This window comes from Lactuca virosa, chromosome 5, assembly GCF_052849685.1.
Source record: "Lactuca virosa cultivar CGN04683 chromosome 5, Lactuca_virosa_CGN04683_v6, whole genome shotgun sequence".
Taxonomy (NCBI): Eukaryota; Viridiplantae; Streptophyta; class Magnoliopsida; order Asterales; family Asteraceae; genus Lactuca; species Lactuca virosa.
The window spans coordinates 431,381,803-431,453,891 of record NC_136430.1 but is presented as its reverse complement, the minus strand read 5'-3'; the positions used below and the strand labels follow the sequence as shown (position 1 = coordinate 431,453,891).

Genomic DNA, 72,089 nt, shown 5'->3' with positions numbered 1-72,089 from the left:
AAGCTCTCAACAATGAGGTTACAAGTACAATTACATAGAGATTCGCCTATCACTCTAGAATTCAAGATACAAAATGACCTAGCATGCATCCCTGTTTGAGTATGTGCCATCTCGAACTCTATATTACGTACTAATGAGATGTTTATATTCTTTCTGAAGTATCTTACAACATGTCATCTCGAAATTTGATTATTCCGAGATCCTCAGCAATTAAATAATTTTAAAGTTATCATTAAAGTTTTTATTCCGAAGCGTTTTTAATTTATACATTAACGGTAATTTTTCTTCATGATTATCCTTTTAATCCTCAATAAACGTGCTTTGGAACACGTTCCAATAAAGCAAGTGAGTGAAATCAGAACTGAATCGACAGTTTTCTCTTTTGAATAAACAAACGTCCCATATTTGGCTCGAAATAGTCATATAGGAAACCTTTTTAGGAAATGCATTTAATGAGACCCATTTCTTGTTCGGGTGTCATCATTCTTTTCTTCGACCCGACCTGAAATATCTAACCTATAAAAGTATTTTGAATCCTAGCTGTTCCCACTTTTCACTTTTTCTATCGTCTTGCTAGAGCCTTTCTCTCTGTACTCTATTCTTCAAGCTCTCAAACCTTCATCAATGGCATCTTCTCAAACTACTCAAGTTTCCAAACCTTCATCGAAGAAGAAATATTCAAAGGGTTCTGCCTCATCTTCATCCACTGAGCTCATCCTCAGAGAAACCACTCAACTGTTTTCTCTTGATCCCATGGATTATGATGAATCCATCCGCATCATGATCGGGTTCATCTCCCACCACCCTATCGTAGTTCCTCTTACCAAAATCCCTAACCCTAAACTTCCTCTTCGTATTCTTCACAAAGCATTTGAACGAATCAAGATTGAATATGGTGTACTGGAAGTGAAAATTGTTAATGATCAAATTGTTCCACTTCACAACAACACCTTCCTCAAGGCCATCGACATTGCAGAAAACCCCAAAGGTTTTCGTGTTCAAGAACCAACAGCTGAATATTTTCATTCATTTCTCAATCAAATTGGGTATAATGGAGAATTCAAGGCAAAGGAGTTCAAGAAGTTTGTTGTTCCTAGCCTATGGACTGTACTGATGCACTTAATCCTTTGAGGATTGTCCTGAAAACATGGTGGTACAGCAACCATGAGCAAGGACTGGCTTTATGTTGTGTACAACATATTCTCCGAAAGAGACAATGCAGCTGACCTAACCGAGGTGCTATGGCAAGACTTTTGGAAATTCGTTGTCCAGAGGAAGCCCAATGAAATTTCCAGTATGAGATTCTGGGCTCTGACGCTTCAATAGTTGTACTTTGAGAGATTAGAATCCATTCCTCTCAACTCCAATCTCAAAGAGGTATATTGTTCCTTTAAAGCTATAAAAACTTATAGATTACCGAACCAATCCGTTTTTGGACCTTTTCGACGTTTGCCATAACACATGATAGTTGCAGTTCCATCTGATTCACTATATCTCAAACATCATCTTGAGATTTAGGTTGTGTATGACCCAACACAATCTACCCCAATCTCGGATGATCCAGCCTCGGATGTGAACAAATCAACTTCTTTAGGAGGATGTAAGAAGAATATGGCCAAACGAAAGCAATCACCCTCAAAAGTCTGAGCCAAAAAGAGAACCAATGCTAGTGAATTGTCTCAACTGGATTCACAAATTGGCATTCGATCTGACTCTAAATCTCATCCTAACCCCACCATCCACTCTCCCAAAGTACCCTTCGGAGTTTCAATATCACACGCACACACTCACGGGGCGTTTGCGCATAATCTACCCCCATCTTCTCAAAAGGATGGTGCAAGTATTGAAAATAGTCCCTTGAAGCCCCCTGGGACACACTCACAAGTATTTTTGGAAATCTCTCTCAGTTCTACTCAAGCACAATCAGGGTCACCTGTCCCTGATTCTACGCTTTCCGAAGCTAGAGTAGTCCCTCCGACTTTGAAAGCCACAACCGGTCTGATACCTGCTTCAGGTAAAGGATGGTCGGATATTTTTGACAAAGACTGGTTTGATTTTGTTGACAGGGCTCACACTATACATATGGAGCTAACCAGAGCACAAGTGGAATATACACTTATTTCTATGCGTCAACGAGCTCTTCAAAGTGTTCTTCCATTTAGCTTTCCATCCGATGAAAAGACTAGTCAGGCTTCCAATCCTTCCAAAGAAGCTCAAAAGACTACCACAGGAGATGTTCCCGACTCTACAAATGTTTCGGATGATCCCCCTCCAACATTTACAAGCGAATAAAATCCCAAGCCTCCTACTGACAAGGAACTCTCGAATGATGTAATGGTAGTGGAAGGATCCAAAGAAGACCTCCTCCTCGAAACTGACTTATGATTTCAGTCTATTCTCATCCTCCGAGGAATACAAAGAAGAAGAAGATGTTGAAGCCAACAAACACTCCTCTCTTATAGTTATATTGGAAAGTGATCAAGGTAACGAGGCTCAAACTAATCCTATTGACGACTCCAAGCCCTCCGAACCTCATGATGATGTAAACGATGACGATGATAAGAAGTCTGAGAATTCCACCTCGGACACAGGATCTTCTGGCAAAAATATTGTAGATCATTTTGCCCTGTTAGAACTCAGAGACAATCTTACCTCTACTATCACCAAAGTCGACTCTTTCGATCAGAAAGTTGCATGCCTGGATTCGAATATTGATCAAAAGGTTACAAGTGTTGACTCTAAGCTAGAGCTCATCCTTAAATATATTTCCAAGATCCAAGCTACTGCTCCCTCGGTACTTGACCGAGCCAATCAACTTAACCAACTCATCTCCCTTCGGCTCAAGCACACTATCGAAGAAGTTGAACAGAAGTAAAATGACAGTCTCGATCATCACATCTCCACCACCACCATTATGCTCAAGATTCATGACGACATGATTAATGCTACCAACAAACTCATCAAGCCGACTCATGTTCGTCGTGAGAAAAAGATTCAAACACTGGAAAAGGAGATTTGCATAAAGGATGCCATGAACATGGTAATGCAAGACGTACTTATCAAGCTTATTCGTGCAACCTGGAATGTTGTTAATGTTCCGAACAACAAATTCTATGAGATACTCGTGACTATGGATGAAACATTTTCCCATCTCAAGGCTCAAGCTCCTTTAGCCGAAGCATACGATGCTCTCACCAAACATCTCAAAACAAGCTTTCAAAGAGTCTTTGAATGGTTGGAGTAACTTAAAACTGAATCTGTACTTGCATCGAAGGTAGGGCCATCCCATGCAAGAGGGGGAGAAAGTGAAAGAGAAAGAAGAATTCAATGGAAACCTGTCTCGGAGTTTGTTCTTCGAGATGAATCGACCGATGATGAAATTCTTGAGGTTGAAACTAGTGAACCTCTTGAGTTAAATGATGAAGAAGATGAATACATGGCAGAAAATGTGATCTTAGGACTTCAATCCATCAGGGAACAATCCGTAAAGGTTCTCTCGGAAGCAGATAATATGAAATGGTCCTCAGTTTCTTGGCCATCATCTTTAGCCGAAGTGTTCAAAAAAAGTCGAGTCATGGCAAAGCTCAAGACCAAGATGAATATTGATGCATTCAGAGCTCCTCGTTCTATGCTTCCACTAATTCCTGCTTCGAGGATAGTTCAAACTGATGAAGGTTCTCCCACCCAGAAACCTGATGACATCCCTGAAGAGCCTCTGATTCCTCCTCCATCTGATTTTTTCATCACCGAATCTAGTCAACAAATCATTTACTCTATTTCTGGCATGAGTGAAAATCCACAAGACAAAGGAAAACAGATTGAAACAGACTCGGACAACCCAGTGAAGACATTTAGAAAGTCTGAGGGCTGGTCTCAAGAACAGATCGATCAAGCGCTTAAAGACATTTGGAAGAAAGCATTCAGATTCAAGCGCTTAAAGACAATCTGAATCCGATGCAGGGCATTTTTCCTCTTTTTTGAGAAGGAGTGATTCACGACATACACTTCGTGCCCTTCATGTACTATGATCTTCTGACACAAGATGTTGACCAGCTTGACTTGCCAATCTCTCCTCATGGTCATTTCGATATCAAGTACGCTCCTCTACATCCGAATGATGATCCTCAAATTATCATCAGAATAGAGTGTGAGAGATTGAGAACCTTTTACTCCGTCAACGCACGGCCCCAAAAGGAAGTGTTGTTTCAGAAGAGGATTACCAAGATCATCGGATATGGTAACATGGTTCAGAGCAAGTTTGATCTCAATTGCATGTTGTACAGATACTACGTTTGTCGGAACAAAGAATCCACCATCACCATCACGGATGTAGACTTTCCTTCGATCAACCTAAACGACATTCTCACCATAGTCGCTCACTTTCGAGATCACAAATCAAGTGACACGAGCATTGGAGCCTATAGTGCTGCAATAAATTTCTTGAGGGAATATATTATTGAGTTCTTCAGATCCGACATTAAATTTGCTCACATGTTTGGAGCAGAGAGCATTCTGGAAAAAGTTACTACCGAACTCCCTGAAGCACAGATCCTGGTAGAAGGCCCCATTGAAGAACCGGAACTCGGTAATGTCTATCTCACGAAGAATACTAATCGAAAAGAATTCTTTAGAGTTCTTGACAAGCAGCTTGTTTCAACAAAGATCCTTCAGAAGTTCATTTCCAATGCTGCCAAAAGTGACTCACTCGCGCATGTCAAGAAGAAGTTCATTTAGCATCTCAGATGGTACTTAGAAGCCTGAAGTTGGCTCCATAGTGCTTATCTCATCATATTTGATAAAGCTAATAGAAGATTTGTTTGATTGCTAAGTTCACTTAGGGGAAGATTGTTGATAAATGAACCTATAGCAATCTGAAGTCAAGCTATTCTGAAATAATATGCATTCTGAAGCGTGATGTGTTCCGAAATGAAGCTACTTCCGAATTAAAGACAAGTCCGAGAAACACCTTGTAGTCAGTGCTATTTTGAGTCTGTATTAGCATTAAATGTTTCTTGTATTTTAGTATTTGTTCTATTGTAAATTTCATGGGACAGGATCGATAAAATCCTGAGTGTCAGCTGTTTGACTTTTCAGCTTTACATAGTTCATGCAGTCTTGTCAGTTTTTCTTTTTGATCACTCCTTGGCTATTTAAGGAGAAGATATTTCTATGCAATGAAACACCTTGAGTAACATTCTCTTTCACATCAATACTAAGTATCTTGCAAGTCAAATCATTCTCTCCATCATTCTCACTATTCTTAAATTTTATTTACTTTGTGTATACTCACTCTTACATACTTGAATACTTTATTGAACTTCTTATTTCAAGACAAGACTGGTTTACGAGACTTGACTGGACTCTTAATATTAGCAGCATACATTGATCTTAAGTTAATTCAAGGTTGAGTTTTCAAACCTTTTCCGCGCACAGTTTCTTGCACTCTCAATGTTGACTTGTTGGAAAAGTCATGGTTATATATTAGTACTTATTTTTTAGGTTTATTCTTAGTGGATTTGTGTTTGTTTTTATAAGAAAGGTCTTGTGTGAGTTAATTTACCAATGATATAGTTCGTTGTAAGTCTATTGGATGACTTGGTAGGTGGTTGTGCACACATGAGCTGTTTTGGGAGCTTGAATGCCATGCAAAATTTTGTATTGACCATGGTTACGCTCGTGGGAGCAATTGGTTAGTCACGACTTATCAGGAAGTCATGTATGTAATTAAGTTCTTTTGGTCGTGATTTATAAAATTTGGGATGGGCCGATCAGACCCGCTGTTGTTTTGTTTAGTTATTTCCATGTTTAGACGAAGGACTTTTAGATCCGTGTGGATGTATGGGATAGTTTAGCACTTGCTTGTTTATATCTCACCCTTACTTCTATATGCGAGGTTTTCAGCTTCAACAATTGACAATGGATTCCATTCTTCAGTTATCAATGGGACGGCATAAGGTCGTGGAGGTCTTGGTTGGATAAAATCTATGACTTTTTGGTCAGCATGGTTTATGTGTGAGGGTGACCTTGTATGCCTGGAATACATACATGATCTTGGAGTTTTCAAGTTATGGACAAGGGAGTCATCTCTTCTCGATATCGATTAATCGTGATGAGTTGGTATTCGTTCGTCGTTAGGTCGCATATTTATTACTAAGGATCGAACCGGCTTTTGGGTTTCTAGGAAGTGTACATATAGAGCATTGTTCCAGTGCTGCAGTGGACGCGATTTTGACTTTTGGAAGTTCTGCTAGGGTTTGGCATGTGCGCCGGGTTTTGGAAATCCTTGCGTTGTAGTTGCAAATTCTGGCATTTAATTTGGTATCAGCATGTGCAAGCAGGGAATTGAATCAGGAAAAAACACAAGGGGTTTGGAGGGTGTTTTAAGAGTAAGTTGAAGGACATATTTCGAGGACGAAATCTAATTTAAGTGGGGGAAAGTTGTAACATCCATTTTGCAGGATGGATCGGTGGTGACCTGAAGGATTCAATGTTTGTTTTTTAAGAAAATTATTTTCTACGACGTAGTGTATGGATACCCACGACGTGGCATGGCTTTTTATGATTGAGCTTTTCTAATGATCACCACGATGTGGCAAGTAGTGTGCCACAACGTGGTGGTTGTGGCAGCCCAAGCCCATGATCTTTTAGGTTTTCTTCCATATTTAAAGTTGCTAACTTCAAGGTTAGGGCATCCTCTTCAGCCTACAACCTTCCTAAATGAAATCCTAGCCTCTCTTTCACCATTTTGAGTCTCCCCTCTCCTCTTTCATCAATTTGTGAGCTTTTGGTGCCTTAGGGAAGAAGAAGGCGTTTTTGGTTCATAAATCCATCAAGCAAGTTCCCCCACCACCTTGGAACACATATTTTGGACCATTATAAGTCCTCAAGTTCCAACCTTTATGTGTCATGCTTCTAGATCTATACTTTTATGCTTTGTTCTTCATGTTTGGGGTAGTTTAAGTGCTTGGATTCCATAAAGTTGGCAACTTTACGAATCCTTGGGGTCCCTTTGAGGTTTGGTGTGATAGATTGTAAGTTTGGTTGAGTTTTGATTCCATGCGTGAGATTTTGACCTCATTTCCACCATTTTGACCTAACCAAGTGCAAGACATGCATTGGACATGCATGTCCATAAAGCAAGGGTTTTTATGAAGCTTATGGATATTTGGAAGTATTATGGAAGATATGAGTGTGTGGCTTAATGGATTAAGGGTTTAATCCATTAAGTGGTTTCTAGATAGTTCCCACGACGTGGGAACCTACTTACCACATCGTGGTGAGTTGATTCTTCGTGACTGTTTTGTCGAGGGATAGCCATGTCATGGCAGGTGTATGGTGATATTGCCATATTTATACATATTTTTAGGCAATATTTATTTACATTTTTATTAATAATTTCGTTATTTGCATAGAATAATGGTACTTATAGGCTTAAATTATATTTTGCAGCCAAATAGAAGCATTTTCGAAGAGAGGGACTAAAGTTGATAAAGCATGGAACTTTGGAGGCTTGAAGGAAAGAAGAATAAAAACTCAGCAAAACACGTACCCACGACGTGAGTAATCGAAGACTCACGACGTGAGTGGAGCATTCTAGAAGATATGCACCGGATGAAAGAGTCCTTGTCGAACACGTTTATCTCGTATTCACGACGTGAGGCTTATCGGCTCACGACGTGAACTTGGAAAAATCAGAAAATATATATATCCTTGTCCATTACGACTTGAGGGACTTTTGGCTGCCTTGGAGGGTTCCTAAAGACGATTTCCAGAAGAGAAGAAGTTCTGGAATAGGGTATCAACACAAAAGGAGAAGAGAAGTTCATAAGTTGACTTATAGTTTGGTACATTTAGTGTGCTTTTTAATATGACTTGTTTTTGTTTAATTGCTAGTATGTCCAGCTAAATCTAGCTGCTTCGGTTAGCTAGATGAAGCTGGAACTCATGGTTTTAATACATTAGATTTGACTTTACTTGTTGGTATTGTGCTTGTGTTAGATTGATTGAACCTAGCATGTTTGATTTAGTATTTGATTGCTTTAAATTCTTGTTCTGTGTAGTTAGTGAATATGAAGCTGCATGAATATGAATACCTAATAATTCAGTGAACACTAGTTTATTAGAGCTAAGATCAAACCAATCTTAGATAAGTAATTGGAACATTGAATTAGGCTGTGCTAGAGAACTCATATTACGACCATAATTGTGTTTATCAAATCAATCTTACATGGCTCCAATCATATTCAATAATTGATTATGTGTTAACTATTGTGTGACCATACATTAGACTTACATGAATTAATTAATGTTAGTAAATTTAGAACTAAATTGCTAATACTATCTTAATTGGTACCAACAATAATTGTCATAGCTAAATTATAAACCATTGAGGGAAAGTCGATTCGAACAAACATAAGTGTTTTGTTAATTGATTGAATTTGTATTAAGAATTAAGTTCATATAAACTTGCAAAATTAGATAAATCCCCTTCCTTTGTTAATAATTAGGTTAATTTAATAGTAAGTAGATTAATTAGTCAATACCGTTCCCTGTGATCGACACCCGACTTACCCAAAACTATACTATAGTCTGACTAGGTACACTGCCTAGGTGCAATTAGTTAGTTAAGGTAGTTAGGTTATAAATATAAAATTAGTTGTAGTTATTTGCACGCATCAAGTTTTTGGCGTCGTTGCCGGGGAACGACTTATTAGAATGTTTATTTATTTGATTTAGATTGATCGATCCTTTTTGTGGGGTAAAACCTGCAAAAAGTTACTTTTTCAGCTTAGATTTTTGTTTCAGTACCAGATTCACGACGTGAGCCTTAAGATCACGACGTGAATTCAGTAGATTTTCGTTTTTCTTCGCTTTTTTTCTTTTCTGTTAGTTTTTCTGCAACAACACGAAGTGGTGACCTTTACCACGTCGTGGTGGCCAGTAGGTAGGCAATTTTTATTTAATTTTTGTTCAGTTTTACATTTTTATTTTGTTTATTTTGCAGGAGTTCATGACTAGAGGTTCCAACACACCTTTGGTACCACCACTTGAAGATCCAGAGTCAGCCCTTCACCAAAAGAAGGATAAGAACGTGAAAGAAGATCAAACACCAAAGAAGACACCCTTACAAGAGTTCAAGTTAGTGTTCTTAAAGAAGTCGGGGAAGAAAACGGGAGAATCGAGTTCATCTTCAAAGGACAAGAGCAAGATTGAAAGCTTAGATCAAATACCTATCCCAAACGAATCTGAATACGAGTCCGAGAACGAGTTTGGACTATATACGAGCGAACCCGAAGACGAGCCAAGCAACGAAATGGCGAACATCGAAGAAATGTCAATGGGAGCTTACAAGAAGCGAATTCGAGACGATGTTGGCCCTGGGTTAGTACAATCAGCGATTCCTGCCACTGCCACATTCGAGCTAAAGGGAGACATCCTTACAACACTTAAGGATGTTCCATTTTATAGAAAGGATCATGAGGACACTTTTAAGAATCTAGATGAGGTCAATGACATTGCGGATTATTTCAATGTCCCAAATTTTAATAGAGATACCATCTTGCTAAGAATGCTTCCCGTTACTTTTAAGGGAGCTGCTAAAGATTGGTTAAAAGCACTTCCACCTGGTACAATCACTACTTGGGCTCAGATGCGCGGACAATTTTTGGACCAATTTTGCCCACCATCGAAGATAGCTAAACTCAAGAAGGCAATAACCAACTTTGAGAAACAACCGGGGGAGTCACTATACGAGGCATGGGAGCGTTACAAAGGATTGTTAAGGAATTGTCCTCAACATGATCTTAATGTTCAACAAGAGATGTTTATTTTCTATGATGGGGTCAATGTTATGACAAGGCAACTCCTTGATTCTCAAGGGCCACTAACAAAGAAAAATCCAAGGGAGGTCAAGGAGTTAGTTGAAGAATTCGCAAAACACTCTCGTGAGTACCACAACCCAAGACATGATGGAACAAAAAGCAGTGGGGGTGCACGTTCTGAAGAGATGGCTGCTATGATGGCGATGTTGAATACTATGGACCGGAGGTTGACCCAAATGGACCAATCAATTCATGCAATAAGAGTTGGATGTGAAAGGTGTAATGGTCCACACTTGACCAAGGATTGCAGCTTAGATGATAAAGGGTATAAAAAGGCTCAAGTTTGCTACTCGAGTGGGGATAAGTATGATGAGGATTGGAGAAAACCAAAGAAAGAGTGGCTGCCATACGATGAGTACAAGAAGCAAAAGGAAGAGAAATATAAGCAGACATGTCGAGGCTTCTACCAAAAAGAGCAACCACCAGCCGAGAAGAAAGTAGACTTGGAAAATATTTTGACCCGATTTATGGAGGCCTCCGAGAAAAGGCATGATGATACTGATGCAATGCTAAAGGAACACATGAAAATGATGAAAGAACAACACACAATGATGATTGACCAGCAAGCCTCATTAAGAAATCATCAAGCATCGATTCATAATCTAGAAGTCCAAGTTGGTCAACTAACAACTTTGGTGAGAAACAAATTATCCTCACAATTTCCCGATAAGATTGCTCAATCCCATGTTATGATGATCAAGACTGAAGAAGAGGCCATATCTGAGTTCCTAAAAGCACTAGAGGTGGAACCAAAGCCATCCGGACCAAAGCCAAAGAAGTCAAAGATTGAAATCGAAGATGTTGCTGAAGTACCAGACTCACGATGTGAGCCCGATATGCTCACGTCGTGGGCTCAGTCTGAACAGAAAATTTCTGTAACTGTTCCGACTTATCCACCGCCTTTACCATTCCCGTCTCGAGCTAATCTCAGCCCACTGGAAAGGAAACATCTGTAGTTTATCAAGCAAGTGAAGGGTATTCCTATTAATACTCCTTTTATTGACTCACTATCTAAAATTCCAGAGTATGCTAAGTTGCTTCAAGACCTTATAGACACTCGTCGGCAATTAAAGAAGAACTCCAAAGTTATTCTTAGTGAACAAAGCTCAAGAGTTGTATTGGGAGAAATACCTAAGAAGATGGGAGATCCTGGATGCCTCACTCTTCCATGTGAGTTTGGAAACAATTTGAAGACTTATGCTTTAGCCGATTCTGGGGCTAGCATAAATTTGATGCCATATTCATTCTATCAAAAGCTGAATATTCAGAAAATGAAGGCTACAAAGATGACCGTCCACATCGCCAATCGTTCAGTGACTCATCCAAGGGGTATTGTAGAAGACATCTTGGTTAAAATTAGGAAATTCATTTTCCCAATTGATTTTGTGGTTATGGATATGAAGGAGGATGCAAATATTCCAATTATTCTTGGTCGCCCTCTACTTAATACTGCTATAGCTTTGGTAGATGTTCGTGAATCCAAGCTTACTTTGAGGGTTGGTGATGATGAGGAATATTTTGGGGTACAAGATGGATTTCAAGGAAATGATGTTGAAGGATAGGTGTTTAATATTGATGAAGATAATGAACTTGAAGAATGAGAAAAGCTCATGGAGGAAGAAATCAAGACAATTCATCAAGCCAAACGCACCAAACCGAGAGCATCCGTCCCGTTTTTCGTTGAAGTCATTACCTACACAAAACCAATAACTATGATGAGTGAGGAAAGCGATGATTTGTCAAGTGATGAATACGAGATTACTTCCAAGGAGACGAGTCCAGTGGTGAAGGAAGAAAAGATTCCTATGGAGCTTAATAAGAGTGATGAAAAATTAGAGACTAAAGGGATCAAACGCAAGCTCGATGTAGATGAAGTAAAAGCTAAAAGAGAGAGTTCAAAGAAGGCGTACATTAGACGAGTTCAAGCGTACAAGAGGCAATGGAAAGAGCAGAAAATCCAAGTGGTGATGGACTCCTCTGACAACTCAACGTAGGAGGCACGAAGTCTGGCTCACGACTCCGTAAAAAAGAAGCGCTTCTTGGGAGGCAACCCGAGTTTGGTTTGGATTTTCTTTTCTTTTTCTTTTTAGTTTTTGCATTTTTATTTTTTCTAGGAAAATTGATCATATCATCTACGACATTTTATGCATAATAAAACACTGAGTATGGGGTCCCTAAAATTAAGTGGTAATAATTATAAAATATAGCTAATGAAACTTGGGATTAATTATGAAACTATATGCTCAGACAGAATTCACGTCGTGAGCCCTTATGATTCACGACTTGAGTCCAGGAAAATATACTGACTCTTAATTTGTTAGCCCATTCTATGTTTCAGCCCAATAATTGCTTAATTAAATGTCCCACTACATGCCCCAGGCCATTTGTTCATTAATGGAATGGCCCAGATTTTCAGTCCACGAGAACTCACGACGTGAATTGCAATAACTCACGACGTGAATGTTGAAAAGGTCACGGGACCACAGATAAGAAACAGGGAACCTTTTGACTTAAACCCATAGTTTATTCTTCACGAAGTGAAACGGTTTCCTGGTCCCCTCTTCCTGATTTCGGCCTCCCCAACTCTTAATCTCTTTTTGCTTACGTAATCTTCCAATTTAAGGTAATAATACTTAACTCTCATGGCTAATTTTGTTATAATAGTAGAATTTAGGGCTAGGTTTGGTATTTAGTAAATTGTTTATACATGCCCTAAGATTCATGAAATAGCATTTTCATTTTGTTGGATTGTGCTTAGAAGTAACATAGGAGTAAACCCCAATGAAAATTTTGGCCCGATTCGGAAACTACCTTGACCGATTCTTACCCTCGTTGACGACTTCACGACGTGAATCCTGGGCGTGAATAAAACATCTTTCTGTTTAATTCTAATTTGTTGGGATGCTTTTGTTTGCTTTGTTTGCTGTTTATTGCAGGAATGGGTCCAAGACACGAGGTTCCAACCGGGGTGGCTAGTTTGCACCCGTTTTACGTTTTTCCTACAACTGGGTCGCGGGATATTTTGACACGATGTAACAACCGGCTAGGATGGTTGTATAATCAGGAGATTGTTTTTGCCCCTACCATGAATTGGGCAAGATTGAGGGAGGTTGGGCTTGTTGATCGGCTGTCCCAGTATCTCACAAAGATATTTTTAGGAAATAGATTTTCTTTTACGTGCAGAGGGTGGCACAATTTGTTTAGAATTCAAGAGAGGGTGTACAAGGAGCTTTGTGTGGAGTTCTTTGCAACTGTGGCATTTCATGAAAATGTCAAAGATCCTACCTTTCAGCAAGCATTGGTTTTCCGTCTCGGGGGCGAATACCGAGAATGCAGTTTAGTCGAGTTCTCTTGGCGTATGGGTTTATATGAGACACATGAGGCCATGACTCCAGAATTTGTGATGTTTCTGAGGGAGGTTGCCCGAGGGTATGAAAATGAAGCAACGGGTGTTAGTTTTTGGAACAACATTGCTTTGGGAGTGTTTAATTCCGGGGTGTCACCAGAGAGCAGCATCAAATCTCCCATCCACCGCCTACTCCACCGCCTTATCACCTTTTCCATCCACCATAAACGTCATGGGGACAAGGTCACAAAGATGAATGTGGTCAATTTTACAGTCGGGAGTATGCTGCAACATTCCATACTTCTTGGCCCGCTATTTGGCGGAATATGCTACGAGTTCCCGCCCCGGGAGCCCTATTTGTGGAGGCCACTTTATTAATCGTTTGTCCCGGTCTTATGGTTTGATCGTTCCCGACATCAACCGCTCTTTGACTTGTATGGAGGGGAACGAGTTCACTATGGGGTATTTAGAGACGATGAGAGTGGTTAGAAATTATGGGTCTCATTGGGGAATTCTACATTCGGATGATGATGATGGTGGTGGCGAATAGCAAGATGAGCAACCCGAGCAGCAGCCACAAACACGACCTCGGTTGAGGAATGTTAGAGGTAGAGGAGAGAGAGGGCAGTCGGTGCATCAACACGCACCCTTTGGAGGAGCACATTTTGGAGGAGATATGGCGGGATATTTTGATCAATCATCATTGAGTACTAATTGGATCGGGGATACAATGGAAAACATGGTCCGACATTTCGGTATTGAGCAACCATAATATTTGGGGAGTCAATATCCCATTTGTCCTACATGGAGCTCTTATCAACATTCAAGGGGAGACGAAGCAGGAACGAGTGCAGCCCAAGATAATGAGGAAGATGATTGATCATTTTCATTTTTATTTAGTTTTTAGTTGTTTGGTTTTGAATTGTAACTTATTTGGTTTGTAAGACTTGTTTAATTATTATATTAGTTCTGTTTTTCCTTTAGTTACTATATTTCAGATTTGCTAAAGGAGTCTCGGGAAGGAAAGTCGTGTCGAGAGCGTATACGTCTAGACAAGTGTCATTTAGAGTCTAAAGTCGAGAGTCGAGACCCACAATTGGAAATAAGTGTGGGGTGAGTTGAGAAAAAGGGTAGAGTTAGAAGATTCGTCAAATACTGCATTTAGAAGGGTCTTAATTCATTAAGACATTGGTTGGAATACATTTATTTACAAGAAGGATGGGCTATTTCAGTTTTTGTTTGCCCAGTTTTCACATCGTGAGTCCTTATTCCTCACGTCATGAGCTGGGTTATAAAGGAATTCAGAATTCAGATTTAGCGACCTCACGTCGTGAACACTAAGACTCACGTCGTGAGTCAAAAATTATCACAAAAATGTAGCCTTTTCATTCACCTTTTCTACACACTTCACCACCATTCTCTTTGGAATTATTTTGAAGATTATTCTAGCTTGTTTCCTCCACTATATAATGTGGCGTAAGCTTTCCCACATTATTCTTCACGTTTTGGAGATTTGCACCACCTTTATTGAAGATTGAAGTTTCGATTCGTTATTGGTGCTTTACATATCTAACAAGATCAAGATCCAAGTTCCTATTTAGAAGAAGTCCATATTCGAGATGCACATTTTTTCCGCACGTATGGAGATCAATCTCGCCACTACTATCCCAGGGGAGTCTGGTCCTCTTTCTCCCTTTTATTGTTTTTAATTTATTCTATGCATACAATGAGGGCATTGTATGTAATAAGTGTGGGGTAGGGGGTCGAAAAAGTAAAAAGTAAATTGCTAGTAAATATAAGTAAATTTGGAAAATTTAAAACTTTAGTAATAAATTTTCATAGGTTTGAAATAATAATCTATAATTAGATCTAGTAATAATGATAATTTAAACTTAAGTTGCTAGCGTTGTGTGGGATGATCCGATGAGAGCTCAAATGTTTAGTTGAGCCAATACATGTTATAGTGCATTTGTGGTCTCCTTTATTCTAGTGAAATCATGAGACAAAAACACAACCTAGCTTAGTTTGAGGGATGCAATATCTTTAGCAGCCTGTACCTTAAATGTATCCAGGGAAGGTTATGTAGTCATTGCACATAGACTAATGCCTTAACCAATAAGGGTTAAAGTTAAGCGCCCCTGCTTAAGCATGTAGGTTTTGAGTGAAAAGTAAAAAAAAAAGTGAGTACATGTAAAAAAAAGAAAAAAGAGAGAAATTATCAAAAAGTGAAAAGTTGAAGAATTTTTGGAGCTATAGAAGAATCAAAGTTTGAAGATCAAAGATCAAAAATTCTGAAGAAATATAAAAGTTGAAGATACCAAGAATTACACAAAAAGGTGGTAAATTCGAAGAAATCAAATATCAAATATCAAAGAAGAGATGAATTTCAAGAGCTCCATAGTGTGGTATCTAAAAGTTGTAATTCTCTAGATTATGTATGCATGGGTAGCTTTACAAAAATACCTTGCAGTTAGAAAGTTTTCTGAGGATGGATTCGGAGGGATACATAAAATGAACGATGTTCAAAAGAAGTGGGCGCGTGTTTATGACGATTGTGAGTATTTAGAATTGAGGGGGTTACTTAGGAAAAAATTTAGACACAAATGCACGCGTTGAGGTCTTGGCATAATGGCTGAGTTTGAGTTGGATCGTTCTATGTGATATTGGTGATAAAGGTTTGATTTAAAAATAATTAGATTTGCTTGAGGGCAAGCAAAGCACAAGTGTGGGGTATTTTGATATTGTCATATTTATACATATTTTTAGGCAATATTTATTTACATTTTTATTAATAAGTTGGTTATTTGCATAGAATAATTGTACTTATAGGCTTAAATTATATTTTGCAGCCAAATAGAAGCATTTTTCGAAGAGAGGGACTAAAGTATATAACACACGGAACTTTGGAGGCTTGAAGGAAATGTTGAGAGAAAAACTTTGAGACACACTTGAACAAACGTTAGAACAAGTATATTGCGGAATAGTTAATCTCGAAGGATCTAAAAGCTCAACAATAATATTAATAAGTTAGAGTTAGATAGTTAGAGAGTTAGTTGCGGAAAGGTAAAGAAATGAAATGACAATAATTGTTATATCAAGAATACACATAAGTTGATTCATAACGAGGAATGTATTCAAACCAAGTTAATAAGTGAGATCAAACTTAGTGATTAAGTCACAAGAGACTTGCTCCGAAGAGAGATTGTAATCAGTTATATTCTAGTAAGATTTGAGAGTGGGAAGTGATGCGTAGAGAGAAATAGAGAAGATAACTTCAGAGATGTGTATTCTGATTCATAGATAGATTGATTGATTATAGATAAGTGAGAATGAGCTCTATTTATAGAGACTCAAGAAGTTACATTTGAATCACTCTCTAAAAGTAGCCATGCAAGGCATACTGGACAATAGAGAGTATTACAGAAAGACAAAATGGACTAAGTAAAGTAAGAATGACTGCGGTTGACGAGATGACTTCGGATGTGGTTGCTGATGAGGGAGTTTGACTGCGGTAGCTGAAGTTCAAGAGGGTCACTTTTCATGATTCAACAATTTCCCCCTAAGTGACCTCTTTAACTTTTGTTCAGCTATCAAGTTTAAGAAACTTGATCAGGATCCACCAAAACTTCCTGATGTTTTCCAACCAAGTGGTCCTCCTTAAAATCTCGAACTTGACTTCGGCAGTTGTATGCTTTGATCTTTCGACTGCGATTCGACAGATTTCAAGTTGCTTCCTGGTGAGGCGATTCATGGCAGTCATAGGAATAAAGTATTTGACTTTACCGGTCTTCCTTTTGAAAATGACTCCGAGCTCAGGAAAGTTGGTTGCACCTAAGGATCTTTCTTGATAGCCTTCGGTAGGCATTGGTGTAGGATCGAGAGGTGGTAGATTGATCTTTCTGGCAATGGTGGGGTAGATGTCTGCATCGATTTTAGCAAAATCACAGACAGTCTCCTTCAAAAACGTATTAGCCCTTTCAAGAGCTATCTTCATCTTTGGATGCTTCTCCGAATTATTCTGGAACACCTTAGCTATGAGAAAGACTTCTTCAGGATTCATGGAGGGGAAGTCAGCTTGGGTGCGGATATAGTCGTGTTCCCTTTTAGTGAGAGTGTATTGGATGAAGTCAGCCTTCATGAATTTCCGGAGCTTGTAGTTTTTGACTGCGGATGGTCTATCGTTAGACCATATTTTTTCAATGGGAGAGGCATGCTTTGCATAAAAATGGTTAAGTCTCTCGAATTCCATTGGCAGTCTTTTATGATCTGGAAGGCTGCGGTCGAACTGCTCAAACACTGTGAAGTATTTAGCGTTTGGGGAGATTGGAACGTCCCAGTAGCCATCCGAAGGGGGTTCAGCATATGTGAGATATGGCTTGTAGTCATCATCCAACAGTCTGCGGTGGGGATTGATCCAAGAGTTTATCAAGGATTCATCCATGATAGTGTCAAAACCGCATTCTCTCCATATAAGCTCAACAAGTTTAGCTGCTTTCCAGTCTTTTTTCTTTTGGGTGGTGGCAGGAGAGTCATTTGAGCTTGGAGAGGACATGTGATCAACCAAATTTTTGAAGTGAGGGGGAGTCTATGGTTTCTCAGGAGTGATCTCCTTTTGTGGTGGAGTATGATGAGATGGTTGCGGTGAGGGTTGCGGTGTAGAAATTCTTTCTGTAATGATGGGGGAGTCTGATGAGATGGTGGTGGTGAGGGTTGCGGTGTAGGAATTTTTTCTGTAATGATGGGGGGGGGGGGACTTTGATGTTGTGAGATGGAGTGATTGGAGTGATGGACTTCTTCTTCACTTCCCCCTCATGAGGAATGCAACCCATGAGCTTCCTCAAGCCATTGTTTAAGGCCATCAACTTTGGCATAGACTTCTTGAAATTGAGCTTTGAGGGCATCTGCCAGTTGTTGATTGTTGGGGATGGTGGAGTTGAAGAGCAGCCTGTGAATTTCCTTGGTGAGTTGAAGGATTTCAGGACCATGGAAGTTGGTTGACAAGGAGCGTTGCAATCGGTTGATAGTAGCTTGAAGGACTGAGATAGTGGACTCATATGCAGTGTGAGTCTCAGCTATCAGCTTTTGAGATTGGGAGGCTTGATCCACGATGGCTGCTTGTAGATCTTTCTTGATTGCGGTCACCTCAGAGATGAGGCGTTCCGCAGCAACCATGAAGTCCTTGTGATCTGCTTGACGATTGTTATCCAGGGATCGAATTCCCATTTCGAACTTGAGAGAAATTCGTTCAGCAGCCAATCTCTCACGAGTTTCCAATCTCTCGATCCTTTCGATCAATGACTGCGGTCCGGGCATGTCTTCTGGTTGCGGTTGAGTTGGCTTGACCACAGCAAGAATTTGATCTACCTTTGCTTGAAGACTTAGAAATTCTTTCCTTGATACCGCATTCTTCTTCTTTTTCTTCTTCTCTTTGGGCTTAGAAGTTGAATGATGAGAGCCATTGGATTCTTCTTCTTCATCAAACATCATAAGATCATCATCAGAGGGAGAGGGTTTGTTTACCTCTTGTAGATCAACATCATCAAAACCGAAGGTGGGAGCAGAACTGACTTCGATTGCGGTTCCTTCGTCTTGTGATTCTTGAACAGTGGGAGTTGGAATTGGATTTGGAGTTGGAGTTGGAGTTGGAGTGACTTTGGAGGGGCTTGCACCTTCAGTAGTAGATTGAGCTTTAAGGATAGTCTCAGCCATCTCTGTCATCCAGTCTTGAACTTTCATTATGGTGGCTACGTTATTGGCATTGTTAATTGCATCTGCCCAATACTTAGCCACAGCTTGGATTTTTGTTCCTTTTGATGCTGTTGCTTGATTTGTTGATCTTTTCGTGCTTGGAATGCCCTACGGAAAGCGGCATACTTTTGAATGTCGGCTTCAGATACCGGAGTGTAGTTCAACCATGAGTCATTAGATTGGTCACCGTCAAATCCTTGGTATCGCACCGAAGTGTCCTTCGGGTCCACGGATCCTTGCACAGTTGTGCTCACCGTGCCTAAACCACCTGTTACTGATGTAAGCAGAGTAGGATTTCCTGAGCTTCCTCGGTCTCCTTGACCCGTAGTCAAGTTTGGCCTCGGCTCAGTTCCGACAAGGGCGGAAGAAGTGCCCTGCGGTTGGGAAGGTGTTTGAAGTGTATGGGTGACATTCAAGAGGATGGAGTTCAACTCCTCATGAGAAAAGAAATGCAGTCGGGAAGCCCTGGAGACCTTAGGGCGAGAACCAGTGTTATCCTCTTGGGATTGAACTGGGGGGGGAGTCTCCACGATGAGATGAAACATACTCACTTTCTGAGCCGGAGTGGTATTCGATTGTGGAGTTGAATGGGTCTGCGGCCACCCCAAGGACTACCGGAGCCTTATGAGAGGCTAGGGTATCAGTCCGGTCACGCATTTGGCCAGTGGGATTGGTTTTTCTTTTCTTAAGGATGGAAATTGGTTGCGCATCCTCATCAGAGTCACTGTCATTTGTGGGTGCGGTTGGTTTGGTTTTGCGTTTCTTTGAGGGTGCGGTTAGTTTGGGAACATCTTTCTTTAGGGTTCTTTGTTTCTTTGAGACGTTGCGGGGGCCTTGATGAGTTGAGGCCAATTTCTTTATTCTTTGAGAAAGATTTGAGAGAGTAGTGGAAGATGGGACTGCGGTACTTCCAGGGGTAATGATTGCGGATGGGTTTTGAAAAGGCGGGGTAGGAGGGTATGGGGCAATACCTTCCGTAGCCTCAATATGATCTGAGACATCAGCAGTCTCAAGACCAAGAGTGGTAAGAATGTGGGTTGGAAGTCTTCTAATTGGTCCAAAGACAGATTGATTAGATGAGGGATTGTTTCTTTTGAGATCCTTGGTGACAAAGTAGTTGATGTCGTTGCCCATGTTGATCCCTGCGTCCGCAAGGAGGTCTGAAATGTAGAGGGACCAGAATCTTGCAAACGTGAGCTCGGTAGGGTTCTCCCTTGGGCTCTCCTTGGGAATGTATTGTAGAAAATCATCCCATAGAATCTGACCGTAGTTTACGCATTGGCCTGTGAAGATACTCCATACTAACTCCAGGAGTTTGAGTCCCATATTGTCCGTGCCTCCGGTTCTGTCGGATAGACTGCGGATGACAAAATGGCAAATGAATTGCCAGACCGCAGGCAGTTGGTTTTTCTTGAATTCTCCAATGCCTTTGATTTTCTTCTGATATCCCATTTGGTAAAGTGCAGAAGTGATGTCCGCCATTGATGGAGTAAAAATCTTGATTGAAGGATGAACAAGAAGGTTAATGGCAGAAAGAAACTTTTCTTTAGACAGAATTACTAAAGAATCGTTAACTAGGTTTAGATGCACTTCTTGTGGGTTCTCGAGTGGTCGATAGGCTGAAAAGGCACATTTGAATAGGGTGGAAAGGGGAACAACGTCTGTAAAAGAATCGAAAGGGCCAAACAGGGGGTGATTGTTCAAGAACTTGATCGTCAGCTTGATCGGGGCATTGTAAGATGAATGGTCTTCGAAAACGGCTCTGAAATTGCATGAAGCTATCGTGGGAGCGGGATGTCTTGAAGCAGAGTCTGAACCAGTAGGGTTCACTGATCCAGAAGCTTTTGATTGTTTCTTGGATACATCGGATTTCACCATTGTAACAGTTTGAGAAAAAGTGGAGAAACAGAGTGTGATAATGCAGAAAAGGGTTCAAAGTTCAGAGAGCGTAAACTGTTCTTGGGGAAGAAGAAAGGTTTTTATAGGGGCTTATGGGAGCGGGAAACGTTTATCTTTTATTTACCCTAGGTGAAAAAGAATAAGGTAAAAAAAAATTGGGGGTTCTTTCGATTTTGGGAGATGAAATCTCAGCAACAAAATATGAAACAGTTTTAAATTTTTGAGATTTTACCAAAAAGGGGTTTTCATTTAATGAAATGTCAGACGTACAACATCACGTCAGGTGATCGTGTGGATGGGGTTGATTTAATCCGTTGTGCAAAGAGAAGTTGTAACGGATTGGACGTGTTGGGTAAGAGGAAAAGACAGATTAAAGATTTGTTTATGGGAAAACGTTCTTTTTGTCATCATACCTAAAATAGGTCTGACACAAGGTTTATTCAAAAGGTGAGGGGACAGTTTCTCCAAGGAATGTTTTTTTTTATTTAATGTGTGACATCCCCAATTTTACGGACAGAAAAGACCGATTTGTTTATGCTTTGTTTTTAAAATCAGAGTAATCTTTTACAGAAAACAGTTGTGGAATTTGTTCCCAAAACAAAATATGATAAGAATTTATCAAAGCATTTCTTTAAAGAAATGTATTTTCATTATATAACAAAATCTCGGGATGTCATGTTCTATACAGACCAAAAGCATAAACAAAACAACATAGACCTTACACAGTTAATTATAACTACGGGCCTATAATCCATATCTCTCGATACGTCAACCAACTTATGCTCTTGTGCCACAACCTGTAATACAAAGAAAACTGAGTGGGTCAGGCTTGGGAGCCTGGTGAGCATATAGCGTTTTCATCCCACAATATTATATCTTATATATATATATATATATATATATATATATATATATATATATATATATATATATATATATATATTCAATCATCAAACGATCATTCCAATTACCCATCCCCATTATCTTTCTTACTCTTAAGGGTCTACCCTAAGAGTCATCTATTCGTTCACTCACTATTAGACACTAAGACAATAGCTACCAGGATTCTTTATTAGGCACTAAGACAATAGCTGCCAGGATTCTTTATTAGGCACTAAGACAATAGCTGCCAGGATTCTTTATTAGGCACTAAGACAATAGCTGCCAGGATTCTTTATTTGGCACTAAGACAATAGCTGCCAAGGTTCTTTCGTAAAGCACTAATTCCATAGCTGCTATGGCTCATTCATCGGGTACTAAATCCATAGCTATCAGTGTTCAGTGTAGGTACTAAGTCCATAGCTACCAACGTTTATCTAACAGTACTAAATCCATAGCTACCAGTGTAGGTACTAAGTCCATAGCTACCAACGTTTATCTATACGGTACTAAATCCATAGCTACCAGGGTTCATCTATACAGTACTAAATCCATAGCTACCAAGGTTCGTCTTTCGTCTCATCCTCAAACTCATCCGTCATCACATACCAACTAATTCGTCTACCCATGTTCTACCCAACATTTTTGTAGATACAAATACTTACACAGTTTAAATCATTTAACACCTGTATAAAACATCAATTCTATGCCCATCTCAAATAGACAAACAATATATAAACACATAGCACGTATTTCATCGCAAATACTTCGTATTTATGTGTTAGAAGAAAGTAACTACACACTCACACATATAAACAACAATATACTTAATACATTCAAACAATACTTGTATTATTATCTTGTTTATGAAAGGGACTATACACTCACTTGATCAGAAGATGATCGGACAACACTACGGCTTGTAAAAGTAGTATTCTTCGGTAGATCTGGAAGATCTTCACAAAAACCGGGCTTCTCGCGGGCAGAGCTTCGGCTCGGAAACTCTTTTCTTCTCGGGATCTTCGGGCTTCGGGACTTGCTTCGGGTCTCGGGATGAAACCGGGGTTCGGGGGGTTAAAATAGGGCTTAGAGAGAGTATCGGGAGTGGGAGAGTAAGAGATGAGCAACCAAACTCGGCTGACCCTCGATTTTCTATTTATAGGGTGAGTTTTCTGAGTTCACCTCGTGAGTTTTTAATATTCACCTCGTGAACTGACTCACCTCGTGAGTTTCTAATATTCACCTCGTGACCTCGATACGTCATTGCGTTCGTCATGGCCACTTTCCCTGGAAGACGTCCATCATCTGTTCACCTCGTGAGTTTCTAATACTCACCTCGTGAACTGTGACACCCTTGGGGTTCACGCCCCGAACTTCAGAAATTCATAACTTTCGCATACGAGCTCCGTTTTTGACGTTCTTTATATCCATGCGAAGGTGAGATTATGCTCTACAACTCTCGTTTAGACTTCATTGGCTAATTTTGACTTTATTTTTATTATATTTTTATTATATTATTTTTAGTAGGCCGGGACAGGAAAACTCCGTTATAAATTCATAACTTCTTCATCCGACGTCCGTTTTCGTCTGTCTTCTTACCGTTGCACTACCATTGACGAGATCTTCGATTCTCGTTTAGATTGTTTCGGCTAAAAACCGCTCGATCTCAAATCGAGTATTCGGGCTGCACACTGCTAAGTCGAAACTTCAGATTTGGGCGTTCTTTTTATGCACGCTCTCGGTTTAACGAACTCTACAACTTCCGTTTAGATCACTAAGGCTAGATATCGCTCTATCTTAAATTCATATTTTACGTCATTCAGCGTCGTGCCGGTTCTGTCGCGAAACTTCAACAGGTCATAACTTCTTCGTTATAACTCGGATTTCGGCGTTCTTTATATTTTCGGAAACCTTGACACATATACTACAACCTGGTTAAGATTAATCCTTCTAAATAATCTTCCATCAAAAAGTCATTTTTGATGCTTAACGTCTCTAAATTGACTAGCCCTGATCTACGGGCGTTACATAATGTATTCTTATTTAATGAAGGATCATTAAATAGCACACCATGATTCAAAGATTAATAGAATAGTTGAGAAAATATCAAGGTGGTTGCGGATGGAGGTTTCATTGCGGATGACTCTTTGTTATTGTGGATGACCGGATGTCATTGCGGATGACCAGATGTCATTGCGGATGACAGGATGTCATTACGGATGACCAGATGAATGTCTGTAGTAGAATAACTGAGGAGAACACTTGTACAAGAAATTAGTAATAACAAACAATACGAACTAGTGAAAGATAAATATGATATATGGTTGCGGTACATAGACTGCGGTACACAGGATATACCAAAACCATCTATCATAAGTAACTTAAGTTAGGACCGCAACAGAGACTAAGGATGGTCTGCGGTACCTATCAATTCAAGAAGAATTGCGGGTCCGGATTCATCATTCCTAACATTTGCAGGAAAGTGTTGAGCTTTGTAGAGTCAAGTGCCTTTGTGAACACATCAGCAATCTCTTCATGAGTATGGACAAAGATGAGTTCAATGTTACCTTTCAGGATGTGGTCTTTGATGAAGTGATACCGTAGTTCAATATGCTTGGTCTTGGAGTGCTGAATAGGATTGTGAGAAATCGTTATGGCACTTTCAGAGTCATAGTAACTCGGTATCCGCAACATTCTGTATCCGTAGTCCATAAGTTGTGTTTTCATCCATGGTACTTGTGAACAACAGTTGGCTGCGGCCACATATTCAGCTTCTGCGGTAGACAGAGATACACAATTTTGTTTCCTTGATGACCAGTTGACGAGTCTTCCACCCAGAAATTGACATCCACCAGAGGTGCTTTTTCGATCTAGTCTGCATCCGGCGTGATCCGCATCTGTGAATGCTTGAAGACTGAAGTCATTGCCTGCGGGGTACCATAATCCAAGAGACTTGCTTCCTTTCATGTACCGTAGTATTTGTTTGGCTGTGGTCATATGTGACACTTTTGGGTCAGCTTGGTACCATGCGCATACACCTGTAGCAAAGACAATGTCTGGCCTGCTTGCGGTGAGGTACATCAAAGAGCCTATGATACCTCTATAAGTCTTGTGATCCACAGATTCGCCTGAGGGATCAGCAGAGATCTTATATCCGAAGGCCATGGGGACCTTAGCCGAAGAACAGTTGTCCATAGAATATTTCTTTAATAGTTCAGTGGTGTATTTCTCCTGATGAATGAATATCCCTTGCAGAACTTGTTTCACTTGAAGTCCTAAAAAGAAGTTAATCTCTCTATTCATGCTCATTTGGAACTTGTTGGTCATGAGCTTAGCAAATTCATCCACCATTCCTTGATCAGTTGATCCGAAGATGATATCATCCACATATATTTGTACAAGCATGAGGTGATCACCATTTGCTTTTCTAAATAAAGTGGGATCAGTCACTCCTATTTTGTATCCGGATGAGACAAGAAATTCAGAGAGAGTCTCATACCACGCTCTTGGGGCTTGCTTCAGACCATAGACTGTTTTTTCAAGTTTGTAGCAGTAGTCTGGGAATTCAATACTTTCAAAACCTGGACGTAGCTGAAGATAAACCTCTTCTTTTAATTCCCCATTGAGAAATGCACTCTTTACGTCCATTTGGTGTACCTTGATGTTTTTGTGGGCTGCGTATGCTAAGAAGATTCGGATTGCTTCCATTCGTGCCACCGGAGCATACGTTTCATCATAGTCAATACCTTCATGTTGACTATAGCCCTTTGCAACTAACCTTGCTTTGTTTCTGACTACCGCACCAGATTCATCCAGCTTGTTTTTGAATACCCATCTAGTACCAACAATGGTGTGACCATGTGGTTTCGGGATGAGCTGCCACACTTTGTTTCTTTTGAATTCTTCTAGCTCTTCTTGCATTGCGGATATCCAATCAGGTTCTAGTAATGCTTCTTTGATCGTTCGAGGCTCGACTGAGGACATAAATGTTGCGTAGTGACAATGATCAGATAAGTCCTTGGAAGATCGAGTCTGGATACCTGCGGATGGGTTGCCACTGATTTGACCTGGTGGGTGGTCCTTCGTCCATACGTGTAGACGGGGTTGCAGATGATCAGCAGCTGCGGTAGAGGGAATGTCTTCAATGTCAGAAGATTTTGCTGTTGGAGATGGCAGTTCCCCCTGGATTTGAGAACATCCTGCGGAATCATCTTGGTTTGTTGGAACGAGAATGGAATTTTCTTGAGCAGTCGGAAGAGGTTCCCCCTGGATTGCTGATGGGAGTTCCTCTAGAACCTGAGAAGGTTCCCCCTGGACTGCAGATGGCAGAGTGATAATCCTAGAGTCTGTTCTTGTGTCAATGTTCTCTATGTTTTCATCATCTGAGTCTGAAGAGACGTTTGAAGGTAACGATTCTCTACGGATGGGAACTTGAGCTATATCAAGTACTGGAACCTCGATGGTTATTGCTTGATCCGGAGTAAAGCTTTCCCCCTCAACCGGCGAGGTGGAAGTATTAAGAGATGCTACTTCGGATATAGATGGACCAGATACATCAGCGTGCTGCTGTTGAGCTTCTTGAGACACAAGAACTTCGGATAATTTTGCTGTTTCTACAGGGTCGAAGAGATCGTCATAGTTGACTTCAACTAGGTTTAATGGACCCGAAGAGGCAGAAATATCACTTCCCAGGATTGCGGTGGTTTCAGTGGATGGAGGTGTGTTGCGGATGTGATAGTCATCAAATTTCACATCGAAGCTTTCAATGATCAACCTTGTGCGTCTAATGAGAACTCGATAAGCAACCTTGTTAGTGGAGTAACCAAGGAAGATGCCTTCATCAGACTTTGGTGCAAACTTGTTAAGATGATCTCTGTTGTTGATCACAAAGCATCTACACCCAAAGATATGAAAGAAGCGAACATTTGGCTTGCGGTTGTTAAGGCGCTCATACGGTGTTTTATTGAGGCGTTTGCATACAATGCTTCGGTTTTGTACGAAGCATGCGGTTGCTACTGCTTCAGCCCAGAAGTAGAGAGGAAGGTGTGCGAAGTTGAGCATGGATCTGGCTGCTTCTACTAGAGTGCAACTCCTTCTCTCTACTACCCCATTTTGTTGCGGTGTGTAAGGAGCTGAGAAGTTGTGAGTGATGGATTTGGACACCAAGAAACTGTTGAGAAGATGATTAGTAAACTCGGTTCCATTATCACTGCGGATACGTCTTACGGGTAGCTTGATCTGAAGTTCTATCTCCTTGATGAAATTGATGAGAATCTGCGGTGTTTCTGACTGGAGTCTATGGAATAAGACCCATGTGAAGCGTGTAAAGTCATCTACAATAACGAGTATGTATTTCTTGTAATGGAGACTGGCTACGGTTGATGGACCGCAAAGATCAATGTGAAGGAGCTCTAGTGGTGCAGAAATTGAAGAGTCAATCACCATGGGGTGACTTGCTTTGGATTGCTTTCCGCATTCACATGCAGGACAGAGAGTATCATTGCTGAACTTGAGAATAGGGAGACCTCTGACTAGTTCTCCAGTGACCAAATTGTTGATGTATCTGAAGTTGAGATGAGCTAGCTTGCGGTGCCATAGCCATCTGACTTCGGATACTGCTTTGGATAGGAAACATAACTGCGGTTTGCCTATGATCAGAGAAACATCCAGAGGATACATAGTACCTTCGGATCGAGATTTGATCAAACATGTGTTCCTATCACTTGTCATTACATAGCAAAATTGATCATCAAATTCAACTCGATGGCCTGCCTTACATAGTTGGCCAACACTGATGAGATTGTGTTTAAGGCTTTCTACGTAAGCAACCTTCTGAATAGAGAAGTTCCCCGTAGTGAGAACACCATAACCTCAGATGATCCCATACGCATTGTTGCCGAATGTAACATTTCCACCGTTGTAAATTGGCCTGAAATCCCGAAGGTATTCTAACCTTCCGGTCATGTGCAAGGAGCAGGCACTGTTGATTAACCATTCTTCTTCTTGTTCCTCCTTGCACAAAGCCTGAGAATTACACGGTTAGTTTAGGCATCCAAACTAGTTTGGAGCCTGGGACAATAGATGAGTTTCTGAATGATGCATGGACCGATGTTGCAGGGACTGGCTTCTTGTCAACTTTTAATCCTAGTCCTAGGTGTTTGTGCAGTTTTGGAGTGTTGTGTGTTTTTGAAAAAGTACGAGGTTTCTGACTCCAACTAGATTTGACATAGGATGAATCTTTTTGTCAGCTACATTGACATTGACAGGTTGAGATTTTGTCTTTTATTCTGACACCTGATTTGGTCAGCGGTCTAAAGGATGAGTTGGGCTTGTGACCGGTCCGAGGTTGGTAATATCTTACATGAGTGTTGTTGGACTTTGAAAAAGTTTGTTTTTGAAAAGATTTAGCACGTGTAGATCTTTGAGTCCTTTTTGGTGGATTTGGTAGAATACCCTTCCACTTGTTGAAACTTTGACGCGACTTTAAAAGTGTTGGAGTGGGTAAGATACCCTTCCATTTTGGATCATTTGAGGAATAAACCTGAAAACCATTGTTTCGAAAAGACTTTACACTCCTTTGGGTTGTGTCAGATGAAATAGGAATGACTTTTGAAGCTGGACATTCCTTTTTGTATGTTTTCTTGACGGGAGAGTTTTTCAAAAAGTAATGTGAGAAAACAAATTTTTCTGGACTCTTGGACTTTGGAAATCTGACATGCTTCTTATTTTTTGAAAAAATTTGTCTATTTGTGCCTCGGGATCTAATTTCCTCTTTGAAAGCCTTTTGGCTAAGGATTTTGGTGAACCGCAGTCTTTGTTGTTCAACTGCGGTTTCCTCGAATTCTTAGAAGGATTTTGAAAACGTGGGCTTGAGTCATCCGAACTTGAAGATTCAGGGGTCTGAGAGCATTGACCCACTTCAAAGTTCTCAATGGGTAATTCATGATGAATTGGCTGAAGAGTCACAGTTCCTTTTACTGAGGACTGCGGTAGTGATGATTTGACTACTGCAGAGTAAGTTTGAGTTGGGACTTCAGTGGGACTTTTGTGGGACTTTTGACTACAGTGTGAAACACTGCGGTCTGAGGCCAAAGATAGAAAGTCTTTCGAGACTTCAGGGCCCTCTATGACAATTTCTTCATCAACTACATATGAGGTTTGATAATTTGGGTAAATGGTGCCACAGATAGGAATTTGATCACTTGTGTGACCCGAAACCTCAGGCACAATTTCCTCAATGACACAATTATTGCTTAGATTATGGAGTCTACCGAAGTTAGTTTTGATGTCTTCGGGAAAGGTCTTGTTATTGACTGGGAAATGAAATTCTCAGTCTGGAGGGACATACAGTCTGTCTTTGTTGAACCGGGGTGAGGAATCCATTGCCGTAGGATATCCATTTGACCAACCCCAATTGTATGTATTGTCCACGGTTCCATTATTTACCAAATTTTCAATAGCTTCACTTTCATTGAACAATTTTTCGATTAAAAGATTTAAGCGTACAATTTCACTCTGAGCTAAATCTCTCTGGTTCAAAGCTATCTCTAATTGTGTTTCACTCAACATTCTTGCATCTTTCTCTAACTCTAGGTCCTTTTCTAACATAGCCATTTTGAGTCTTTTGTTATCCAGTCGTCCTCTACATGGAACATCTCTTGGGACGCAATGTTCTTCTCATCTAAGGCTTTGTTATAGTCTGTAAGGACGGCAACACACGTGTCATTAAGATCATTTATGAAGGGTTGACAGTCATGTATGCTATAGTTTAGAGTTTGGATCATGAGTTTTACCTGTTCGACGATGCTTAGAGTTCCATCCTTTGCCATGTAGCAGTAGTTCTTTTCTAGCTTTATAGACCCATCATCATCCACAGTTGCCAACATGCAGATTTTCCCTTTTCCTTTGACACTGCTGATGGCTTCATCTTCATCTCCGGATGACCAAACTTGATGGTCTCTTTTGACATGGACTACGTATGCCCTTGCCTTTTCCTTATCTTCCAACTCTTGAGCCATTCTAATATAGAATGCTCTATCTTTTACTACATTGGCCTTACAATCTCTTGCAAAATGATTCTCTTTGTTGCATTTGTGGCAAATCACAACATCAGTCTTGTCATCTGAGGGAGTATCGGAGTCAGTGGTTTGAGTAGACTGCGGTACCTCCTTTGGTTGAGTATTTTGAGATTGCGGTGGTGGATGAGAACTTTTGGGATAACGAGAATGATTATTCTGTGTGTTGAAGTTACGGTTGAGTGGAGGTTTGTTGAACTGCTGATTTTTACGAAAGGAAGAAGGTGGTAGACGATTGAACTATTGGCTAACTAGAGCAACAGCCTTATGAAATTCTTCTTCATCATCATACTCTGAATCAGCTTCGTATGACTGCGGTGGAGTGTCATACGAGGGAGAGTAAGATTGATTATGTGGAGCTTGTGCTATGAGAGCAAGTGGTCCTCCGAAGTCAGCACAGTCTTTGAGTACGGTAGATTCTTGTGCTTGCAGTTCTCCATAGAGCTTGTAGAGTGACAAAGAATGAATCTTTCTATCGCCTTGGACTATCATCTTGGCCATAGTCCATTGTCTTCCCAAGCCATTAAGAAACTGAAGATTTGTTTCATGGTTACTGCGGACGGTGCCCGCATTGGATAATTTAGTGACTATCAGGTTGAACCTTTTGAAGGAGTCTTCCAAACTTTCGCCAGTGTGAGCTTTGAAGTTGTTGAACTCATTGAGTGCGGTTGTAAGCTTCTTGTCTTGTGCTTGTTCTGAGCCTTCGTACAAGTTCTTGAGAACTTCCCAGATCTCTTTTGCTGATTTGCAATTTATGATAATATCGAAGTTGTCAGGAGCAACTCCACAAGAAATTTCATAAAAAGCAACAGCGTCATTTTCCATTTTATTGAGATCATCCTTGGTGGGACGGTTCATGACTGGTTGACCTCCTCCTAGTCTGGTTGTAGCACTGTCAGTTTGGACTGGTGTAAGAACTGGGACATGTGATCCTTCTTCTACGGATCGCCATACATCTCTACCAAGTCTCCTTAAGTATCTTTCCATTCTTTGGGACCAGTGATGATATTCATTTGCTACCAATATTGGGGCTCGATTAGAACCACCAACACTATTGGAAACATTCAGAGATAACGATTGTGCCATATTTTTTTTAAAGTTTTTTTTAAGAAGAAGTGAGCTTCAGTGTTAGAGAAGGCCCTTTGAAAATCAGAGTTCCGTTTTTCAAAAAGCAACCACTATGGCTCTGATACCAATTGTTGAGAGAAAAACTTTGAGACACACTTGAACAAACGTTAGAACAAGTATATTGTGGAATAGTTAATCTCGAAGGATCTAAAAGCTCAACAATAATATTAATAAGTTAGAGTTAGATAGTTAGAGAGTTAGTTGCGGAAAGGTAAAGAAATGAAATGACAACAATTGTTATATCAAGAATACACATAAGTTGATTCATAACGAGGAATGCATTCAAACCAAGTTAATAAGTGAGATCAAAATTAGTGATTAAGTCACAAGAGACTTGCTCCGAAGAGAGATTGTAATCAGTTATATTCTAGTAAGATTTGAGAGTGAGAAGTGATGCGTAGAGAGAAATAGAGAAGATAACTTCAGAGATGTGTATTCTGATTCATAGATAGATTGATTGATTATAGATAAGTGAGAATGAGCTCTATTTATAGAGACTCAAGAAGTTACATTTGAATCACTCTCTAAAAGTAGCCATGCAAGGCATACTGGACAATAGAGAGTATTACAGAAAGACAAAATAGACTAAGGAAAGTAAGAATGACTGTGGTTGACGAGATGACTTCGGATGCGGTTGCTGATGAGGGAGTTTGACTGCGGTAGCTTATTGACTGCGGTAGCTGAAGTTCAATAGGGTCACTTTTCATGATTCAACAGGAAAGAAGAATAAAAACTCAGCAAAACACGTACCCACAACGTGAGTAATCGAAGACTCATGACGTGAGTGGAGTATTCTAGAAGATATGCACCGGATGAAAGAGTCCTTGTCGAACACGTTTATCTCGTATTCACGACGTGAGGCTTATCGGCTCACGACTTGAACTTGGAAAAATCAGAAAATATATATATCCTTGTCCATTACGACTTGAGGGACTTTTGGCTGCCTTGGAGGGTTCCTAAAGACGATTCCCAGAAGAGAAGAAGTTCTGGAATAGGGTATCAACACAAAAGGAGAAGAGAAGTTCATAAGTTGACTTATAGTTTGGTACATTTAGTATGCTTTTTAATATGACTTGTTTTTGTTTAATTGCTAGTATGTCCAACTAAATCTAGCTGCTTCTGTTAGCTAGATGAAGCTGGAACTCATGGTTTTAATACATTAGATTTGACTTTACTTGTTGGTATTGTGCTTGTGTTAGATTGATTGAACCTAACATGTTTGATTTAGTATTTGATTGCTTTAAATTCTTGTTCTGTGTAGTTAGTGAATATGAAGCTGCATGAATATGAATACCTAATAATTTAGTGAACACTAGTTTATTAGAGCTAAGATCAAACCAATCTTAGATAAGTAATTGGAACATTGAATTAGGCTGTGCTAGAGAACTCATATTACGACCATAATTGTGTTTATCAAATCAATCTTACATGGCTCCAATCATATTCAATAATTGATTATGTGTTAACTATTGTGTGACCATACATTAGACTTACATGAATTAATTAATGTTAGTAGATTTAGAACTAAATTGCTAATACTATCTTAATTGGTACCAACAGTAATTGGTATAGCTAAATTATAAACCATTGAGGGAAAGTGGATTCGAACTAACAGAAGTGTTTTGTTAATTGATTGAATTTGTATTAAGAATTAAGTTCATCTAAACTTGCAAAATTAGATAAATCCCCTTCCTTTGTTAATAATTAGGTTAATTTAATAGTAAGTAGATTAATTAGTCAATACCGTTCCCTGTGATCGACACCCGACTTACCCAAAACTATATTATAGTCTGACTAGGTACACTGCCTAGGTGCAATTAGTTAGTTAAGGTAGTTAGGTTATAAATATAAAATTAGCTGTAGCTATTTGCACGCATCATATGGCCACGACATGGTGATCAGTTGTGTTGACTTTGACCATTGACTTTTTGACTTGTTTGACTTTTGGTCAAACTTTGAGAGGCGTTGAGCTATACTCTGAGGTTTAGCTTGTGATTGATTTAGGAGGTTCGTGTAGCTAATTCTGTGGGAATTTGAGTAGTGGATTTTAGCTCTTCGCTTAGGTGAGTCTTCTCAATATTTCACCTATGTCATAGTTGTTTGCATGCTAGACTAGTTGAGTCTTATTTGTTGATTGTTTTTATATGTATATCTGAGTTGCTGATAAATCTAGGATTGCTGATAGTATTTTGGGATGCTGATAAACCATCAGACTGTTGTGAGCTCATATGACTGTTGATAGTCTTAGGGTTGCTGATAACTCATAGCTGTTTATAATGGGTTTTAGGTAAAACAAATAAACTAGAAAACAATTCCTAAGTTCACATTCAACCTACTTTGGATCTATGTTTTAACTATTGAACATATAACTTTGAATTGCAAAACAAGAACTCTAAGGGAAGAGGCTATTTTCGAAAACAACTAATTAGGGTTTTAGAATCACATACCTTTCAATTGTTAAAGTAAATAATTGGTAATCCTTAGATCTTGATCTTCTTGAAAGCTTAGCACCACAATTGTAATGCCTGTAATGGAATCACACCCAAGAGCTAGCAAGAAGGAAACTATAGAGAGGGGAGAGGGGGGATGCAATTTCCGGCCAGGGTTTCTCCAAGAGAAGGGATGGACTAAATTTAGGAGCTAGGAGGCTCCTTTTATAGTTGAGGCAACTAGGGTTTAAGGGATAACCCTAATGTTCCTTTGCTTAAGGCCCAAGCTAATCCAGAAGCCTTATCCAAGGCCCTTGGACGAAATTATTAGGGTTTACCCTATGAATTTCGTCCACCTCCTCCAAGGAGGTTCTAGAACATTCCTTCCAACTATTTAACAATTGCAAACTAGTCCTTGTACTTTATAATTAATACAATTAACCCCAAAATCAATTCCAATAAATTTCTGGCTAACTATTAATTAAATATTGTGGTTTCTAATTAATATATTATTTCCATAACATATTAATAAATCATATATATTAATTTATTAATCTTATAATAAATTACACTCTCTCCTTTCATAATTTCCTTATCTAGTTGGTAGGTTTGAGGGCAACCCAAAAGGACTGTGCTGCTATCAATTCAAGTACATACCAATTATAGTTAAGGGCATAGACACCTAATCCAATAGTCTCCCACTTGGATAAGTCTATAACTATAATTACTAGTATAACCTCTAAATCGACCATCAAATTGTAGCTTCCAAGAGCTGCTGCCGAACTCTGAACCAGTCAGTTACGTGTCCTACGATAAGTGATCATATAATCCTTCGTTCTGTAAGATATCCCCGGACATAAGACATGGAATGCAATCAATCTCTTTATCCAGAATCTATGTTTCCCGATTTCTGATTTGTGATGATATAGGACTTCTAATTAAACACATCAATTTAGCCCTAGCTGGGCCGATCACACAAGTCAATACCAAATCATCGAGGGGCTCACAAATATCGCTTTTCCTGTTAGGGAAAAAGGAACAAATAAACGTTGACTCATATACTTGTATCTTTTACTTATCAAACTATACATAACAATACATTTTATAACACCAAGTCACTGATGCGTTTTCGTATCACCAATGCATAACCGACTTGTAAATTACAACTCATATTTCTCCGTTTCAAGATTATAAGATATTATCGTCTCAATATTACTCGTGATGAATTCCATGAAGTAATACTCTGAGCAAGGGTTTATCTAATACTCAAATCTCCATTTCTGCGTACTCATGAACATTGCAGCAATTCTATTGCTATGTCTAACTCCCTTAGACAATCTGCAATCCTATTCATGGCAGTCTTAATTCACTACTTACTTCCAAAAGTACGAGCAACTGTGGAGTTTTAATAATCATATTATTCGAGAAGTAAAACATGCAAAATATGAAACACAATAATAAACAATTGACAAGAGGCAGTAAATAAACTCATAAATAATACTTTATCATTTAATCAGCAAAAGTCAATTATATTTACTTTGTTACAAGTTTCAGAACAAACTAATCTAACTGCTAAAACTAATATCATCTCTCAGTCCAATGCTTCGAGCATGTTGAATATGCTTAACCCTACTCAGACCCTTTGTGAGGGGATCTATTGGGTTATCCTCAAATGATACCCTCTTTACGACAAGATGGCCTTCTTCTACTCTATGTTTGATGAAATGGTACTTTTCTGTTGATATGTCTGGTTTTACCATGATCTCTGTGTTCCTTTGTTAAGGCTATCGCAAAGCAGTTCCATAGGCTCCTGAATGGTTGGAACAACTCCGATATCACCGATGAAGTTCCTCAACCAAGCTGTTTCTTTCGACACTTCACTCGCTGCTATGTACTCTGATTCACAAGTAGAATCAGCCACCGTATCTTGCTTGGAACTTTTCCAAGTAAATGCTCCTCCGTTCAGTAGAAATACCCAGCCAGATTGAGAACGGAAATTGTCCCTATCCGTTTGAAAGTTGGCATCACTGTAACCGTCTACTCTCAAAGTATCACTGCCACCAAGGATAAGAACATAGTCCTTTGTCCTTCGCAAATACTTGAGTATATTCTTAACCACTATCCAATGAGCTCTACCCGGATTTCCCTGATAACGACTGACCACGCTCAAAGAAAAGGCCACATCAGGGCGAGTACATGTCATAGCGTACATGATCGATCAGACAATGGAAGCATAAGGTACACGACTCATGTCAGCTATTTCCTCATCTGTATTCGGGAATTGAGTCTTACTCAATTTGGTATTGCTCTGGATAGGTAGCTCTCCCTTCTTAGAATTTTCCATACTAAATCTCTTTAGTACCTTGTCCAAGTATGTGCTCTGACTAAGTCCAATTAGTCTCTTTATATCTCTCAATATTCTTATCCCAAGAATATAGGCAACTTCTCCAAGGTCTTTCATGGCAAAACACTTTCCAAGCCAAGACTTAACATCTTTCAAGGTTGGAACGTCGTTACCAATTAGTAATATATCATCGACATATAACACCAGAAAAGTTACTATACTCCCACTAGCCTTGACATACATGCAGAACTCATCTTCACTCCTAGAGAAACCAAACTCTTTGACTTTATCATGGAAGCAAAGATTCCAGCTGCGAGACGCTTGTTTCAATCCATAAATGGATTTCTCAAGCTTGCACACTCTATTGGGAAACTTTGCATCAACAAAACCCTCTGGTTGATTCATGTAAACATCCTTAGCCAATATCTCATTAAGGAAAGCAGTCTTGACATCCATCTGCCATATTTCATAGTCATGAAAGGCATCTATGGCGAGCAATATCCTAATAGATTTAATCTTAGCTACTGGTGAGAAGGTCTCATCATAGTCAACCCCCGGGTTTGAGTGAAGCCTTTTGCAACCATTCGAGCCTTGAATGTGTGCACATTTCCATCCATGTCTGACTTCTTTTTGAAGATCCATTTGCACCCAATTGTCTTACGACCTGGTGCATTATCAACCAAATTCCAAACTTGGTTGTCATACATGGATTTTATCTCACTGTCCATTGCCTTTTTCCACTTGGAAGCTTCTGGGCCTGTCATTGCTTCCCTATAATTAGCTGGTTCATCCAGATTTACCAGTGTCCTATCACTGATAAATGTGTCACCGTTTGAAGTTATATGGAAACCATATAACTCAGGTGGCATACTAACCCTAGTGGATCTCTGAAGAGGTAATGAGTTATCAACTGGTTCAACAGGAACTATTTCCTCTGGTTGAGGGCTAGTATCCTCAAAGGTTCCTTCATTGGTTGACTCTTGAATTTCTTCAAGGTCAATGGTACTCCCACTGTCCTCTTTGAATATGAGCTCTCTTTCTAGAAAGACTCGTCTTCGTGCTACAAAGACCACGTTTTCACTAGGTATGTAGAACAAATATCCAAAAGACTGTTTTGGGTAACCAATGAAAACACATTTCTCACTTCTAGCTGCTAGCTTGTCGTGAGACTCTCGTCTTATGAAAGCTTCATAACCCTAGACTTTAATATGTGCTAACGAAGGAACTTTCCCCGTCCACATTTCGTGAGGTGTTTTGGAAACCTTCTTTGTAGGGACAATATTAAGGATGTGGGCGGCCGTCTCTAAGGCATACCCCCATAAATGAATAGGAAGTGAAGCATGACTCATCATAGAACGAACCATGTGTAACAAGGTTCGATTACGCCTCTCATCCACACCATTTAACTGTGGTGTTCTAGGAGGAGTTAATTGTGAAACTATTCCACATTCCTTTATATAGTAGTTGAACTCGATACTAAGATACTCTCTGCCTCTATTGGATCTAAGGGATCGTTTGATAGTTGCTAACTGGGTTAGAAGCTGGCTGGGTTAGAAGTTCTGACTGGTTTAACTTCTAACTGAAACTTTTTGTTTAATTTTACATCTGACCGACTGTGCAAACTGACTATATTACCCTCAAACAACATTTTTTTTAATAATTCCTTTTATGATTTACAATTTAATTTATAAATTATCATGCTATATACAACATCATCAACTTCCATTTTACAACATTCTTTCCCATTTTACGTGACCCTATTTTATATAAAAAAAACAATAAAAGTAGAAGTATAAAAATGGAAGTAAAACACAGTACATTGCTATAAAAGAAAAGTTGTTAACACAGGTTAATGTAGTAAAATGAAAGTTAAATTCTATAAATTTAAAGTGAAAAGTTGTTCAACTAATGAAACAGAGAATTGAAAGCAAGTTCCAGGGCCTCGACTTATTGTTAATTCCTCTGAAATTTGAAGATTTGTTTTAACTGCCCGAAATGTTGGAAGTTTGTGTATAAATGCTGGATAACAAGTTGTCTGAAAATGGGAATATAAACTCGTAATTAAAAAATATAGAGTAAATTACATTTTTGGTCTTTGAGTAAGTAACATATAAAAAAGATTAATATATAGAATACCTTCCTTCTTTTTAAAAGACCCCAAGGTAAAAGTGTGACAGCTGGAGCAGCACAAATAGCTCCATATATCCGTTTTTCTTCAGCTTGTTTTCTGGTAATTGCTTCGAGTATTTTACAATCTCTTAATCGAACAGAACCAGGCATTCCTCCCTAAAAGAAATACCATAAAACCATTGGTTACAAATAGGGATTTCAGATAGAAATTATAAAGTGGAGATGAAAATTATTAACTTATAGGAAGTGCAACAAGATCAACGATTTGATCTGAACATTCAGAAATGGAAATGTCTGCAACAAGTATGGTGCCACTTGAAAGTTTGACTTCTAGTTGAGGCTCTACTGAAGCAGGAACCACATGGGCCCCAGCTTGGTGAAGGATGTTTACCATTATAACAACTTCTATTTCTTCTGTACCATATCCAATTGGAATCAAAACCTTCAAAATCCACAATCATAGCTTGTTTAAGATCATATATATGTCCACATACTAAACCTTGTAGTCATATAGAGAATGAAGAAAGGAATCTATGTTAATATGTAATCTAAAATTGACCTGTTTAACCCAAAAAAAAGTTTTCTCCTTCTATTCTTTCTCAATTGGAAGAATCGATTTCATGTTCATAAACTCTAGAGGCTGTGATTTGGATGGAGATGTCAATTTCAAATTCACAAAGAATCGATTTCAATTTCACAGAGGAGAAAAATGATTTCAATTTCAATTTAACAGAGGAGAGGGTCTCGAGGAGGGAATAAGGTGCTAGAGGAGGGTGGAACCGGAGGAAAGCAACGTCGGAGGAGAAAGGGCCTGCTGGAGGAGGAAGTCGTTAGGTGAGGGTCTCGTCGAATGGTGTTGGCGTTTGGCAAGTGAAGTAGGAAGAAGAAGCATGCGTGGCAGAGATGGAGAACATAAGGGTACACTGTGTCCATTTTCCAGTCAGTTATCTTTTTCTAGTGAACCAAATCAACACAAAATTGGGGACCGAGTCCTTCATTTGGACCGAGTCCAAGGGTGGAGAAAGGGAAAACAAACAAGCTATTTTGGATTGATGACCGGGTCCTAGCTTTGGATCCAGTTAGAAAGGAAATCAAATTACCCCTAAGTATCTTTATCTTCCTGCCCAATTAATTCTCAACTTCATGTTTAAACTCCTTGAACTTTTCAAATGTTTCTGACTTATGCTTGATTAAGTAGATATAGTCATATCTGCTATAATCATCAGTGAAAGTCACATAGAATCGATTAGCATCCCTTGTGGTTTATCTGAAGGTCCATACACGTCAGTATGTATGAGGTCCAACAAACCTTCACCTCTTTGACAAGATCCTGTGAAAGGTGATTTTGTCATCTTTCCCAAAAGACAAGATTCACACATGTCTGATTTTAGATCAAATGATTCCAACACTCCATCCTTTTGGATTTGGGCTATGCATTTATTTTTAATATGTCCAAGACGACAATGCCACAAGCATGCCTTGTCTACACTATTAGACAAGTCAATATTAAACACACTATTACTTAAGCTATCAACACAAGTCACTATTTCATACACACCATCACAAGGTAAAGCTTCAAACACATATAAACAGAAATTGAACCATTCAAATCATTAAAAGAATACTTAAAACCTTGTTTGAACAATGCATGAAATGAAATAATGTTTCACGTCATTTCTGACAAATAACAACAATTCAATGAATATAATCTAACATCGTTATTAAGTAAAAGTTGATAAACTCTGATCTTGGTTACTGGTGAAGACTTTATGTTTCCCATGATCAAGTTTATCCTTCCTCGCTCCACCTCCTCACTTTCTTTTAGCCCCTGCAAATCAGAACAGATGTGAAAACCACATCCTGTATCAAGGACCCAAGAACGAGAAGATAATGAGTTATTAGAAGAAATAATGTAAATACCTGCTGAAGATGGCTTTACTTAGCCATCCTTAATGACTTGCAGATACTTCGGACAACTTCGTTTCCAGTGCTCCTTGTCATTTCAATAAAAGCAATCAACATCCTTTGGATTAGAAGCATGGGGAATGACAACATTGGGCTTGGCCTTTAGGCCACTTCCAGATGAACCAGCTTGGGCCTTGCCCTTCCAATTTTTCTTAGGAGGACCTTTCCTCTTTTTCCCATTTCCCTGTCCAATAGCCAAGACGGGGGTACTAGCAGGAGTGGAGGGTATACTTTTACCATTCATTCCTGCCTCTGCTTTCTGCAACAAATCATGCAATTGGGACAACGTCTGCTCAGTGTTGTTCAAATGGTAAGTTACGATGAACTGACCATAACAATCAGGTAATGAGTTCAAGACCATGTCTATGGCCAATTCCTCATCAAACTGCACGTTGAGCTTGACCAAACGCTCTATGTAGCATTGCATTCTTTGCACATGACTGAAAAGCAAGTCTCCATCCTTCATCTTACAAGCCATGAGTGATTTGACTACCTCGAACTTCTCTTGACGAGATCGCTTATGGTACTTTTCCATAAGGTCCTTGTTCATCTCAAAGGGCCACTAGTTCTCATAGTATTTATGCAGTTCGGGAGACATGGTTGTGACCATGATGCAAGACACTTTCGTTGCATTGCCATAATGCTTCTTGTAGGCAGCATATTCTTCGGGAGTGGCTTTGGGTTCATCAATCTCCTTAAGCTCCTTTTCAAGGACATATTCTTTGTCCTCAAAACGAAGCGCCATCTTTATATTGCGCGTTCAATCGTTATTGTTTGATCCATCCATAACGACTCTAGAGCAAATGGAGAGAAAAGAGAAACCCAAATATACAATATTAAGGTTAGGATCCAACTATGAGGATTCACAACTTAGAAATGGGATGCCGAGATCCAAGTGTAAATTTTATAAAGGTAGGTTAATGACGATTCACCAATTCCACCATTAGACGAAACGAAATGAAATGAAATTCCTAATTCTTTTGAGATACATTGAAACTATTCAATGGAATGTTTTAATCTTGGATTATGCTCTTCTATTTGTGACTGGGATACCAAGGATCACAAACAAGATGTGAATAACCATGCAAATGTGCTTGGTAACCTCATTGTCTTTATCATCTTCTATTGATGTGCTGGTAAACCACATGCGCTCCATCAACAATGATAATTATGAGATACCCATTACGACTCTTTATTAGTCCCTATTAGTGTGTTGGTTAACCACACACGCTCCACTGACGACTTATAAAGTGTAATGTGCAATTTCATGGGTTAGCATACAATTCACATTTTTCCTAAAGTAACTAGAGTTGGGATTTTGTAAAAATAATGTTCTAGTACTTTATTAATAACATTATACATTTAATGAGATTAACTTGTCCTATCAAATCCGTTCTGCTAACGACCCTCCACTAATCAAGGAAGCGGTGGGTAAGAGTGGACACCCATTCAACTACCATTTTATAGGTAGTTTCCTTATACCCCCCTTATAGACTAGCTGCGTGAATGAGGCATACTAGCGATTTGACTGACTAATTCTTATACATATATAATATTTAATTTTTAATATATATATATATATATATATATATATATATATATATATATATATATATATATATATATATATATATATATATATATATATATATATATATATATGTAAGGTGTGTTTTAAACCTTTTAAAACTTTAAGGTTTATATGAATTTTTGAAAAATTAGACTATTAACTTTAAATTCAAAATAAACCAAAACTAGATTCAATAATTATCTATTAATTAAATTTTAATTAATTTATTAAATTTTGGGAGGATTATCTAATTAAATTAAACGATTAATTTAATCCTAATCCTAAACCCTCTAGATTTCGAAAATTTAGGGTATAGGATAATTTCCTTATTTTATCAATTATCTAATTAATCCAATTAAGTAACAATTATCCAAAATAGGAACCCTAAAACCCTAAGGCAATTTCGAAATCAAGGGAGGGTGGCTAGGGTTTTTCAAAACCCTAACCCTAATTTCGATTAGGGTTTATGGAGGCTAGGGTTTTTCGAAAACCCCTCAAACCAAAACCCTAAAAATGAAAACTTTGGCCTTTAAGGTTTAATAGCTATAAACCCTAATTTGCAATTGAACTATTATAGCAATTAAATTTAAAACAAAACCAATGGCTCTAATACCACTAATGGGTTTTAGGTAAAACAAATAAACTAGAAAACAATTCCTAAGTTCACATGCAACCTACTTTGGATCTATGTTTTAACTATTGAACATATAACTTTGAATTGCAAAACAAGAACTCTAAGGGAAGAGGCTATTTTCAAAAATAACTAATTAGGGTTTTAGAATCACATACCTTTTAATTGTTAAAGTAAACAATTGGTAATCCTTAGATCTTGATCTTCTTGAAAGCTTAGCACCACAATTGTAATGCCTGTAATGGAATCACACCCAAGAGCTAGCAAGAAGGAAACTATAGAGAGGGGAGAGGGGGGATGCAATTTCCGGCCAGGGTTTCTCCAAGAGAAGGGATGGACTAAATTTAGGAGCTAGGAGGCTCCTTTTATAGTTGAGGCAACTAGGGTTTAAGGGATAACCCTAATGTTCCTTTGCTTAAGGCCCAAGCTAATCCAGAAGCCTTATCCAAGGCCCTTGGACGAAATCATTAGGGTTTACCCTATGAATTTCGTCCACCTCCTCCAAGGAGGTTTTGGAACATTCCTTCCAACTATTTAACAATTGCAAACTAGTCCTTGTACTTTATAATTAATACAATTAACCCCAAAATCAATTCCAATAAATTTATGGCTAACTATTAATTAAATATTATGATTTCTAATTAATATATTATTTCCAAAACATATTAATAAATCATATATATTAATTTATTAATCTTATAATAAATTACACTCTCTCCTTTCATAATTTACTTGTCCAGTTGCTAGGTTTGAGGGCAACCCAAAAGGACTATATTGCTATCAATTCAAGTACATACCAATTATAGTTATGGGCTTAGACACCTAATCAAACAGTTTATATTGTTGTGATGTATGTGATATTTAGGACTGCTAAAAGTCCCAGGGTTGCTAACAACCCATAAATGATTATTATGTTGTGTTGTATGTGGTATTTTGGGGAATTCACTAAGCTTTGTGCTTACAGTTGTGGATCAAATGCTTTTCAGGTACTTATCGGATTGCGATGGCGGGAATGTACACACACACCAACAGTTTTATGATTTGAGATTCCGCATTGTCTTCCTTATAACTCTGATTTTAAATTATGGATTATGAACAATTGGTTGACTTGAATGTAACTTTAATAAAAATGTGTGTTTATTTTATTTTAAAAATGAAAATTTTATTCTGAAATTTGAAACGTTACAAGAATGGAGGAATCAATCTCAGTCATACATTTATTTTGCCGCAAAACACTTGGTCGTATCAGTGGAAAGGGGTAAGGGTATACACATGTGTTTTTAAACAAAAAATGTTTCTTTAAACAATACTAATTATTACTATAATATATACAAAAACATAGTTTTTTTTCGTTTTTTTAATTTATAAGTAGCTATTTTTATTGCAAAACTATTTTAAATATATCAAAATTCATAATTTTTTATTCTTTATAATTAAACATGCATATTGATATAGTTTTACGATAAAATATTTTATTTATTTATTTTTATAATAACTGGTCTCGTTATTCACAAATGAATAAAAATACATCAGATTTTATTACAGTACATTCTTTATTCATTTATATTTAAAACGTATGTTTATTTTTTTTTACAGTTGAAATATCGTTCATATTTAAATATAACACGTAATTAAGTGTTCTTACCTAAAATATTTTTTTTACATCATCTTTCATCACATGTTATATTTATATATGAATAGAATTTGTATTAACTCTCATCATATGTTATATTCATATATGAATAAAACATTTATCAAATTTTTGTTAAAGTTTATTTGTTATTCATATTTGATTAAATAGTATATTAATAAAAGATGAAACATTTTGAAAATTCGAACTACTTATTCATATATGAAGAATAGATGAACAGTAATAAAATTTCGATAAATGTGTTATTCATATATAAATATAACTTGTGAGGAGAGCTAATACATGTTTTATTCATAAGACGAGAGCTGATGTAAAAAAAATATTTTAGCTAAGACAAAACTTTATTACATGTTATATTCATATATGAATCATACTTAAACTGTAATAAAAATTAAGTGAAAAACGAATGTACTATTTATTCATATATAAATGATTAAACGGTTTATTTATAAGTGAATAACGAATGAACTGTAATAAAAATTTGATGCATTTTTACTCACTTATGAATAGAGAGTTGAAACTTATATATATATATATATATATATATATATATATATATATATATATATACATATATATATATATATATATATATATATATATATATATATATATAGAAATAAGTTCAAATAAAAACAGTAAATAGTGTGAGAACGTAAAAACACTATGTTTATGTTATTATTCTGTAATGAATTTTGTATATGTGTATTGTTGAAGTAATTCTAATATAAATATTAACTTTCGATTAGTCATATATTTATTACAATGTTATTATTCTATTATAAACTTATGTATGTGCATTTTTGTAGTAAATTCTAATTTTAATTTTAACCTTTGACTATTCATTTATTCTTTGCTGAATAATGACATAAAGTTGTCGATACAAAATTAATTGCAGAATAATAACATAAAAAAATGTTTTTACGTTCTCACACTATTTACTGTTTTTATTTGAACCGTCCTATATATATATATATATATATATATATATATATATATATATATATATATATATATATATATATATATATATATATATATATATATATAATTTTAAAACCATATCAATATGGATGTCTATTTATAGAGAAAATAAAAATTATGAATTTTGATATATTTAAAATCGTTTTTCGATAAAAATGACTCCTTAAAAATAAAAAAAAACGAAAAAAATTTATTATTTTTTTATATATTAAGTTAATGATTAACATAGTTTAAGGAAACATATTAATACTTTGAAAACACACATATATACATTTGCTCATTTCCGCCGGTAGGACAGTGTTTTGCAGGAAAATAAATGTGTGGCTGAATATAATTCTACATTCTAATTTTTTTTTCTCAATTGAACTTACCTCTCTCTCTCGCTATATATATATATATATATATATATATATATATATATATATATATATATATATATATATATATATATATATGACCCACATTTATGCATACAATAACACAATAATTACTTTTAGCGAACACTTGGTGTGCATGAAAACAACTTTCAATTCAGTTGAAGCATTCATCTGTCAAATAAGCAACCAAAACAACCATGATTTGTGTTCAACCAATCAAACCCAAAAACTCATCTAAACGTATCGATTAAACTTCATCGATTTACAGTAAATCAATCAAAATAAGAAAGAATAATAAAGAAACATGTGATTATCCAGCCAACAACAACCCCTTGTTTCTTTTTTTGCTTGCCCATTGATTTCACAGCCTCAATCCAAACACCCATCTGATTTCGATTCTTCTTCCCTGCCTCCACCGAACCATTGATGCATTTTGTCGAATGTTTTATGTGCGTGATTATACCTGAGAAAGCTGGATTGGAAATTGGGTTTGTCATCAGTGGTTTATGTAAGTTTTGAATTATCATTCGAAATCAATTGCAGATCCAAATCAATTACGAGTCAATTTCAACTACGGAAAGTTTCATCAACGAGATCAGTTATATGTAACATTGATAATTTGAAAAAAGAAAAGTACCAGGAGCCAATTTTCGATTTGGCTTTGACGCTCCCTTGCCGATAAAACGAAAAGATAAACCCTAACCTGTCCTATGACTTTCGAATTGATATGAGTATTGGTCTCTGGTCGGATTCTTCTCTTCCTCGTTCGTCATTCCCTTTTGTTTTGATCGAAGAGGGTAGCTGTGGTATCGTCGGCAACGATGGCTATGAGGAAGGAAGTGGGTAGTCATGGTGGTCGTATGTTATGAAGATGATTGTGTGGTTATCGGCGATGAAGATGATGGTGGTGCTCAGCAACCGGAAAAACAGGAATATGGTGGTGGTCGTCTGGTAAATTTTGTGGGTCGATGTTTCTATACGGTGGAATCGGTGGAACGAGGGGTTTGTTCAATTTAGGGTTTTCAGAATCGGTTTTTAGATAAAGAGGGGAACGATATTTAAACTGGAGAGATACCATGATTATAGGGATTATTTTTGGAAATTATTAAACAAATGACTAACTTACCCTTATTTATTTATTTTATTATTTAATTTTTTATTTAATTTTGATTGGTCCACATTGATGGATACAATAACACAATACTTAGTTAAAACACCTGAACCTATCTATCTCTCTCTCTCTCTCTCTCTCTCTCTCTCTATATATATATATATATATATATATATATATATATATATATATATATATATATATATATATATATATATATAAAACATTCTGCGAACATCTCAATTTGACTACGAGATCAATTTTTTTATTGAATCCAATGTAATGAATGTCATAAACAATTTTGTTGAAAGATTGAGAATCATAATTTGTACCTTTTGATATTATTCTTCTTAAAAAAGTAAACATGTCGTCTTAATGAAAGGTAGGCTGCCAAAAGAAAAAGCATATCATATCATTGCTTGTTACATTCAACTATTCAAGTAAACTCACTTAGTCTTTATGTATTAAAAGAAAGGCAAAATCATCCTCAAAGAAAGGCATGAGTTCCAAAAAATAGTTTAAACTCGTAACATAAACCGTTATAGATTGATTAAAAAAATTTGTTCTTTACCATAATAATCGAGTAAGAGTACTTCTCAGCCCTTTTGACTACGTAGGTGCAAACGTTACTTTAGGGCATGAAATAAAAATAAAAAATAATCAATTTAGAGTACTATTTTGTGTATTATTTTGCCGTAAAAGATGTAACATTTTTATTTTGTATTTTAGGTTGGTTTTAAGAGTTCTAGACTTTTTGTAAAACTTTTACCGTAATTTATCTTCTTGTCCATTAGTATTATCAATAAATGGGTCAATTTTGATTTGTTCTCCTAAAATTGACGTAAAGTACGAGAAATATAATCATTTATTAGAAAAACTAAAATTTTATTATAATTGTAGAGTTATCTCATCTGTATGAACTTTAAGCAAAATGGACGATAAAGTGTTTTTGGAAAATCGATCCAACATAAGCCATTTCGACATTTAATAAAAAATAATATGTGATCCAATTTGTTCGACCCACACTACCATCTCTTTGTTATTTGTGGAGTAAAATTGCTTAAGTAAAATAATTTACAGTTATACTTAATTTTGAACAATTATAGTAAAATAATCACTTATTTTGTAAAAATAACTGTTAACTTGTAGTGATTTTACCTCTCTTCCTTTTATTTATCCCAGAAAAGCAATTTATTTTCATTTGCCTTTAGTAATAAACTCGTTTTTATAAGACCGAAATTACATATTTGTTCAAGCAAAAAAAATTGCATATGAAAGTAAGGAAACTACAAAAACATACTTTTTTTGGGTCAAAATTGGAATCTAAAATATCTAAGATGAAAAATATAAAAACGAATCTAATTAGGATTGGGATTATTCGTTTATTAATTTTAATATTTTATTTATTATAATATTTTAAAGGTCTTATTACAAAAGTTCTATTATTTTAATTGCAACACCCGGGTTCCTTGCAAAATCAACATACCCTATCGGTTACATGTAAACTATTTTACTATTTAGTTAGAAAAAATCTTTATATAATACTTTCATGGTTTTTTATGATAAAAACCCTATATCTATTACTGTAAACAATTTAAAAAATGTAAATTGTCATTAGTATTGAATAGTTATAAAATAATAAACTCCTATTTTGCTAATAACAACTATATAAAACTACAAACATAAAGCAACAAAAATAATATCAAACGATACCTTAGATATCTTATATAAGAAAGTTATTGCGTTTTGAAATTGTAGTTTAGGAGAAATTGTAGTTTAGGATATTAGTTCCCTTTGTAACACGTTGGCCGGAATAGCAACCCTCGGTTATTAAATATTTTGAATTTGAATGTGTAACTTTGATTTGTTAGTTCCGAAGTAGTCGGAAAATTTAAAAATGTATCGAGATAAATATGAATGACCTAACTAAAATTTACTACAAACGGTGTTTGGATGTGATTTTCAAATAATTATCCGGAGTTGAAATCAACATCAAATAATAATACACGCAGTTGAATAAAAACTAAAAGTTTGTTACTTGTCACAAGATTGTTGAAAATGTGATTCTTGCTCCTCTTTCATTGGCGGAATCACCGACTTTCTTCAGGGACCAATAAACCAAATTATTAAAAACGAAAAGTAGTTATATCATGATTTGGGTTACCGTGCATCGTTTAACTAGAAGTGTTTTATTCTCAATTCTCCCTGCTAGATAGACGTGGAGTATGGGGAAGTTTGCAAAATTATATATGAACAGGATGGTAAAAAGACATGGAGTCCCCATACCAATCATATCCGATCGGGATAACTATTTTACTTCTCACTGTTTGAGGGGTTTACAAGAGGAATTGGGAACTCAGCTATGTTTAAGGACCACTTATCATTTACAAACATGGACAAAGCCGGAGAATTATTCAAACCATGAAGGATATGCATCGGGCATATATATTAGAATTTATGGGAAGTTAGGATGAGCATCTACGATATCCCCAATTTTACGGCCAATTAAAAAAAATTATATATGTTTATTTAAAACAGAGTATTCTTTTATTAGTGTGAAATTTGTCCCAAAACATTATTAATGTGAAATGATATCAATATCAAAAGCATTTCCAAAGAAAACGTTTTTCATTAATATTTAAAAGTTCCGATATAGAAACATAAGCTTAAACTAGTCTTTACAGGCCCCACATCAAATTACTTAATGGCCTAAATCTTTTTAAATCTCACGGCAGATTCAAACATCAATATATCCTTGAACCTTTGTACCGTTAGCTGTGATACCAAAAAACTGAGTGGGTCAAACTTAGGAGCATGGTGAAAATATAGGATTTTCAACCCATAATATTATAATTAATTTGTTTTAATTATATATTTCGCATCAACAAATAATCGGGTTACCCATTCCCGTTATTCTCACTCCCTGATCCTAAGATGATGACCTCGTGTGACCTATCCTAGAGGATCACTGAGTAGACAATACCACTTCAGAGATTCTTTAGCGATATATGTCAATAAGACAACCATGAGGATTCCAAACTTGCTTCTTGCTTCTTTACTTCCTTGTAAACTTCCTTCTTCTTAAACTCCACCAAAAATCCAAGAATAAAGCTCCAAATCAAGGGAATGGACTCTCAAGCATTCATGGAGGCTAGGGGTTCAGTGGTGAAGGGTTGGAGGCTGAAGAGGATGCCCTAATCTTGAGATTATGAGTTTAATAATGAAGGAAACCCTAAAACTTCGTGGGCTTAGGTTGCACCAACTGCCATGCTGTCGCGGCCAACCAAAACATGAGTTTTATATCTTCCATTCCACGTCGTGGCCATCCATCCTCTACGTCGTGGCACTCAGTCTTTCCCAAAAACCATCCCTTTGATTCTTCCAAGTTCTCAGCTGACCTACATAGGAAAACGGGTGTCACAATTCTCCCCCACTTAAATTAGATTCCGTCCTCGAAATCGGTCCTTGAAGTTTCCCTTCAAACACTCTCCAAACCCTTTGTGGGTCCTTCTGGCCCAATTCCCATAATACGGCTCGAAGTCACTTGAGTGTCATATCCTTAAGCGGACAACTACATTCTGACACTGATGCCGACACCATCCGCTAAGAGAAATATGCGCCCTAAAAACGATCTCTACCGCCACACCACTATCTCACCATGAGCAGAGATAACCTCGCGCATAACAAAAGGATTTCCAAATCATACTCAACTTCCAGGTCGATAGAGCCACTCTATGCATCTTCTGAGCTGACAAAAGCTTACAGACCTGATCCAATGAAGACCTCCCTACCCCACATCGTCTTCCAACACCGAAGAAAAGAATCTACACCTACACGTTATAGCCGACAATCTTACGCACAACCGACGCACCGACGAAAATTCTAGCAAAAACCTAGCAAGCGAGGCTAAATTAACCTTCACATCAACTATGTTGATCGAAAATCCACATATTTGATCGGTTTGAGATATTTTGGCCAGACGCCGTCTTACGGGGATGAGAATAGAGCATAGGAACCACGGCCGACTACCGACATTGCTAACCCTGCATATTAATGCACCAACTATACTTAAACGAAAGCCAATCGATCGCATACTAAACTAGACCATGCACTCACTCGGCTCAAACAACTCTGCTATCCAATGGCAACACTTGGGCTTACCCCCCGATCTACCAGCCACTAACAACACTCAGGCTCACCCCCGCTCTACCAACCATTAACAACACTCGGGCTTACCCCCGATCTACCAGCCACTAACAACACTCAAGCTCACCATCGATCTACCAACCACTAACAGCACTCGGGCTCACCCCTGATCTACCAGCCACTAATAGCACTCAGGTTCACCCCCGATCTACCAGCCACTAACAGCACTCGGGCTCGCCCCCGACCCAAAAACTACTAATAACACTCGCACCCTAACATAAGCGCATATCGAGCCTGTAAGACTTAACTAACCCTATCAAGTTTTTGGGCCATGACGTGGACTTCCAGGTCCCAATAAAACGAGAAAAGACAATGAAGTCCCCCTTACAACCCTCAACTTAAGCTCTTAACACCCTAGGATCCTAAAACACGAGGACGCCCTACATATTACTAATACAACCATGAATTAGACGATTCGAAAGGAAATTCAACAGTTGGCGATGACCCCGATGCGAAAATCAGAAGATTAAGCAATTGAGCGAAAGTCTTGAACTGAAGAAATCTTGCTGAGAACTGAACCTTAGCATAAAGTCTTCCTGATACGAGGTCTCCACTCTCCCCCACTTGGAATTTGATAGACTTTGACGGCTCCAAAACCCCTCAAAATCTCATGCCAATTTGAACTCTACTAAATGGTGCCATCCCTGACATCTAGATACACGAGAGGATCTGATCCTCAAACAACATTCAAGAATTCCAACACGCATGCACAATCTACAGGGACAATAGTCAATCCAATCATAAATAAGAAAACTAAATAAAACAAGAGCTAATTAAAACAATTCCATTCAACCGGTCATCCAAGATTACAACTGAACTTCAAAACATAAACAGAAAGATACACATGATATCGATATTGTAGTAATTGACCAAATTGAAGAACTGATAAATCAAACCTTGGCCCCCGAAACTCCTGCTGCCCCATGACGTCTGTCGGGTAATTGCCAAGCTATGGGTGTAGGGCCCAACACCTCGCCAGAAATGAGAAATGCACAACGAGCTCTGATGTGGCCCTCCTGGCCGCAATAGAAACAAACCTGCGTACTCTGCCTGCAATCCCTATCGAAATGCATTTTCTTGCCACACCTGCTACATGTAAAAGATCGACACCTTCCATCATGAAACTTCCCGCACTTTCCATACTCGGAACTCCTCCCCTCAATCGGTCCTGAACTCGAGTCAGCAGACTTGAACCGCTTGATTACCGACTGAAACTTCCCCGACGCTGTCTTCTCCTCCTTCATATGGATCTCCAACTCAATCTTCCTCCTCCTAAAACTCGACTTCAATTCGGTTAAGGTCCGATTTGTTTGAGTCGATACAAACTCTCGAATCTTCGTCTTAAGCATACTCAAGTAACGCGACATCTGCACCTGCGCAGAAGTGGCATATTCTAGGAAAAAGAGGGCTCTCTCTGTAAACATCTTGATGATCTCCGTCACTAACTCAACCGTCTGCTTGAGCGACAGGTACTCTTGTGCCAGTCTCTCCTTCGCCAGAAGTGGAACATCTCTAGAAACTACTCCCAAGTCAATGTGGCTCGCCCTGCCTGCGAAGAGCCCTGGGTTAAAACTCCCACCAATCCTTCGCACCCCAGCGAAGAAGATTCAACTCAAATTTCACTTTCTAGTTCTCCGGACACGAACATGTGTAAAAACATCCCTCCACATTAGATATCCATTTTAAGTGGTATTCGGGTCATTGTCACCTCTGAATTCTTGAGGCTTCGTAGTATTGAACTCTTAATACTATATTGTCTCACCCTTCTGAAGTCCTGCCACGACGACAGGTGCAGTAGATGCAACAATGGCATAACATCTGTCAAACTCCTCAATCAACGCGGTCTTAATGGACCCAAACAAATACGGAATCGCCTACCTGATCGCCACAAACACTTCGACAGCAATGATCCCACACACCTCCTCATCACGCGGACTCGTCCTCTCAGTGTCACCAACACCTGATTCCAATCCTCTGATAGCCACCATATATATAACAGGAAAAATGGTCAAATATCAAAACACGGGACTCAACACACCATGCCTCACACCTATTAGTTACTTAGTAGTCTTGAGATTCCTTTTGACTCTCATATGGATCATGTACTTTAAGTAGTACGAGCCCATACTACTTTCCACACCTACTGTAGTCAAATCATAATTCATCTCAAGGTCCTAAGTCACTGCACTAGACCACCCTAGGTGTACCAACAGCCACATTCTTTTAAGATCCACAACCAATTTCCTAGGTACTCCTCCTAGGAATGACCTAGGTCATGCTCCCGCACCTTTGGTTATCATGTGCATGCTAGTTGTACACAATATAGGATCAGATAGACTGTCGAATAAATGACTCTACCCTAAGCCCACAACCAAACAAGGAACAAGAAATAAGGCTATTTAATCCTACCGTATATAACTATACAGCATACACCTAGCAATTTACATAATCAAATAGTATATAACAAGCAATTCCCTATCACATAAAGCATCATAGAAATCAGGAAATACTATCCAATAGTTCCTGAAAGAAATCTTAGCTTATCCACTAGCATTCATTTCTAACAATTCACATCTTAGCAAGTTCAAATTTAACATATATAACCAGTATGGGTATTTTGGGTATCACTTCTTGTTCGGGCTTTCGCTGACTGTACACATCATATCTTCTTGTAAAACTAAGGTTAAGCTAGAGGTCCACGTTCGCGATCCCAATCCAACAATCATACAATAACATGACAAGAGACCGAGCCCATGTCTCTAACCCAACCATTTATTAAAATTTCTTTTTCAAAAACGTTTTGTGAAAATTTCTTGGATCCTAGTTTAATTTTGGATTCACACAAGTGTTCCTCCAAATCCCTCAAACCAGGGCTCTAATACCAACTTGTAATGTCCCATTTTCACAACCAAATCTTTCATTTTTAGTTACAGTAAAACTTCAAATTTATAAATCCAAGTCAAGAAAACCATTTGATTAAAATTACATTTGTTTAAAACTAGAGTAATATAATAACGTGAAATCTCCATTGCTGCTGATGAATGTGTACAGTCACCCCTTTGCCTTCCCACGATCACCAATAGTACCTGAAAAATATAACCAACTGGGTAGGCACGAAGCTTAGTGAGTTCCCCAAAAATACCATACACCATAAGATACATACAATACATGCACATCGGGCCTACAATCACAAAGACTGGATTGCCCCCGGTCCCACAGCCACAAAGACTGGATTGCCCTCGGGTATGTTCGCCTACCGTCTCAATCCAACTGCTCCCCTGAGCCTTAATCCCTAACTGGCTCCCCTCTCGTGCCTACAACTTACGGTTGGCCCGTACCTGGTATCTTGGCCTACAGCACAAAGTAGGACTGCCTTAACCTGATCCACCCCAATATGCGGACATATATATAAAATCAAATCAGAACCAAGTAAAACATAAGCGCATGCAACTATCTACACAAGTCTACCTATCTAATAGCTCACTGTCGTGTTCTAGGCCTCTTCTAGCACACTATGCTACTACCGGAAAATCTCCAAGGAATGCATAACTATATGTAACCAAAGGTGAGATAGACATCCGAACAGGTGATCCTACTCTAGAGCCACAACCAAACAAGGAACCATCAAGAAAGCCTAAATCAAGAGTTCTCAGGCTATCCTACGTGACTATATATAGTCCCAAGGGAACTCTTGTTGGGTTTTGAGCATTCTAACACTCCTAAGTGTACATGCAACCTAAATACCTTGGATCTATGTTTTCTCTATTATACATGCAAATATGAATATTCCAAGGTATTACCCTATCTAGCATACAAACTTTGATACTTGGGTAATAAAAACAAGTTTGAAGACATACCTTTTTATGTAGCTTGATTCCTTGATGCTTAAGAGCCGAGTGCCCCAAGTGTGACACCTCAAATGGTTCACACAACATCAAATACACTTGGAATAACTTAGAGAGAAATGAACCACTTCATGAAATCGGCTAGCCCTCACCATACATCCATAGTTCTCTCATGGGTTTAAATGGTTGCCGATTTTTGACAAGAATAAGATGCTTATATAGTTTGTCACAATTAGGGTTACACCATGTAAACCCTAATTGACATGGCCTTTCATTTCCATGATCCATGGGTACAAAAACACCATGGAGCATCTTATGGGTTTTAGCCCAACTTGATAATCCATGGAGCATTAGCCCACTATACAAGTATGGATGATTTACACAATCAACCCATATATTTAATTAGTCTCCATTTGATCACTTAATTAATTCCAGATTAATTCCATGAAGTGAGTCAAATGAGCGTGGGTTGAATCTAATACTCAGAACTTATGAGCACTCATGAGTGTTGTAGCACCGCTTTGTCCAACATCTTAGACCTCTACAAGCCAACCCATGACAGTCTTGATTCATATCTACTTCCAACATATGACCGACTGTGGATGGTTTGAATAACTTAGTCATTCAGGAAGAACGACCTAGTTATTCAGGAAGTCAAAACATGCAAAGTGAAACACAAGAATAATCGAATCCAATATGGTCTCAGAACTTATGAATATAAATAAAACACCTTTTATTTATCACCATATTGATTACCCATTATTCATTGTATACTGTTTCAACTGTCAACGTTATACTTGAATTAAAACAATAGTTGTCCCATGCTCCAAGCATGTACACTATGTTTTCTAAACACTAGTCATGCCATACACCAAGTATGCACACTATGTTTGTCTAAACATTAGATATGCCATACATCAAGTATGCACACTAAGTTTGTCTATGATCTTTACTCCGTGAAATAGATCGATTGAACATAATTCCAATGATTCTCATTTCACAATCCCAATTCCTTACCGCAAATGCAAGAATTCCAAATCCTGCCATTTACCAAAATTTGTTAGATTATAAACTTATATGTATTGATCCTCTTGTAATGATTATGCACAAAGTCACAAAGACTTGTCAACAGACATTACAGAGTATTCCAATGGAGATCAACTCCATGGAAATATCCTTCTTGCATTAAGTTTTTCTAATCTTACACAGATTGAATAATTTCCACATGTGGAAACATTTCCATATTCCCATTTTGACTATCACTTCTGAACAAGAGTTGCCTCTTTTCAGATTGTGTCAATATGGTCCTTCCAAAATTAACACTATACTTCCAACTGTCCTTAAGCAACCAATCTTTGGTAAACCTTAGATTGTCCTCGACAATTGCTTAATCATTTTAGTCATTTACAATTCTAGAATTTTCCCTTCTTAATGCCTTGAGCATTTGGAAAATTTAGAACGGATGAATATTATAGCACATGCAATCGATCCTATATCCGAAGCATATGGGATACGATTCATGATGTCTCACATAAAGAGATGATACTAGACCAGTATTTTGCTATAATATTTCTGTATCTATTTGCCAAGTTCTCATAATTCAGCTTAAGAAAAGGGATGTCGTAATCATAATCGAATTTTAGAACGCAAATAATGGACCCATATATAGAATTTCCTTATGTTGAGCCATTCCAACACAAAATTCATATATATCCTTGACTAAAGATGATTAAAACCTCAATCTAAGCTTTTAGAATTGAAATGAAGTATAATTTCCTCTCCCTTAATTATAGCAAAACAACTTTTTCCCAATTGAAACTTTTGTTTTCTATAATTAACATTGCTAACTTGCAATACTTAACATAATTATCATGCTCCCACTAACATGATGATTATTAGCATAACACTTATGCTCCCACTAGCTTTGACATGTACTCAGAAATCAGCTGGACTTCTAGAAATCAATACTGCATTGACTTTCTTACCAAAGTTCAAATTTCTGATACGAGATGCTTTGATAAAACTTTATCAAGATCATACACCTTTCCTTAGATAGCACACATGTGTGTCTAAACAATTTCAGAACTATGAAAAGGTATGCCGTAATCATAGTCTCAATTGTTCAGACCTTTGCCATTCCTCACAAGTCCATGTTTGTGTGTCGGTAAACCACACACGCTCCACTAACGACTTTGAAAATGCAAATATCACAACTGTTATCTACTTAAAATCTACTTAGTGAAGGTGTTTCCTCACCATCATTTTCATGAATCGGAGAGAAACCTTATGACACTTAGATTGTTTATGGTGGAAGTGTTCTTATCCAAACTCATATGGACTGAACTCAATCTTACTTTCTTGCCACCTGGCAGCACAAGGGCCTGCCATTGCTTCCAAGTTGTTATGTAACCAATTGAGAACTCTCAGAACTCATATGCAAAGCCAACTTTCACTGGAATGGGCACAAAAGTAGGATTATGTCAACACGATAGGTTATAAACCTCAAGTCGTGTGCTAGTGATGAACTACATGTTTTATTCTTGATTAGATCTTGAAGTTTTTCCAAGATCTCTAAGACTCCCACTGTCCTCTTGACATATAAGACTCACTTGTCAAATATTCAAGAGATAGTGCAGACTTTTTATCAAGACAAACACTTCACACAATTGGCCTAAGTTGGTCTTTGTTTTATCCAAAACATCACAACTTACCAATTTCAAATGTACAAGAGTAGGACACTTTTACTCTTACATTTGACAAGTGTTATAAACCTTTCTTTATGATATGTCACTTAACTTACAGTCTTGGAGTATGACTCTAAGACTTGTTTTGGAACGAAGTATGAATCATCTTCTTGATTTAACCATTTCCACAATTCTTGATTCCTCTTCTTAGCCATAGGAATGCATTAAGATGTCCTTAGAGGATTAATTGTGACATGATTTCTAAATCAATAAGATGATCACGAAACATGATACTAAAGTATTCTCCCATCTTTTTAGATTTGAGAAACTTTTAACCTTCTGCCTAATTTGATTCTTCTCATTCGTTCTGCCATACATCGAAACTTTTCCAATTTTTCAGAATTATACTTAAACTTGTAAGTATAATCATATTTACTAAACTTTAGGAAATCATGACGAATAGTCTTATCGATCTTTTGGGGTGGACTTGATCAGTACACCAGAATGTGTACTCGATCCCTTAGTCCTTCACTTGACTCACATATACATGTAAACAAGGTATTAGTCTTAATTTTTCAAAGATGAAAATTCTCATTCACCATACTATACAACTTGCATGATTCCAAGTTTCTATCCAACTGAAACTTGGTTGATGAGAATCTTTCCTTATTTGGTAAATTATGACACTACCACAAACGACAGAATCAAATTCCATTTTTCCAATATTGCTATCAATGGAATCATATAAACAACCATGTTTCACAAATGCCACTGTAAGGTTATTTAAAATAAATATAAAATTAAAACCTTTTTATTTTATTTCAAAACTTTGCGGAAAACACTTATCCTTACAGTGCAAATGCATATGAAAAACTTGTTGTTATCTATTCCTAAGCAATATATCATAACTCCTAAGCAACAGCTCAAAAATTCTGATCACCAAACCATGCGATCGAAAATCCATCTTCGCGATCAGAATCAACATATTCTTCCTTTAAGTTTCTTCACTTTTCTTTGATTCTTAAAACAACATGTGACCCAGTCACATCATGTAATGAGAATCTTAGAATAGAAACTTAACAGAGTTAGATAGTGGACTTCACCTGAAGTAGAATCAAAATTCTTGACTTGATCAACCTTATGATCTTTCAAGTAAATAGGCAGCTTCGCAATCAATGCCCCTTCCTTTGGCAAGAGAAACATATAGACTCTTTGGGAATGGTGCACTGTACTATCACAGAATTGCCTTTCTCTTTACCATATGGTCAACCGAGTTGACTATGGCCAATCCTTTTCCATTAGGAAGAGAAAGCTTTTCTGGATATCCAATGTTACCATTTTCAATGTCCATGGAAGTCTGGGAAGTTGATCTACTAATCAAATTTGCTTTACCAGAGCTCCCAATCATTGTTGATTCAGCTGCACCAAGCAAATAGATAAGATCATTAGGGTCATGTCATAGTCTGTTACATAGTAGTCCCAAAGGAACTCACTGTGTGACTTAGAAAGTGATTGAACAACCAACTTTCTCAAGACTTTGACATCCAACTCTCCCGGCTTGTCAATATGTGACTTTATCTCCAAGATGCGATCACACATAGACCTTGCTTGCCAATAGGGCTTGAGTGACCTTGAACTTGTGGGTTAGGGAGAATAATTGGAGGAGGAAGAGGAAGTGAAGTTCCAAGAGATTTGGGAAGATCATAGATGTCTAAACTAGACATCTTTTGGGAGATATTCAAGATAGTTGATCTAAAGTCCTTAATATAACACCCAATATGAAATATTAAGGCTAGGACCCAACACAATACTTTTATAACTTAGAAGAGGGATGCCGTAATTCAAGCTATAGTATATTTGAAGGTAGGCGAATGACGATTCGCCAATTTCCACCATGAAAAATGAAATAGAAATATTAGGTTTTAATTGGATTTGAAACTCCTAGATCTTTTGAGATTCATTGAACTTTTCAATGGCATGTTTCAATCTCGATTGTGCCCTCTCAAGTTTTGTGACTGGGATGCCGAGGATCACAAAACAAGGTGTGAATAACCATGCAAATATACTCGGTACCCTTAATATTTACCCCTTAATCGATGTGCCGGTTAACCACACGCGCTCCACCGATACTATGATAAACATTACGTTACCCTTTGCCTACCTTTTTAAGTCAAGCTAGTGTGCCGGTTAACCACACGCGCTCCACTAGCCGACTTAAGCAAAGTGCAAAGTGTAATTTCATGGGTTAGCACCAAATTCACATTTTTCCTAAGTAACTAAGATTGAGAATTTATAAAAGTTTAGTTACTTAGTATTTATCAATAATACTTTTAATGAAGGGAGAATTCTAGTCCTTGTCCTACCCGTTCGGCTAACGACCCTCCACCAGTCAAGGAAGTGGTGGTTGAGAGTGGACACCCATTAAACTGCCATTTTATAGGCAGTAACCTTATACCCCCCTTATAGACCGGCTTCGTGAATGAGGCCTACCAACGGTAAGACTGACTTGCTCTTATACATATACATATACATATATATATATATATATATATATATATATATATATATATATATATATATATATATTATTAACTTATAATATTATAAAGTATAAGGGTTGAATTTTTTAACTTTTAAAATTCTAAGGGCTTAACTTGGAATTAAAGTATTCATAAGGGAAAACTTTTCAAATTCCAAAACTTAAGGGCAAGTTTTGAAACTTTCAAAACTGTTCAATTTCATAACTTATGTGTTTAAAGTAGTTTTAACACAAAAAACACTTCAAGTTCCATAACTTGAGGACAAGTTATGGAGGACTTTAAACTATTAAAAGAATGTAACTTTTCATTTATTCATAACTTATGAAATATTTATGAGTTTTATGATTCTTAAATGTGACTTTTCATGTAACTTGAGGACAAGTTACAAAAACACATTTTAGAATCAACTCTTAGATTAAAATGGATTGAAAACAACAATTTCACATAACTTTTCTATTAATCTAAGCAACTCATAAGAACAAGATAATTCAATCAAAAATTTTCATGTAATTAGACTAACCATTAAACTAATACAAAACATGAATCTATTGACAATTATCTTTGAAATTTGATTAGAATGAACATTACCACATCAAAAACAGGTTTATAGGTTCAAAAACAGCTTAGGGTAATGATTCTAGTCCAATTTCAGCCTTAAAAGTCGAAAATATGCTATCAGGGGGTCCTACTTGTCGAGTGTATGAACCTACTCGACGAGTAGGATGAGTTTCCTCATGGACTCGGCGACTCCATGGGTGGACTCGGCGAGTCCAGTGCCCAGACAGCCCGAAAATCAATTTTTTCAGCATTTTTCAGCACTTTGCATCAAGTATAATTGAAAACAAGCCTAGGCTCTGATACCACTGTTGGGTTTTGAGCATTCTAACACTCTTAAGTGTACATGCAACCCTAAATACCTTGGATCTATGTTTTCTCTATTGTACATGCAAATATTAATATTCCAAGGTATTACCCTATCTAGCATACAATCTTTGATACTTGGGTAATAAAAACAAGTTTGAAGATATAACTTTTTATGTAGCTTGATTCCTTGATGCTTAAGAGTCGAGTGCCCCAAGTGTGACACCTCAAATGGTTCACACAACATCAAATACACTTGGAATAAATTAGAGAGAAATGAACCACTTCATGAAATCGGCTAGCCCTCACCATACATACATAGTTCTCTCATGGGTTTACATGGTGGCCGATTTTGACAAGAATAAGATGCTTATATAGTTTGTCACAATTAGGGTTACACTATGTAAACCCTAATTGCCATGGCTTTTCATTTCCATGATCCATGGGTACAAAAACACCATGGAGCATCCATGGAGCATCCTATGGGTTTTAGCCCAACTTGATAATCCATGGAGCATTAGCCCACTATACAAGTATGGATGATTTACACAATCAACCCATATATTTAATTAGTCTCCTTTTGATCACTTAATTAATTCCAAATTAATTCTTGATCAATACTAATTAAATAATCTTATTAATATATTAGAACTTATAATATATGAGTAAACCTTAAGTGTTATTTCTCTCATTTTAGTCTATCCAAATGCATGATGCCATGCAACCCAAATGGACCATGCCAATCGGGTCAAGTACATACCAAATATAGTTATGGACTTAGACACTAATCCAACAACTCCGCTAGACGATAACCAACCTACTGGTACTCTAACCAACATACCACTACTCCTACATCCTAACACACAAGTATGTACAATGTAATGTTCAAGGGTACGTAATATAATCTAGTGGGCTGGTGCCTTTGACCCACGAGTATAGTGAAGAAAGTCACCTGAAATGAAGACCCGGAACGACACACCAGTGCTTCAACTCCTCTTGTTGATCTTATCCATGAACCAACTAATCACCAGGAAAAGACAAACCCCAATCAACAACTTAATTCCTCCAAATTTGACTAAAAGTCAACGGTCAACAAGTCAACACTCGCCACGATGTGGGGCTCCTTCTCTTACGTTGTGGGCATATGGGACAAAACAATCAACGTACAAACCTTTGCCACGCCATGGCCACCTCTTGGACACGCCATGGAAAAACCAAAATAGCATAAACATGAAACAGGACTTTGCCACGTCATTGCCATCACTTTGCCTTGCCGTGGGAATTGGCAGAATGCTAAAAACTTCCTAAAGTGCTTAATTCTCACCGATCTAAACCTAAACTCTTAGATCTACTCCTTTTCAATGACTTAATGGATAAAGTTTCCAAGTTTATCCATTAGGACTCCATTACAGGCCAAGATCTACAACTATAAGTTCATTTCATTAAGTCCTTAATGAGGCCATAATTTGAGCATGAACGCAAGATACACCAAACATTGTCCTTTTTCTCAATTAAAAGAAGTCCAAGGACCTAGGAAAGCCATCACAAATTCTAGAGTTCTTCAAACTTCAAGAACATCCAAAGAAGGGACCAAAACTACCAAAATATGACCTAAGACTTCAATCTAGAAGAATAGGTGTCAAGTTATGAACTTTATACCGTTAACAACTCAAAAGAATGAAGAAAATGTTGGATCTAAACTTGCTTCTTGCTTCTTTTCTTCCTTGTAAACTTCCTTCTTCCCAAGCTCCACAAAAATCCAAGAACAAAGCTCCAAATCAAGGGAATGGACTCTCAAGCATGCATGGAGGCTAGGGTTTCATTGGTTAAGGGTTGGAGGCTGGAGAGGATGCCTTAATCTCGAGATTATGAGTTTAAATATGAAGGAAACCATAAAACTTTGTGGGCTTGGGTTGCACCAACTGCCACGCCGTGGCATTTTTATTGTCAAGCTGTGGCAGCCATCCAAAACACACGTTTTATATATTCCATGCCATGCCATGGCTATCCATCCTCAACGTTCTGCACTCAGTCTTTCCTAAAAACCCTCCCTTTGATTCTTCCAAGTTCTCAGTTGACCTACATAGGAAAACGGGTGTTACAGACCCGAAAGCTCCTTTTCATCGGGATCCTAGCTATCTTACAGCCTAGCTAAAATGTTCGTAATGCTCGAAAAAAGTTGGACCCAATGGTTAAAAAACGTCTCAGAGAGAAAGAGATTCGAAGTGTGAGAGAAATAAGGGCAAAAAAGCCGGTACATAGAGCGAATTGGAAGGCGCGTCGTGCCCATAAAAGAGGCACGTCGTGTCTCATGGTCGAAGTTGATCCTCTCTCCATTTACCATTGGTTAGGTGCAAAATGGCCCGCGTCCCCTCACCCCTTGTAGAAGGTATGCACATCAGGCCCCTGCCGCGCACGCGAATTTTTATTTTTGTTCTAAAAATCGTATCTTCTCATACGAGCTCTGTTTTTGATGTTCTTTATATTCACGTGTAGTTATCGACGAGTACTACAACTTTCATTTAGACCCCGTCGGCTAAAACTCAATTTTTTTTATTTTATATTTTAAAGGGTTTAGACTGCTAAAACCCGAATAAAAATCATAACTCTTTCATACGAATTATGTCCTCAAATGTCTTTATAATGACGAAATTATATTTACAAGATCTTCAACTCTCGTTTGGATTATTTTTCTGAACAATCAACCGATTTTAAATTTCGGTTTCTTTGTTGACACTATTGTGCTGAAACTTTGAAAAATCATAACTTCATCATATGAGGTCAGATTTGGGCATTCTTTATATGCACGCTCTTGCTTTTATGATCACTACCACTTTATTTTAGATTACTTTGGCTAATAAACAACCTATCTCTGGGTCACTTTTTCTATGACGCGCATAGCTGTGTCGGGTTGATCGCGAAACTTCGAAGAAGCATAACTTCTTTATATGAAGTCGGATTTAAGCGCTCCTTATATCCACGAGATAGTCATTACGACTACTACGTCTTTAGTTAAGATTATTTACTATATCTTAAATTTCTAGCCTGAATTTGCGGACGTTACATTTTATCTCCCCTTAGGATGACTATGTCCCAAAATCATAAGCAAAACAACATTGGATAATGATCCCGTAAGTAAGCATTGTTTCTTTATGACTAAATCATCCTTTTATTACTAAGGGTTTAAAGGGAACAATTTACAAACTTAACTATTTCATATTACCTTCTACGATAATCATAACTCCTACGCCTTTCTTAACGAGTATCAAGGTTTTGGACTTCTTAGCTGCTGTTGGTGCTCAAACTTGCACCCGCTCTTCATTGTTTGTTGGATCTTCAGTCTTAATATTCAAGTTACAAACTCGATATTTAACAGAGACTCTTTCTCCTTCTCAATCTCAATCCAAGATAAGGTTTTCACTCCGGCTACAGCAACAGTTCGAATGGTCAAATTCTGATGACCTTCCATTGCATAATGCACATGCATACAACGAACCAAACTCTTATCTATAAGAGTTTAGTACTATCATTGAATAAACCTTCCTTCATCTTATAATGTGATATAATCTATTCATAGCATGTAGGATATCTAGCTACAGGTTGCTCAACCTTAACAACGGTTGTAATACTTCAATCGCTTTAATTATCTTTTTCTTCAATCCTTTGACTAAAGTCAGATACTAAACTGAACATGGTTCTATGAATCGAGTAACTTACTTCGCAGATTTATCTTAATCGGACTTGATTCTCTATGACCACTAGGGTTGGAATAGCATTCATTTTCTTAGTCATCACTGAAAGGATGGTAACGATGGATACAAACAAAACAAACTCAAATACTAGTGCCTTAGTAGCCTTATGATTTTTCCTGATCAAAGTGTGAGTCCTATGCTTCGGGTAGTATAGGCCTATACCACCTTTCACACCTACTCACACTCGTCCCAAGAATTGTCTCGCAGTCCACAAGTCACCATACAAGAAAATCACATTGCAACTTAACACATCGAACAATATAACATAATTATGGTGTTGAGAGAAAAACTTTGAGACACACTTGAACAAATGTTAGAACAAGTATATTGCGGAATAGTTAATCTCGAAGGATCTAAAAGCTCAACAATAATATTAATAAGTTAGAGTTAGATAGTTAGAGAGTTAGTTGCGGAAATGTAAAGAAAAGGAAATGACAACAATTGTTATATCAAGAATACACATAAGTTGATTCATAACGAGGAATGCATTCAAGCCAAGTTAATGAGTGAGATCAAACTTAGTGATTAAGTCACAAGAGACTTGCTCCGAAGAGAGATTGTAATAAGTTATATTCTAGTAAGATTTGAGAGTAATAAGTGATGCGTAGATAGAGAGATAGAAAAGATAACTTCAGAGATGTGTATTCAGATCATTTGAATAAGTGAGAATGAGCTCTATTTATAGAGTCTCAAAAAGTTACATTCACTCTCTAAGAGTAGCCATGCAAGGCATACTGGACAATAGAGCGTATTACAGAAAGACAAATAAACTAAGTAAATTAAGAATGACTGCGGTTGGCTAGATGACTTCGGATGCTGTTGCTGATAAGGGAGCTTGACTGCGGGTGCTTGTAGGCTGCGGTAGCTGAACTTTAAGAGGGTCACTTTTCACGATTCAACAATTTCCCCCTACGTGACCTCTTTAACTTTTCTTCAGCTATCAAGTTTAAGAAACTTGATCAGGATCCACCAAAACTTCCTGATATTTTCCAACCAAGTGATTCTTCTTAAAATCTTGAACTTGACTTCGCTAGTTGTGTGCTTTGATCTTTCAACTGCGGTTCGACAGATTTCAAGTTGCTTCCTGGTGAGGCGATTCATGGCAGTCATAGGAATAAAGTATTTGATTTTATCGGTCTTCCTTTTGAAAATGACTCCGAGTTCAGGGAAGTTGGTTGCACCTAAGGATCTTTCTTGATAACCTTCAGTAGGCATTGGTGCAGGATCGAGTGGCGGTAGGTCGAACTTCTTGGCAATGGTGGGGTAGATGTCTGCGTTGATTTTAGCAAAATCACACACAGTTTCCTTCAAAAACGTACTAGCTCTTTCAAGCGCTATTTTCATCTTCGGGTGCTTCTCTGACTTGTTCTGGAACATCTTTGCTATGAGAAAGACTTCTTCAGGATTAATGCAGGGGAAGTCAGCTTGGGTGCGGACATAGTCGTGTCCCTTTCTAGTGAGAGTCTATTGGATGAAGTCAGCCTTCATGAACTTCCGAGGCTTGTAGTTTTTGACTGCGGATGGTCTATCGTTAGACCAGATTTTCTCAATGGGAGAGGCATGTTTTGCATAAAATCGGTCAAGTCTCTCGAATTCCATTGGCAGTCTTTTGTGGTCTGGAAGGCTGCGGTCAAACTGCTCAAACACTATGAAATATTTAGCATTTGGGGAGATTGGAACATCCCAGTAGCCATCCGAGGGGGGTTCAGCATATGTGAGATATGGTTTGTAGTCATCATCTAGCAGTCTGCGGTGGGGATTGATCCAAGAGTTTATCAAGGATTCATCCATGACAGTGTCAAAACCACATTCTCTCCATATAAGCTCAGCAAGTTTAGCTGCTTTCCAGTCTTTTTTCTTTTGGGTGGTGGCAGGAGAGTCATTTGAGCTTGGAGAGGACATGTGATCAACCAGATTTTTGAAGTGAGGGGGAGTCTCGGGTTTCTCAGGAGTGATCTCCTTTTGTGGTGGAGTGTGATGAGATGGTTGCGGTGAAGGTTGCGGTGTAGGAATTCTTTCTGTAATGATGGGGGGACTTTGATGTTGTGAGACGCTTTTGGAATGATTGGAGTGATGGACTTCTTCTTCACTACTTCCCCCTCTTGAGGAATGCAACGCAGGAGCTTCCTCAATCCATTTTCTGAGGCCATCAACTTTGGCAAAAACTTCCTGAAATTGGGCTTTAATGGCATCCGCCAACTGTTGATTGTTGGGGATGGTGGAGTTGAAGAGCAGCCTGTGAATTTCCTTGGTGAGTTAAAGGATTTTAGGACCATGGAAGTTGGTTGACAAGGATCGTTGCAATCGGTTGATAATAGCTTGAAGGACTGAGATAGTGGACTCATATGCAGTGTGAGTCTCAGCTATCAGCTTTTGAGATTGGGGGGATTGGTCCACAATGGCTGCTTGTAAGTCTTTCTTGATTGCGGTCACCTCAGAGATGAGGCGTTCCGCAGCAGCCATGAATTCCTTGTGATCGGCTTGACGATTGTTATCCAGGGACCGAATTCCCATTTCGACCTTGAGAGAAATTCTTTCAGCAGCCAATCTCTCACGAGTTTCCAAGCGTTCTATCCTTTCGATCAAGGACTGCGGTCCGTGCATGTCTTCTGGTTGCGGTTGAGTTGGTTTGACCGCAGCAAGAATCTGATCGACCTTTGCTTGCAGGCTCAAAAATTCTTTTCTTGTTACAACATTCTTCTTCTTTTTCTTCTTCTCTTTAGGCTTAGATGTTGAATGATGAGAGCCACTGGATTCTTCTTCTTCATCAAAGATCATAAGATCATCATCAGAGGGAGAGGTTTGATTTACCTCCTGAAGATCAACATCATCAAAACCGAAGGTGGGATCAGAGCTGACTTCTATTGCGGTTCCTTCGTCTTGTGAGTCTTGAACAGGTGGAGTTGGTGGGACTTTGGAAGCATCGGCACCGTCATGAGTGGACTGGGCCTTGCGGATCGTCTCAGCCATCTCATACATCCAATCTTGGACCTTCCAGATGGTGGTTACGGTATTGGCATTGTTAATTGTGTCTGCCCAATACTTAGCCACAGATTGGATTTCCTGTTCCTTTTGCTGCTGTTGCTTGATTTGTTGATCTTTTCGTGCTTGGAATGCCCTACGGAAAGCGGCATACGTTTTGATGTCGGCCTCGGACACGGGAGTGTAGTGTAACCATGAGTCATTAGATTCTTCACCGTCAAATGCTTGGTATCGCACCGAAGTGTCCTTCGGGTCCACGGATCCTTGCACATTTGTGCTCACCGTGCCTAAACCACCTGTTACTAATGTAAGCAGAGTAGGATTTCCTGAGCTTCCTCGGTCTCCTTGACCCGTAGTCAAGTTTGGCCTCGGCTCAGTTCCGGCAAGGGTGGAAGAAGTGCCCTGCTGTTGGGAAGGTGTTTGAAGTGTTTGGGTTACATTCAAGAGGATGAAGTTCAACTCCTCAGGAGAAAAGAAATGCAGTCGAGAACCCCTGGAGACCTTAGGGCGAGAACCAGTGTTATCCTCTTGGGATTGAACTGGGGGGAGTCTCAACGATGCGGTGAAACAGACTCACTTTCTGAGCCTGCAAGGTATTCGATTGTGGTGTTGAATGGGTCTGCGATCACCCCAAGGACTACCAGAGCCTTTTGAGAGGCTGAGGTATCAGTCCGGTCACGCATTTGTCCAGTGGGATTGGTTTTTATTTTCTTAAGGATGGCAATTGGTTGCGCATCCTCATCAGAGTCACTATCATTTGTGGGTGCGGTCGGGGTGATTTTGCGTTTCTTTGAGGGTGCGGTTGGTTTGGCAGCATCTTTCTTTGGGGTTCTTTGTTTCTTGGAAACGTTGTGGGGGCCTTGATGGGTTGAGGCTAGTTTCTTTTTTCTTTGAGAAAGATTGGAGAGAGTAGTGGAAGATGGGACTGCGGTACTTCCAGGGGTAATGATTGCGGATGGGGTTGGAAGATGCGTGGTAGGAGGGTATGGGGCAATACCTTCCGTAGCCTCAATATGCTTTGAGACATCAACAGTCTCAAGACCAAGAGTGGTGAGAATGTGGGTTGGAAGTCTTCTAATAGGTCCAAAAACAGATTGATCAGATGAGGGATTGTACATTTTGAGATCCTTGGTGACAAAGAAGTTGATGTCGTTGCCCATGCTGATTCCTGCGTCCGCATGGAGGTCTGAAATGCAGAGGGACCAGAATCTTGCAAATGTAAGTTCGGTAGGGTTCTCCCTTGGACTCTCCTTGGGAATATATTGCAGAAAGTCATCCCATAGAATCTGTCCGTAGTTTACGTCATGTCCAGTGAAGATACTCCATACTAACTCTAAGAGTTTGACTCCCATATTATACGTGCCTCCACATCTGCCGGATAGACTGCGGATGACAAAATGGCAAACGAATTGCCAGACCGCAGGCAGTTGGTTTTTCTTGAATTCCCCAATGCCTTTGATTTTCTTCTGATATCCCATTTGGTAAAGTGCAGAAGTGATGTCCGCCATGGATGGAGAAAAAATCTTGATTGAGGGATGAACAAGAAGGTTAATGGCAGAGAGAAAATTTTCTTTAGACATAATGACCAAAGAATCGTTAACAAGGTTAAGATGCACTTCTTGTGGGTTCTCGAGTGGTCGATAGGCTGAAAAGGCACATTTGAATAGGGTTGAAAGGGGAACAACGTCTGTGAATGAATCGAAAGGGCCAAACAAAGGGTGATTGGTCAAGAACTTGATCATTAGCTTGATTGGAGCATTGTAAGATGAATGGTCTTCGAATACAGCTCTGAAATTGCTTGATGTAATCATAGGTGTGGGATGTCTTGAAGCAGAATATGAACCAGTAGGGTTCACTGATCCAGATGCTTTGGAGTGTTTCTTGGATACACCGGATTTCACCATTGTAGGAGTTTGAGAGAGACTGTAGAAGCAGAGTGCGAAAATGGAGAAAAGATTCAAAGTTCAGAGAGCGTAAACTGTTCTTGGGGAAGAAGAAAGGTTTTTATAGGGATGGAGGTGAACAGTAAACGATTTTACCCTAGGTAAAAAGAGTAAGGTAAAAATTAAAACGTTTAAGGGTTCTTTTGATTTGAGAGGTGAAATCTCAGCCACATATTATGAAAAAGGTTTAAAATATTTTTGAGATTTTACCAAAAAGGGTTTGCATTTAATGAAGAGTCAGACGTACATCATCACGTCTGGTGATCGTGTGTTGACGGTTGGTTGGATCCGTTGTGCAAAGAGAAGTTGTAACGGATTGGACGTGCTGGGTAAGCGGAAAAGACAGATTAAGGATTTGTTTATGGAAAAACGTTCTTTTTGTCATCATACCTAAAATAGGTCTGACACAAGGTTTATTCAAAAAAGGAGATGAGACAGTTTCTCAAGGAATGTTTTTATTTAATGTTTTATTTAATGAAGGATCATTAAATAGCACATCATGATTTAAAGATTAATGAAACAGTTGAGAAACTATTAATGTGATTGCGGATGAAAACTTCATTGCGGATGGATCATTTGTCATTGCGGATGGGTAGATGTGACTGCAGTAGAAGAACTGAGGAAACCACTTGGACAAGAAGTTAGTAATAACAAACAATAAGGACCAGTGAAAGATAAATATAATATATGGTTGCTGTACATAGACTGCGGTACACAGGATGTACCAAAACCATCTATCATAAGTAACTTTAGTTAGGACCGCAACAAAGACCAGGGATGGTCTGCGGTACCTATTAATTCAGAAAGAATTTTGGGTCCGGATTCATCATTCCTAACATATGTAAGAAACTGTTGAGTTTTGTAGAGTCAAGTGCCTTTGTGAACACATCAGCAATTTCTTCATATGTATGGACAAAGATGAGTTCAATGTTACCTTTCAGGATGTGGTCTTTGATGAAGTGATACCGTAGTTCAATATGTTTGGTCTTGGAGTGCTGAATAGGATTGTGAGAAATCGCTATAGCACTTTCAGAGTCACAGTAAACTGGTATCCGCAACATTCTGTATCCGTAGTCCATAAGTTGTGTCTTCATCCATAGTACTTGTGAACAACAGCTGGCTGCGGCCACATATTCAGCTTCTGCGGTAGACAGAGATACAAAACTTTGTTTCCTTGATGACCAGCTGACGAGTCTTCCACCCAGAAATTGACATCCACCTGAGGTGCTTTTTAGATCTAGTCGGCATCTGGCGTGATCCGCATCTGTGAATGCTTGAAGGCTGAAGTCATTGCCTGTGGGGTACCATTATCTAAGAGACTTGCTTCCTTTCAGGTACCGTAGTATTTGTTTGGCTGCGGTCAAATGTGACACTTTTGGGTTAGCCTGATACCTTGCACATACACCTGTTGCAAAGACAATTTCTGGACGGCTTGCGGTGAGGTACATCAAGGAGCCTATGATACCTCTATAAGTCTTGTGATCCACAGATTCTCTTGAGGGATCAGCAGATATCTTATATCCGAAGGCCATGGGGACCTTAGCCGAAGAACAGTTGTCCATAGAATATTTCTTTAACAGTTCAGTGGTGTATTTCTCCTGATGAATGAATATCCCTTGCGAAACTTGTTTCACTTGAAGTCCTAGAAAGAAGTTAATCTCTCTATTCATGCTCATTTGGAACTTGTTGGTCATAAGCTTAGCAAATTCATCCACCATTCCTTGATCAGTTGATCCGAAGATGATATCATCCACATATATTTGTACAAACATAAGGTGATCACCATTTGCTTTTCTAAATAAAGTGGGATCAATCACCCCTATTTTGTATCCGGACGAGACAAGAAATTCAGAGAGAGTCTCGTACCACGCTCTTGGGGCTTGCTTCAGACCGTAGACTGCTTTTTCAAGTTTGTAGTAGTGGTCTGGAAATTCAATACTTTCAAAGCCTGGAGGTTGCTGAAGATAAACCTCTTCTTTTAATTCCCCATTGAGAAATGCACTCTTTACGTCCATTTGGTGTACCTTGACGTTCTTGTGGACTGCATATGCTAAGAAGATTCTGATGGCTTCCATTCGTGCCACCGGAGCATACGTTTCATCATAGTCAATACCTTCAAGTTGACTATAGCCCTTTGCAACTAACCTTGCCTTGTTACTGACTACCGTACCAGATTCATCCAGTTTGTTTTTGAATACCCATCTAGTACCAACAATGGTGTGACCATGTGGCTTCGGGACTAGCTGCCACACTTTGTTTCTTTTGAATTCTTCTAGCTCTTCTTGCATTGCGGATATCCAATCAGGTTTTATTAATGCTTCTTTGATCGTTCTGGGCTCGACCGAGGACATAAATGATGCGTAGTGACAATGATCAGATAAGTCCTTGGAAGATCGAGTATGAATACCTGCGGATGGGTTGCCAATGATTTGACCTGGTGGGTGGTCCTTCGTCCATACATGTAGACGGGGTTATAGATGATCAGCAGATGCGGTAGAGGGAATGTCTTCGATATCAGAAGATTCTGCGGTTGGAGATGGTAGTTCCCCCTGGACTTGAGAACATCCTGCGGAATCATCGTGGATTGTTGGAGCGAGAATGGAATTTTCTTGAGCAGTCGGAAGAGGTTCCCCCTGAATTGCTGATGGGAGTTCCTCTGGAACCTGAGAAGGTTCCCCCTGGACTGCGGATGGAAGAGTGATAATCCTAGAGTCTGTTTTTGTGTCAATGTTCTCTATGTTTTCATCATCCGAGTCAGAAGAGACGTTTGAGGGTAATGATTCTCTGCGGATGGGAACTTGAGCTGTATCAAGTATTGGAACCTCGAAGGTTGTCGCTTGATCCGAAGCAGAGCTTTCCCCCTCAACCGGCGAGGTGGAAGTATTAAGAGATACTACATCGGATAGTGATGGACCAGATACACCAGCGTGCTGCTGTTGACCTTCTTGAGACACAAGAATTTCGAATAATTTGGCTGTTTCTATAGGGTCGAAGAGATCGTCATAGTTGACTTCAACTAGGTTTAATGGACCCGAAGAGGCAGGAATATCACTTTCCAGGATTGTTGTGGTTTCAGAGGAAGGAGGGGTGTTGCGGATGTGATAGTCATCAAATTTCACATCAAAGCT

At 38.3% G+C, this 72,089-nt stretch overlaps 1 protein-coding gene and 1 non-coding gene across 2 annotated transcripts; both read right to left on the bottom strand.

Moving 5' to 3' along the window:
* Window positions 1-9,697: 9,697 nt before the first annotated feature.
* LOC145117856 (small nucleolar RNA R71) lies at window positions 9,698-9,804 on the bottom strand. The gene has a single exon (XR_013712850.1). It is a non-coding gene; the product is annotated as a small nucleolar RNA R71 (small nucleolar RNA).
* A 27,801-nt stretch (window positions 9,805-37,605) lies between these two features.
* Window positions 37,606-61,539, bottom strand: LOC145114170 (protein DJ-1 homolog C-like). The gene is made up of 4 exons (XM_079050166.1): window positions 61,456-61,539; window positions 38,097-38,301; window positions 37,866-38,011; window positions 37,606-37,764 (listed from the first exon to the last, which is right to left on the bottom strand). The coding sequence occupies exons 1-4, from the start codon at window positions 61,537-61,539 to the stop codon at window positions 37,606-37,608; spliced, it is 594 nt and encodes a 197-aa protein (XP_078906292.1).
* Between the last annotated feature and the right edge of the window lie 10,550 nt (window positions 61,540-72,089).

Excerpts from the sequence above, each read along its gene's own strand:
- LOC145114170 (XM_079050166.1), bottom strand. The coding sequence starts at position 61,539 with ATGACGTGGCAAAGTCCTGTTTCATGTTTATGCTATTTTGGTTTTTCC. Across the intron at positions 38,302-61,455 it reads GTGGCCATGGCGTGGCAAAG|GTTTTGATTCCAATTGGATA; the intron begins GTTTGTACGTTG and ends TGGATTTTGAAG. Across the intron at positions 38,012-38,096 it reads TCTTGTTGCACTTCCTATAA|GAATGCCTGGTTCTGTTCGA; the intron begins GTTAATAATTTT and ends TCTTTTAGGGAG.